Consider the following 71,172-nt stretch of genomic DNA (forward strand, 5'->3'; position numbering starts at 1 on the left):
AAATTAAGTCCCTGCTATTTTTTTATTTAATTAGATACTTAAATTTTTAAAATGCATAAAAAACCCTCAAATTTTTTCAAAAAAAGCAATTAAGCTATTTTTTTACTCAATTGGGTACTTAAACTTTCAAAATGCATAAAAAAAAGGCTTTCAAACTGCTTAATTGCGTGAAAAAGAAAAACAAAGGCTTAATTAAGTTTTTTAAAAAAGTTTGAGGGTCTTTTGATGCATTCTAAAATTTTAAGAACTCAACTAAGTGAAAAAGAAAATTTTAAATTGAAGGGTTTTTTATGCTTTTTGAAAATTTAAATATTTAATTAAATAAAAAATAAAACTTTTTTCTTTGAAATTTTTTTAGAGCTTTTTAAACAGTAAAGCCTTATAAGTATGAATCTTCTTGCAGGCCTACGTAGGAATGGAGGTTTTTTCATCTTAAAAAAAAAAAAAAAAAAAAGAAGGCATGGATAAGGGCGTACCACGGCCCACCGGTCGCCTCCTTTTCGTTTTTTACATTAATTCATTATTATAGGCTGGATCAGGCTGGTATGGTATCCCATAATACAAGTGCAAAACGTGGCAAACATGTGTAAACGATTTTTCATTAGCCATAACAAGTAATACATACCTCTTAGCTTACGTCATCATCATATGCATTATTATAATCAAATTTGACTTCAATCACTCTCATATTAAGAAAAATAAAATAAAATTATTTCATATTTTTTCCAGCCCAGAAAATTAATTTGATAATCAGACTATATATAAATATATGTGCACATTTTCGTCTTCTATTATTTTAGTGCTAAATTTGGGAATCATTTTTCCTTCCTAGAAATTTACGTTCTTTCCACTCCTTAAAAAAAACAATTATTTGTTTTATTTTAATTGGTAATTTCTTTTTTTAAAATAAAATAAGCATATTCATTAACTAAATCCGACCAGTTGCAGCTCCTTTTTGTTTAAAAAAATATTATTATTTATATAATTAAATTTTATGTTAACAAAAAGAAGGGAGTTTTTAAACAAATTTTTTTAAAAATTAACATTTAACAAACTATTTTCTTTTTTGTTTAGAAACAAAAGACAATTCTCGTTTTGACCGTTAAACGGATTCAATTAACTTGTTTTTAAAGTTCCCTATTTCGTCCTCGTTTCCCTTTAAGATTCTATTTATATTTGAAAATCTCTGAGAAAATAAATAATTCAACGAAAGTCCCATCTCCTTTATTTTCCTTCTTCTTTATCTCCTTTCTCGCTTTGAACACTAAATTTCGAAAATTCCCAGCACTTTCTTCTTCATCTATATATAAACTCGATTTCGGTTACCCATTTCTGCCAATCCAACTCAGCTTTCAATTATTTCATCTTTAGCTCGTTAAAGTTTCTTTCTTTTTCTTGTCTTTTAAATTTCTTCGTGAAAATATGATAAAAAACGAACAATACGAACGTGTTCTTAGTTACTTCGATATAGACGGCGATGGGAAGGTTTCAGCATCGGAGTTGAGCCATAGATTGCGCTTAATGGGCGGGGAACTGAAGTTAAACGAAGCCCAAGTGGCAATCGAAGCGTTGGACTCAAACGGCGACGGGTTGTTAGATTTGGAGGATTTCATTGGGTTATTGGAAGAAGGAGGTGAAGCAGAGAAGACGAAGGATTTGAAAGAAGCTTTCCAGATGTACGATACTGATGGAAACGGATTCATTACGCCTAAAGACTTGAAGAAAATGTTAAGCAAGCTTGGGGAGTTCAAGTCCATTGATGAATGTAAGGTTATGATCAAGCGATTTGATCTTAATGGTGATGGTGTCATCAGCTTCGAGGAGTTTAAATTGATGATGCAATGATGCATTCATGGCTGTCTTTTCTTTTTTCCTTTCTTTATCCATTGTTTCTGTATCTATATGATCCGTTTGTTCTTGTAAGTAATTTTTATGAATCATTTCATCTCTTATATGTATAAACTACACTCTTTTAATTTTATTTATTATTAATATTAATGATTAAATACTTAAATCCGAATCCAAATAATGGGTTGATGAATTTATGTTGAGTAACTTATTTTTGAATAAGTTTCTGGTTAAAAAGCGGGAACAACGCGGGGGAGAAGAAGGAGACCAAGTTAGAAAGAAAGTCGATCTGGTCTCCCGCGTTTCCATCTTCAAATTCAACGCAAGTAGGTCATACAGGGTCAATATAACATTTGATACATGATTTTGGTTTCAATATTCAATTTAGTACCTAAGATTTGCTGGATACCAATTTAAACATCAAAGCTAAACTCATTGCTAAATAGTCTATGTTTCGTTTTGATCAAAATTTTAGTAATTTTCAACCATTTTGGTGTGATACAGTCCATTTTGATCAATATCGACTGAGACTTATTGGTACAAAATTTTAATATCTTAAACCAATTTTTAACTTTTTTTTTATTTTAACCATTTTAATTTATCTATAATTAAGAAATAATTATTAAATTTAATTAATAATTTTAAAACTTATATTTACATATAAATATATTTTTATGAATGTAATTGAGATATTTATATATATATAATATCTATAAATTACTAAGAATCTAAAAGTTAGACTATAAATAGATATGTGAAAATTATTTAAATCGATATATAATTTATCAAAATAATTAAAGACTAGACTATAAATATATATATGAATAATATTTAAAAATATCTCTAAACCTAAAAGTTCAAAACAGTGCATCGAAAAATATCAATATCGATATGTATCAGTGTAAAAAAAATGATACAATTATCGATACAATATTGACTATCTTGATTTTGACCTTGTTATATATATGTCAACATTCTTGTTAAGAAAAATAAACTACTTTTTTTTATTAAAAAATCAAACTAAAAATTAAATAGTTATCAAATTCATTTTGTTAAAGAAATTTTGTAGCTCAATATATGGCTCCAAGTATAGAAATGGGAAAGTGTAAAACCAGATCATTCGTAGAGGCAAAAAAACCATCAATAAAACACATATATTATATTTTTCATTAGGCTGATGACCTATAAATGCCGCAGCATTATCTACTAGAAGCTAAAGATTACGCGTAAATGTGTTGTTTCAAATGGACCAATGACACAACATCGTAAGTGCAGGTCAAAAATCTTAAATCTCGAAGCTTTCAATGTCGACATGTTCGTACTTGGTCAGCATGATTGGACGATGGTGTTGCTTTTACTAAGGAATGTTGGATATATAATATTTTTTCGTGTTTTATTGATAAGAATGTTGAAGTATTTCTATATGCAGTTACAAGTACTATTCTGTCTTGATTTTATTTTCTCCAGGCCTACTAGATATGTGTTTATAGAATACGCGGTCCATTCTGTTCCTAAGATTGATATTCTAAATGGACTTCGTACCTATTGAGCACGTTTTTGGGTGGCTTGCGGGGCATGCGGTCCTTTCTGCGCACTCCTTGAATGCGTACGAGCTGAGACCATGGCCTTCTTTGGATTCCTGCAAGCTCGATCTACAACCCATGCTCGTGGACCCCTTTAGTGAGTCGTGTCTGTGAACTCTCCTTGCGAGTTATATCTGCAAATCCATTTCATTGTCCTCTCGTGATTCTCTTTACACTTAGTCTTCAAATGGGATATATCCCGATCATGGGTCGAAAAGTACTCAGATCCTTTCTAGAACTTGAGTCGTGGCTACTTATGTATAACAAGGAACAATCTTCTACTATATGGTTTTTGCATGCTTTCGTCGTAAATATAAGTAAGGCATGTCATAATTTTTTTATTAATTTTATTCATATATCTATACAATCAATTTCAACGAGTTAAAAATTTGAGTCGATTTTCAGTTTAACAAAACCAGAAGTACAAAATCATAAAAAATATTCATTTGGGTTAAAAATTTTAAATTGGCAAGGTTTTGCAATGGCATCAAAGATTATTGAAGTGATCCAGAGGGGACACCTGAAAAGTAGGTGGACACCTGAAAAGTAGGTGAACTGGCAGTTTTATATGTGTGTTGGAGATGAGGGATAGTTTCAGCTACCAGGATTACTCATGGTGACTGACATGGACTGCCTTGGTGGAAGCTTTGATATTCGGATTTGGATGTGTCAGGGATGTCGGCACGAAATCAAGAGATAGGCGGTTAACCCTAAAGTTTTGCAAATTTATCTCCATCTCCTCACTCGTATGCATCTAATGCGGTGTTTGGAGAGTGGTCGGGCATTCAATTCTCATCAACCACAATATTATTTACCTCTCGTGATCAAAATATTAATCACCATTATTATAAGATATGTGTATTTTATTTTTTAAGATAAATTATTAAAATAGTTATTTTTGTTTGTTTTAAGTTACATTTTAATTATTTATATTTAAAATTTTACGTTTTAATCACTTATGATATTGCATTATAACATTTTAGTCCGTTAATTGCAGTTAACAGTATAACAGTAAGTTGATGTGTTAAATCATCACTTTTATGTTTTTTAAACTTTCTTTATTTTTTATTCTCTTCTCTTCTGCTTCCATTTTCCCCTATTATCTATTTCTTTTAACATAGTTTTTTTATGTTTTAACAAATGAAAAATATAGAAAAACTACATTAAAAGAAATAAAAAGAAATGAAGAAGCGAGCAAAATAGAGGGAGAAGCATAAGAGAATGAAAAATAAAATAAAAAAATTAAATTGTTCAAAATGAAAAAATATATGAACCAATTATAAAATTTAACTTGAAATTTTTATTTGAAATGATTATTTAAAAGTGTCATGTCAACTTATCATTAATAGCAACTAACGATTTAGTAACTAAAATGTTACAACATGATAATATAAGTAATTAAAACATAATATTTTATAGTGACTAAAACAAAAGTAACTATTTTAATTGTTTAATTTGTTTTATAATAATTTTCTAGGGATTGCTTTCTCGAAGCAGTACTCGATAAGCTTTCACTAGTGAGTTGTATGGAAAGGTTGAAATTAATAAATATTTTTATAGTAATTGCTTTATAAAATATATTTAATTATTCTGTACTCAATCTGAGTTGGTCCAACTGGATTGAGGTTTTACAATAGTACAAGTCGTCATATTCCATTGATCTAAAGTTGGAGGCAATCGTCTCACTATTTCTGTTCCCTTCTCTTCACCAAGACATTCAAACCACCAGCCATATGGCCGGTCAATAGAGGAACAAAAACCGGTTGTTCCCGGTTCACCGGTCTGATCTCGAACTTCTTCAGTATCGAAGCCACCACATACTTCATCTGAATAAACGCCATTTCTTTCCCAAGGCAAACTCTTGGACCGGCTTGAAAAACCGGGAACTTGAAAGGGCTGACAGGCTTTAGCAGCCCATTCTCTGCACCCGGTTCTTGGAACCACCGGTCCGGTTTGAACTCGAACCAATCCTTTCCCCATAACGCCTCCATCCTCCCCATCCCGTAAGGGAAATACGTTACTCTATCTCCTTTCCCGACGAAAGTCCCATCGGGTAAAACGTCATCGTCTAAGGCGTGTTTTGAGTCCCATGACACCGGCGGGTAAAGCCTCATTGACTCACAAATGCAGGCTTTCACGCAATTCATTTCCTTTAACGTTTCGAAATCCAGTCCATTTCCGCCATTACAGAGCATCGATTCCACTTCTTTCACCATCATTTTCTCCGCATTTTCATGCTTCGAAAGCAGCCAAAACAGCCACGTCATCGCTGAGGAGGTGGTGTCTCTTCCAGCCATTATGAAGCTAATCACCATATCTCTCACGACATCACGGTCGTGTCCAGCTGATAACAGCCTCGACAGTAAGTCTTCGCCGCCTCTGGCGGCTGCGCTTTTGGCCTTCGCTTCTTCGAGAGCCTTCTTTTTGTTCCGAATAATCTCCAGTACGCAGCCGTGAACGAGATCGATCGCTTCCTTCAGTTTCTTTTCCGACCCGACGTTAAGGGCTCTCTTCAGTTTCCACACCACGAACATGGGCGCCATTCCCCGCATGGCGGATATCTCCGATGCGGTATCGAATGCTTTAACGAGCGGCGGCACTGGTTTCGAAAGATCCAAGCAACAAGGGTCGTAACCCAATGATACTTTACACACGGTGTCGAATGCGAATCTTCTTAACACGTCTTGCAAATCAAGGACTTCCTCGGCCTCCATCGCCGCTTCAAGCAACGGTACCAGCCGATCATCCACCACTTCTTGGAGGGTTTTCACCACGAATTCTCTCAATGACTTTGTACTAAACTCATGGCTGGCGAGCTTCCGTTGAGTACTCCACAGCTCCCCATCGACGTTAAATATCCCACAACCGAGAAGATCGCCCAGGATTTCAGTGAAAGGTCTGCCTTTAGGGAAATTATTGAAGTTGGTCTTAAGTATATACTCGATATTAGCAGGATTCGCAGTGACGACCGTACGACGTGCACCGAGACGGCTCACCACGATGGTCTGGCAAGGCGACTCCGACAAAAGATCAGTGTACCAATCCAAGAGACGGCTGCGATTCTTGTAAAAAGAGATGAGACAGCCGAGAAACGGATACGAAGGCTGCCCATTGGAATCCGAAAACGTTTTCTTGGCCGAAAAAGAGTGTATAAATTCGTGCATGAAAGATGAAACGACACTAGAGAATATGAAAAACCCAAATAAAAAACCCAAGAAGAAAGAGGTAACCATTCTTGCAGATTACTACACAAGAGGAGCGATTAGGGTTGTTTTGGGTGCACGTAATGAAGATGAAGAGAAAGGGTTATTTATATAGAGGGTGAAAAACCGACCAATAAAGCTAATGTCAGTTGATTGAGTAAGATTACGGCTTGAAAGTAAAAAGAGACAAATCATATTGGTCTTGTCAAAATGGTTTCTTTCGGAAGTCGGCCAATTCCTTCTTACATCAAAGAAAACATGCATGTTTTGAATTGAGATTATTTGAATTTAGAATTTTTTTAATATATATTACATATAGTAATAAATTCAGTTTTTAATATTTATTTTATTTGTTATTTAATTTTAATATTGTTTACAGATTACATTGGTTCTCAATATTTAAATTTTGTTCAATTTTTTTAAATAAATTTTAATTGAATTAATGTTGTACTCCATGACGCGAATAAAATTTTAAATTTTTAAATACTTCTTTAAAAAGAAATTTTGAATTTTTAAAATAACTTTATATATTTTTAATTTTTATGAAGTATTGACTAATCGTTATGTAGACTACCACATGATAAAGTGATGAAAAAAAGAATTAGGATCAAAGTGATAATGGGTAAGCATTAAAAGCTAAATTTATTATTATGCCAAAATTTAATGATTAGGTTAGTTTTTCGTTTAAGAAAAAAAATTTGACTGAATTTTAAAGGTTTAAGGACCAAATTGATTTAAAAAAAATTAAAACCAATCTGATAAAAGAGATAGATGTTAAAACCTAAATTTTTCATTAAACCTACATATTATTTGAATAAAATGACTTAACAAAAGAAGTCGTACTCTTGCAAATGATATAATTTAAAAACCAAACTCGAATAATGTTGGGGTGATCACTCTATAGGCCCTCAACAGAGATATTGTTTCAAGATGTCTATGTTTGGTTTAGCTCCAAGTTTTGTCTCCTATTCCAAAGAGAATTTAAAGGATTCATAGAGTTTGGTGGGAGCACCTAATCCACCTAGACAAATATTTATAGCATTTATTGCCTTAACTAATATAGCCAATACTTTTCATTGAGGATCTGAAATCAACTTCCACTCACCAAATATCATATTTATTTTAATAAAATAAACTAATTAATTGAATATTTATATTTTTTTAACTTTTTAAAAAATAATTTATGTATTAGTGAAGTAGAAACAATGTCGGAATGTCATATATTTATAGTATTCCTTTCGAGAGAGATAAAAAATTAAAATTCAAAACTACTTCAAAAGCCAACAAAAATATTAAAAAGGTCAAAAATTTTGGGAATGCTAAAAATGTAACAGCAGCTTTAGCTTTGATCATAATGGAATGGAAAAAGAAGAAAAACATCACGTTTTAATCATGATCTTTCTCCAAAGGCATTGATGTCGATCAAAGCGATCCCTTACTAACTTAAAGTCCTTTCAACTTTTTCATTTTTTGTCTTTTCTTAGACATGGCATTAGGATTTACGCAATCTTGAATTGATGTGTATTTTTTTTCTGTTTTCTAGTGCATATATATATAATATATATAAACTTTTTTTACCTAAATAATTTTAAAAAATTAATTATTTATAAAAATGACCCAAGCCAAAACTTATGTATGTAAATGATCTATTTTTTATAGTGACCGACGACACCAGTATGTATTTTTTAAAATACTCGTTAATAATGCAGGTATTTAGGGAGGAAAAAAAATTTAATAGGTGTCGTTGGTCTGTCAAGCGACAACGGAGAAATTATAATAAAAAAATTTTGGGTGCTGCCTGACATTAAAATCTTTCAAAAAATATATTTTCTAGGTGTCATCGTTGTGTCAAGCAGCACCAGTGATATTAAAAAAAACATTGTAGAAAAGTAGCTTGAAGTTTTGGTCATTGTTTTAGAAGATTTGGAGTCAGCTACTGGGAGATCTGAACCGTAGAAGGAGGAAACCTCTTCTTTAGTGTCGAAATCGGCACAAAATGCCACCATAAACAGTGGCATCAGTGACTATTGAGTACGACGACTAAGGTTTTCAATTTAGAAAAAATAAAGGAAAGAAATAAAATAAAATAAAATAAAATAAAAGTAAAACTGAGTATGGTGACTATGGTTTTCAATTGAGAATAATAAGTGAAATTTGAATGGAAAAGGAAGAGAGAGTATATGGAAAATAGAAAATCAAATATGTAAAAGGAACGAGAATAACATATATAAAAAATAGAGATGTGAATATGTAAAAGGAACGAGAATAACATATATGGAAAATAGAGATATGAAAGGAAATTTAATATTTTATGAAAAATACATCTCTATTTTCCATATCTGTTAGTCTCTTTCCTTTTCCATGTTCGATTCTCTATTTTTCATAAATTATTCAATTCCCTTTTGTATCTCTATTTTACATATTTGTTATTCTTTTTTCCTTTTTTTATATTTGACTCTCCTTCTCCCGTCTCTCTATCTCTCTCCATATCTCTTTCTTACTCACTCTCATTTCATCTAAGATTATTTTTTTGAAATAATATTTCATCCACTGATTGTGGCATTGACTACTCAATAAGATAATAACTACAAATGAAGCAAGCATTGGTAATGGGATTCCCCTTTTATTTTTATTTTTTCGATTTTTTTCTATTTCGATTGTTTCTTTTAAGCTTCTTTATTTTTTCACTTATTTTTTGAAAATTTCCCTAGTGCTACCTGATAGACCAGCGGCCCCATTAAAAAATATTCGTATTTTTAACGGGTATTTTGAAATATATATACTGGTGTTAACAACACAGTGGCGACACCCAAAATTTTATTTAAAGAAAAAAAGACGATGATTGGCTAATGACGAGGGGGGCAGTGCCATTGGTATATTAAGCAACACGGACGGTTACTATGGAGAACGGATCATTTACATACACAAGTTTTAACTTAGGTCATTTTTATAAATAATTAATTATTTTAGATCAATTACGTAAAGAAATTATATTTATTGGTTCCAACATGAAAACTAAAGGAACCCAATTATTTATATTGTTGAAATTACACTCGTTGAATTGGTAACCGATCAATATATCAGTTTAGAGAAAATTTTTGAATTTATTTATAAGTGAATTAGTTTAATCCATTTAACTATAAAAAAAATAGTTAAAACAGTCATTGAATCAAAATTTATATTTTTTAAAATAATTTATCAATTAAAACCAAACAAGTTGTATAAAATTTTTATGGTATAACAAGTTAGATCACTAATCTAATTTTTAAAAATCATCGTATATACCTCAATCATTATAGGTTTAAATTTAAATTTTTGTTTTTTTTACCAAAAATAATGATTTAACATGTTAATGTATAATAAAAAAATTATTTTAAAATTCATATGTTATTAACAATCCGTGTTAAATGAACATTATTTAATCGTTAAAATCACATCAAAATTCTCTTTTATATACTAACTTTTAGGTAACGTGATTTCCTATATTATGATTTTAATGGAATGTAATTCTTTAGAATGTGATTGTTGAAAATGTAATTGTTGAGAAATTTACTTTACAATGTTTAGTAACGTAGGAAGATATTGACTAAAATATCAAGAAAGTTACATTATCACGTTTGGTTCACTAAGTACTTTTTTTAAAATATAATATAATTTATGAATTTACTCTTATTAAATAAAATATAATACTCATATATTTAATTTTTATGATAAATATATTCTTAACAAATATTTAGATTAAATATTTAACAATAAATTTTAACTTATAGTTGTTAAATTATTTTTTTAATTTATAATTTTAATTGAAACCAAAATTGATTTAAATTTGTCCTACATATATTTTGCAAATATAATAATGCATATATAAAATTAAATAATAGAGAAAATCAAGTAGAAGGAAAGAAGCAATAGCTTTTTTCTTTTTATGTTTATTAATAGACTAATACCTAAATCAATTTAAAATACCGTTAATTTTATCATGAGAAAATAACTTTCTCACATTTTATCAGAAGAATCATACTATCATATTTATGAGAAAGTAATTCTTAAGGGAAAATTAAATTCTAAAAAAAGTAACTGCTTTGCTTCGTACCAAACGCAACCTCGTTGTAAAACCTAAAATTATATATCATAACTAGAGTGGTATTTGAAAATTCAAAACCTTATTATATTAATGATTTTGACCACATTCAATAAAAATATGATTAACATTTGATGCATCGAATGTGTATAGGTCTTATATACTATCAATTAGTAATAAAATAACACATCAACATTGGTGTAAAAAATATATATATATTGAAGGTCTTGAAAATAAATAATATTAACTTTCTTAAATAAAATTAAATATTATTTGTAATTATTTTATTTTTCTTTTGTGTTAATAAAATTATTTATATATTTCTTAAACCTTTTAATGTTTTTTTAAATAAGTGAGATGTGTCATTTTATTATTAACTGATGGTGCATGAGATCTATACATGGATGATAGATCAAATATTCTCTCATAAAAATATACATTTAAAGTTATTATTATATAATAATATATTCACATTTTTATAAAAAAAGTATATTTACTAAGTGCTTTAAATAACAGATGAGGTTATTAATTATCATTTAATATTATAATATCAGTGTAACAATATATCATAAAAATATTCAATAAGTATTAGTTAACTTTTACTGTATAAACAGGGGCGAAGCTAGAACAATTTATTAGGGGGTCGAATGAAATTTTAATTTTTTATAGTCTATATCTTCATAATTTTTAAAGTATTAAATTAAATTTTAATATAATTTTATTTTTACTAATTTAAAATTTTAGAGAATTTAAATAATAATTTTTAATTTTAGGAGCCTGCCCATACCAGCCCTCTAAAATCATCTCTCTGTATAAAATAATAAATATGAAAAAAATCTTAATGAAAATAATAACTATGAAGAAAATGCCTGGTAAGTTAACAGAGATTTTTGTGGTCGGATATTTGTAATGTATAGGTAGTATTATTAGTCAATACGTGCTAATTATCGAGCCGGGATTGGAGAACTGCACGTGGGAATTAAAAAGCACGTGTTTTTTAAAAATTTCCAAACAGTGGGGGACTCCAGCAGTTTTGAATTTATGACACTGGCGGGTTTGTGTTGTCCTTATATAGAATCCCGACATCACTCATTCAATCATCTAATTACTGCTGCGCCCTTCTTTTTATCCACGCGTGTTAAATGTTTGGAATTGATTGAATTGCCTGTGGATTATTAAAAATGATTTAATTATTAACTTTAAATAATTCCGATTTGAAGTATTGGTTTTATGATTTAGGGGAGAAAAAAATGATTTTATTTAATTTTAAAATTTAATATTTAATTTTTCAAAAAAAAATTAATTTTTTAATTTTTAACACATACATTTTTTCTCTTTATTATTCATGCAATATAAAATATCAATTCATGTTTAATGATGTTGATTAAAGAATCACGGTTAATTTACCTAAATAATAATATAATAAAAAATTATGAAATAAACTGTCAACACGATTATTTTTTTTTGGTAGAACTTTTCTCATAGGCGTCACCACCTTTTTTTTATAATAATTTTTTTTTATTTTTTAAATATTATTTTATTTGTGGTGCCTCTCTTATCGGCGGCACCACATGTATTTTTTTTTCGAGTACAATACATGACCTGCATATATGTACGAATATGATATGGGACGGGTGGTGCCTATCTAGTAGGCGCCATTGGTAACTCCTATCTGATAGGTGTTACTAATGACTTCTACCTGATAGGTACCACTGATGACTCCTGTCTGTTGGTTTACCTACAATAAAAAAAAATATGTTAGTTTACAATAATAATATAATTGAAATAAATATAAACTATCTAAACATAAAAAACATACGAATTAAAAAAAAATAGAAATAGAAACATACATGATTAGTTTCTTTCAAACAACCTATAAAATTATATAACAACAAATTTAATCAACATTTAATAAATCAATTAAAATTGTCAAATAAATAAAAATCAAATAAAATTACATTAAAAAAATCATAAAACATTAAACTAAACACTAACAAATTATATAACCTAATCATAAATTACTAACAAAATAACTATAAAATTATTTTTTTAAATACATTACTAAAAGATCACAAAACACTAAACTAAACACTAACAATTTGTATAATCTAATCATAAATCACTAGCAAAATAACTATAAAAATATATATTTTTTAAATCACATTACTAAAAAATCACAAAACCCTAAACTTAACACTAACAATTTATAACCTAATCCCATAAATTACTAACAAAATAAATAACTATAACAATTTTTTTAAAAGGAATTACATTACTAAAAGACAACAAAACACAAAACACTAATAAACTATAACCTAATCATAAACTACTAACAGCTAGGAGTCACCAGTGACACCTATCATGTAGGAGTCACCACTGGCGCCTACCAGATAGGCATCACCTATCCCATACCGTATTCGTACATATACGCGGGTCATATATTGTACTCGAAAAAAATAGTACAAGTGGTGTCACATATGAGAAAGACACCACTAATAAAATAATATTAAAAAATAAAAAATATAAAAAAGGTGGTGGGACCTATAGAAAGGCTTCACCCCAAAAAAATACTAAATTAGTAAATAATCCTACTGACAGCCTATTTCAGTATTTAATTTTTTTTATATTATTTGGGTAACTTAACCAAGAATCACATTTATAAAAATATATAATTAGTGAAATAAAAATAATATATTTATTAATACTAATGTTCAATAAGGGATAAGAGGGCGATAGAGGTAATGAGGTAGTTCACTTGAGTCAGCCGGACCATCGAAATAAGTTGAGGATGAAGAAGAAGATGAGGTTGTAGTGTGCTAGGTTATAAAGCTTGAGAGAGTTGAGAGTTCAGGGAAAATATCCTTTCTTCATCATGCCATAGGGAGAAGGTTTCCGTGCCTAGTAATGTCAGACAACATGGGTGGTGGCTTGCTTGTGTGTAAGGCTAGAGCCAAGGGGGGCTAGTAGGGCCACAGTCCTCTTAAAATGGAAAATTTTACTTTGTCATTTTATAATTTTAAAAAATTTAAAATAGTATATAGTAAAATTACACTTTAGCCCTCAAAAAATGAGAAAAAATTGATCTAATCCTTTAAAAATTATAAAGATATAAACTATTCAAATGGTGAAGTTTCACTTTTGCTCTCATAAAAATATACAACTTTATTCCAGTCCCCCTCAAAAAATTTTCTAGCTTCACCCCTGCTCGCGTGGTCGGCCAAGTGACAAGTTTGTTACATGTTGGTTGGTGTTAAAAGCGATATTGTTTTGACATTCCCTTTGCTAAAGTAGTACGATATTGTTATGCCTCAACAGTCTACTCTTGAGATAAGCGTGCACTCGCTAATAACGGGTGACTAGATTAATGATGAACACCGGGTGGCGCAAGACGGAAGGCCATTCGTGGGTGCTTCTCAAGTCGCTTCTTGCATTGCCACATGTCCAAATTGAGTAGAGATAAAACAATTTTAAATGAAAAAACTACCATTGATTGAAAAAATTTTAGAAGAAATATTATAATTGAAAGTCGAGCTTATCAAAATCAAGTCGGCCAATTCGATCAATTGGACCAAAAATTAATGAATTTACAAATTAAAAATCCATCATCTATCGGATTTTAAAAAAGGTTGCTGGCAGGTAGTTTTTGCATTGTCGGCCACTATAACAATACTGCAAACTGAAAATGGGTTTGTTCTTCTTTCCTTTTGACATTTATATTACTAGATTTTATGCAATATGTGATTTACTACTAAAATCTTAATAAGAATAAAAAAAGTCAAACCAATTTCTTTAATAGTTAAGATTTTGGGTAGATTTATGTGATATTTAAGAAAATAAGTCGATTTTAGAGAGAAGATAAAAACGTGTTCAGCAGGATGCGTTTTCTGTTTATATGGTTGAAAACGTGCGTTGTAAGATGTGTTTTCACTGCCGCGTCGGATGAAAATGTGTAATATTTATTTTTCAATCCATATCATGAGTGTAGTAAATTTTAGTAGTATGTGTATTTGAAATATTTCACATATAAACATAACGGTATTCAAAATAATTAATTGAAATATTTCACCTATAAAAATACTTGAAATATCATAATGTAGATGGAAAAACAATGATATTTGAAATATTTTACATATAAAAATAATAATGATATTTGAAATAATTATTTTATTTTATAATATTAGAAATCACCATACCCATAATATAGGTGGAGAAAATAAATATTTGACATATAAATATTATATATATATAAAAAAATATATCTAAAAAATTAGTGGATATTTTTAAAAAATAAAATATATTTATCATTAAAAATATTTTATTATTATTTAATTTTACAAATAAAAGAGTTATTAATATAAAAAACTTGAAAATAATATATTTATTAATTAAAAAAACTTGAAGCAATGTGAAATAAAAAAATATAAATGTGTTTAAAAGAAGGATCAAATACTATTATTTAATTATCTAACCAAATGAGCTAATGTATTAAAAATAATAATTTAAAATAGAAAAAAATACTTAAAACAATATGAAATAAAAAATGCAAATGTGAGTATAAGAAGAGGAATCACTAGCATTTAACCATTGACTAAAAGAACTGATGTATTAAAAAAGTCAGAAAATGCACCCTATAAGACACATTTTCGTTTTCTCTCTTTAAAATCGACCTATTTCTATAAATATTTCAGAAAATAACCCATTTCTTTTTTTTTCATTTTAAACAAATTTAGCCAATTTTTTTTAATTCTACAAATAATATAAAATATATTAACACTTGACTTTTATTTACAAATATGAATTTAAATTTTAAAAACGATTTTATTTAATCAGCAGCGGAAAATGATTAGTGTAGGTGTACCTTGTTTTATAGAAGAATTGAAATGTGGGTCATTATGAGTACCGAAAACGAATTGCATGGGATGGGATCTGAAATTGAAAGAAGCAGCGTTGTAATTTTGCAGCCGAAATAATAATAGTGGAATTAGGCGGACAGACGATTTGATGATGTTGATGTGACCTTGCACCGACTACTTACTCATTTAGGCCCACATTTGCCATTCCTCCTATCATAGTCAGATCAACCTAACTTCAAACCTTCATATCAATGGGGTATGGACAAGCTTTGCCGCTTCCCACTTTTTGACACTCTCTACTCTCTATCTCCTACTTTAGAACTCTTTATTTTCAATTCAAATCCATCCAAGTGGTTTAATTAAGGATAGATAATTTATATAGTTAAATACATGTTTAAAAGTAATATGAAAAATTTGGAGGAGTTTTGATAAAATTTACACACATTATCTATTTAGTTAAATACACATTCAAATAAAACACTGAGATTGACGATTAGAGAGAATTCAAATAAAATTTAAATATGATATATATGATGAAACTGAAGACTTATGTCATACTTACATGCAATGAGACTCAAATATGAAATTTAAACTTTTGGAACCTCCCCCTTAAACAATAATGCCGCAACCTCATTCTTGTATTTATATGTACTTATACTACATTTAAAAAGCTTATTGAGTTGTTGTTACTCTTTAACCGAGTCTCAACTTAATTGAGAAGTTATCAAAAACCATTCCTTTTATAAAATAATAAATATTATTACGAGAAATATTTTTGTCATTTCAAATAATATAAAATCTAAGAAATGTATGAGATTCAAACCCAAAATACTATAATTTTCAATGTCTTTATTATTTCAACTAATGCTTTATTTGATCATCAAATCAAATTTTTATATATTCATTTTTTTTCATAATTTTTTCAAGTATACCATAATCTAATATATGATTAAATCACTTTGATTTTCAAGTCACTAAAAACAATTTAACCGGATAATAATTAGCAAAAAGTAAATAAAAATCTGAAAATTTAAACTCCTTTCAAAAGATATTATTCCAAGATAAAATCCTCTAGATTTACATTAAATTTTGTACCCTTTAATTGAATACATATTTTTACTTAAAATTTGTTATAACTCTATATTTATAATATAAAAATTCCACCCACCTGATTGATATCAAAAAATCTCACCGATTTGACCTTTTTATTCCGTTTATTAAAAATGCTCGTCAATTGACAAAACTTCAACATTATTTGGGTCCAAGGAAAATGATTTCATGTTTGTGTAGATTCATTTGGCTAATAAACTCCATTTGGTAGGCTCGGTTTGTCAGGATTTGTACAGGAAATCCATTTGGTGGGGATCAGTTTGATTGTGTTAAAGATTTGTAGTAGACGATTACGGGTTAATTATGACATGTAACATGTCAACTCAAAATTATCAAATGTTAAATTAATAACATCACAATCATCATCATTATTATTTTTCTTTAATTAATTTACTTTAATTAAAAGATTAATAATGAAAATCATATTATCTTTTAAGGGAAGATGGCAACTAAATAAAAAAAACAAAAGCAAAACTAAAAAGAAAAAAAAGGACTTGAAAGTGAACACAAATACTAACCCCAAAACGCAAAGGTTCTAGAATTTCTCTTACTCATTATTTTCAGGAAACACTAAGTTTTAAGTAATTCTTCCATTTTGGTGTCACTTTCCTAAGTTACGCAAAAGACAACATGATCGCCTACTTCTCTTTTACCTCTGCCAACGTATACATTGATAGAGCTGCGGCGTCACTCTGACTTCTGTGATGAACCATTTACACATTTCAAGCGAGCAATCAGTTCATCCTGAACAGCAGTAGTGTACAACGGATCATTAAATGCGTCCCGAATATAATACTATTTAGCTAAACATTTAAGGGAGACTAAAGATGGCATCCAAGAAAGCTTTACTAGAGAACATGCCTTCTTTCCCTTGGGAGAAAGTCCTCTTTCCTTAAGAAGGGCACGAAGCCTCTCTACGGTTAAACTATGGTAGTCCTTCTCAGCACGACTGCTTGATCCCTCTGCAAGTTTCTAAGTCATTAGCGGAATTCAAGATGATTACTCTCTGAATAATAAAACCATGAATAATGATTTGAGACAATTTTAACAAGAAAAATCATACATACTCATGCCGAATGACGTGGTTAGATGAAAATGGAATGGCTTCATTCACATTGCATACTGATTTACTAACAAAAACGTGGAAACTCACTAGAAATCAATCAGATAAAAAGATATTTTAAATCTACAAAGCTAACCAGCAATTGTAATCCCGCATTCGTGCTTTGCTACTTTTCCCAAGTGAAGAAACGTCTCAGTATCATAAGCAACACGAATAAGCAAAAGAATCCTGACTTCCAAATTGTGATCAACCAACATAGTGAGATGATAAAAGTTTTGAATCAAGTCAAGAGCATAAAGGACCGACAGATGGGCCAAGACAGACATAAAATACAGAATCTAGTCACTTCTAAAATATTGCATCAATATTAATTACGATTCCATGCAACAACTGCTATTCAAGGTTGAGACTGCATTGAAAAATAAAATCGTTGAATATGTAAAACAAAATACCAACTATGAACTCCGGCAGTGACATTATAGTTTCTTGACAATGTTGACCCATATATTGAACCATGCACATGAATACACACGAGTACCAGTACAAAACATTTATTAACTGACCAGGTTGAGAACTACCTTGTGTATTGGCTTTCTTTGCTGAAGCCCTACTATCCATGACTCTTTCAGCAGCCCTGCAGGAAAAAGAACGGCAGGCATCAAACAATCTACCCTAGTCATCGAGCATGATTGCATGCAATAAGATGCAAGTGCAATAATAGCACATCATGCAATCCATGTGATCCGCTACAAACAGCAGGCTGAACAAAGTTACAAAAAGATGGTTACATCTTGATGTTACACATGACTAAATGAGGGTTAACACTGAATCTAAGACAATTAACATACACACACAAGCTGGTTGAGTCTTAACTCGATTGACATCGCATTGTTGCTAGTGCAGGAGGACATGGATTTGAGTGCATTGAAGCACATTATCCTCCTATTTAAGGGTTGGGGAGAGGCTATGGGTAGTTCTAGGAATTGTATCAAAAAAAGCAAATATGATAAAATCCTATAATGAAATTAATGTTAAAAAAAAAAAAAAGACGTACACACAATAAATAGTAACAAGACATCTAAACATCATTCACCCAAGAAAGAAGAACTCATTACCTCTTTCTAGGACCCTCAGCTGCAGCTTTCACATCCTTTGAACTGGAATCACCATTCTTGTCATTAAGCATGAGCGATCTAATAAGTATGTTCTGTTGGTTTGTCTTTATGTGCTGGCTCTCTGGACATACAAGAGAAAGAAGATTATCTAGCTTATCAATAAGAACAAATCTCACAATTATTTCTTGTACTAGTGCAGCTCTTCTCGGGAATGAACAAGATAACCAACAGAAAAATGTGCATATTAATATTATAAACAAGACGATTATAGCATAGGTTTCAGACGTTTGCTCTACTTCCTTACATTTATCAAGTATAAAACATGAACTGGTAACAGATAAATAAAAATAGAAACAAAATAGCAATTTAACTACCACTCAACACTGATCATATGTCCATATAATTAATAGATACGCGAGTAAGTTGAAGTTCAGAATAAAGATTTAGGCCGTCAAAATCTTATCCTTAAAATACATTATATTATCTTGCACATGCTTCAAATTAGGAAAATTTTAGGCTCCCAAACTGTTGCAATGAGTTCTATAGCTTAAATTTTGCAGTGAATTTTTAAATCACTTTCCTGTTAATTATTTTCACAAAATAGGTGAGCTTCAAGAATACATGTTGATTATAACTTAATTCAGTAAAACAAGAGTAACCCATTAAAAAATGGCAGAAAAGATGGCAGCATAGGTAGCTGGCACAAAAGTTCAATTAATAGTATGCCTTACAAATTGTTTTTTCAATAACAATATCTGATTAAGCCTCTCTTACAGAAACTAGAATGCACGTTGGCAGAAGGCTGCCTAGAGCTTCCCCAAAAGCAGGTGTTGCACAAATAAATTTTTAAGACCTTTAGTGAATCAAAAGTCCCAATTTTAAGGGCAATTTTAATTAGAGATATATACACTTAAGACCCTGAACATTAAGATGGAAGTAAAGCATTAACAACAGTAAGTAATGATTCTCAAGTCGAACAAGAAGACATTGATGGGACGGTCATGCATAAGTTTAAAATAAATAAAATTTAATTTCAAAAGTATTGGAAGTCCCTAATAAGTTTAGTCTACAGCCACCTGGTGGAGAAGTGTTGTGCTCGCAAATATAAACTCGCATCCCCCCCTGCAGAATTTTGCAATATAAGCGACATTTTTGTACAAAATGACATGCTCTTCATGCATTGACAGGGCTAAAAAATTATCAGTTCAAAATAAATAAATAAATAAGCAGAAAAAAGAATTATGCCGAGAAATAAAACAATCAAATGAAAAAGACTATACTAGTTAAAAAGATCCAAAGATGCATTACACATCAAAGAAGCTTATCAGCAGCAATATAGGTGACTGCAATAATTTGGCTAAACAACCCAACCAGTTTCCCTCTAACTAAGTTGACTCGTTCTTTAACCAAATGAGAAACTCTTCTGAGCTTGTTTCCTGATAAGAAAGGTGCAGTATATGAATGTAATTGAATAACAGATTGTACTTTCTTTTTTTCAGGGCGACTCCTTGAAAGAAATAGCATGGAGTAATTAGAAAGTTACCAGAAAGGGAGCTCCTGAATAGGCTGGCTCATAAATCAGATGCTTGCTTAAATATGCAAACAAAAGCAGGTAGAAAGAAACAGGCCAAATGGGTACAAACTTCCAGCATCCTGGCCATGCGAAACAAATTGGTATAATGATATAGACAGACTACAGAAGGCTATTATTTGAGAAGTGACTTGACCCCATTGAAATACAGACACAAGGGGAAACTGCTCTAGTTTGAAGAGTAGCAAAGGCAAAACAAAGACCATAACATGTCCACAATCCTACAACCATCGAAGAGAAACCCCATGGTGAAACCGGCCATATCCTATGCCTTCGTTACTTAACACATGCCATGAACAATTTAAGTGAAGGAATAAAGGTTATGCTATATAAAATGCATATATGCAAATGGAAACATGCTTACAAGGGAATGCTAAGCAGGTAACATAACGTTATGTTTGGTCAGTAAATTCAAGAGTTTGGTAGCCTAAAAATACTGGAAATTATTCCAAGATGAAAATAAGGCCCCTAAAATATTTACTAAGGACAGTCCAAAATGGTTAATCCCAAATAGATCAGACTTTAATGACATCTCTATAAACAAACCCTGGTTCTGTATCAAAACCGTGTGTTTTACTAATAAAGCATCTTCGTTAACTCAAATAACAGTTTTCTCTCTACTTTCCAAGTCAATTTTCTCACTGTAAAACCCTAGTAAACCATTCATCAGACAAAAACATACACGCATTTTGTAGCGGATGTATTCTAAAAGAAACACATTAATTAGATATCCTAAAACCTCGAATTTGAACCCTAAAATGTTTTTTTTTTCTTTTTCATTGTTGCTAAAATTAAACGATCCAAAGTGAATCATAACTATTTCCTTCACTCCGGATTCAGTAAAACTACTTTACTTCAACAAGCAGTTCTACACTTCTTTGACTTGTCACAATTATGCGCGACGAAGCACAGAAAACAACATATAATGGCACGAACAAAGATTAAAATTAAACGGAATGAAATGAAATTAATTAAAGAAAAAAGAGAACAAAAAATGCCACCAGATTGGAGGAGATGACGGTGGAGGAGAGGTGGCCGCGAGACGGAAGGTTGAAGAGGAACTTGGAAGCGCCGGAAGACTTTTGATCATCATCAAATAGCTGAGAAGAGGAGCCCTCCATTGGCCTTTACAAAAACCCTCACCCCAGTTACTTTTTTTTTTCTTTTCGAGTGATAAAAGGAAAATTAAAAATAAAATAAGACGGGGAAGAAATAAGTAGAAGAAGAAGGAATATGAAAAGTCGGAAAAGCCCAGCCACTACTTTCTTTTCCCGCTATATATCGGGATTTTTCCCTCTAATAATGTGATTTGTGTACGAGGAGTTTTAGTTTAAAGGATAAGCTCTATTCATTATAATTAAATTATGAGTTAATTTAAAAAAATTATAGATAGTCAAAAATTTTATTTAATCTATTAGGTTATTAAAATTATTATTGTATGGCTTTATCTATTTACACCACCTTCTTTAATTGAAAATTCTCTATATATCCCCTCGTCTTCTATAGAAACAACTTTTAAAATCATGAATTTGCAAACTAAAATCTAAACAATTTTCTTTTTCGATCTTCAACATTGATTGTCATATCGACTTGGATCTAATGTACGTTTTTCTACTAGTCGACGAGTATTAATCTATTATATCGATCGTCGAATTGTCATTTAGAGCTCACTAGCTGGGCATTTTAAAAAAAAAAAACTTAACAGCCTAATAGTTTAAATAAAAAAATTTAAATTGTTCAGCGACTTAAATAAAAATTTTTGAATTGTTCAACGATAATTTTGTAACTTTTAAAAATTAAATTACCAAGAACGTAATCATATTAATAATTTAGTGACATTAAATATATTTTACTCTGGTCTAAATTTTGTTCTAGATTTAAGTCTTGTTGCATGTGGGTTTCATATTTATATATTTTAATTATCAATTTGTAAGTTTGTAGTTTGTAATAATTTAATTTTAATTATACGAATTTGTAATGCGTGTAACTGATTATGATACGTAATTGCATTTTTTTTTTAAAAAGTCATAAGTTCTTTGAATTCAGCTAAATTTTTTTAATTTAATTTGATCTTCTCGAGTTAAAATCAATTAGTTTAAGTTATTGTGTAAGTCGAACTTTATTTGTTTGGATTATTTAAGTAAGCTAAACTTTCGCACACTTTATGTTTAATTTATGTGACTCGTTTTTTTAACACAATGTTTAAAACTATTTATAGTCCCTTCCAATCTATAAATAGGAGAATAATGCGTTTCAGTGCACTCGAATCCACGTTCTCTTACATTGACAACAATATCCATGACAATCGAACTAAAACTCAATCAACATGTTCCTCGTATTTTTAGTATAATATATATGCTTTTAATTAGTATTAAAAATCTCAATTTAGAGTCAAATTCGAACTTCGTCATGAAAAACTTTAATCTTTTAGAAAATTTCAATCCAGCCTTAAATTTTGGAAATTTTCATTAAGATTCTCAAACTTTTTGGAGACTCTTATTAAGCCCATTAAAGATTTTAAAATTTTTAATTGGGACTTCAAAATTTTAAGATTTCTCATAAAACTCCTTAGAAGTTCTAAAATTTTTAATAAAACCTAAAAAAAGTTTGAAAATTATAATTAAACTCTTAAACTTAGTGTCTGTCTAGATCCCCCTTATTTAAAGTTGTTCACAACAATTGGGATTATTTTTGTTTGGTTATTTTGTACCGTTTTGATTTACGTTCAAATTATTAATTTTAAAGTCCAATAAATATAATTTGAATCATAAGAAGTACTTTAGTAAGAAAGGAGGATGGAGTTTTAACTCTACCTTATATTATTTGTTACCCATTAAATCTTGATGAGTAATTTTAACTCGTACCTCATCAACAGGAGCATTTGAGTATTTATATTAACAATTCATAATCTGATCCCACTATTTTGTCTTGATTCCATTGTTTTTAGAACTAACATTTTGTGCGGGCTCCAGACTTACTAGACACATGTTTTGTCCTGGGCTGCTTGCAGTGTATGCGGTCCTCTTTATTCTTAGGACTGAAGCCCGCTTGACATGTGTTTTACTTTGGGTTGCTTGCAAAACACATAGTCTCCCTTCTATGAGCACCTAGGGTATATGCGGACTGGGGCCGCGATCCTCACTCGATTCTTGCGAATTAGATTCTCGAGCTCGCCTTGCGAGCTAGATTAGCAAACTCCCCTATTGTCCGCTCATGGTACTCCTTTGCTATCCTCTGGTGGTTCGCCTCATACTTAATCATTTGGTGGGACCTATTCAATTCACGGGTAGCTGACCCGAATCTTATCTAGGACTCGAATTGATGACCACTGATGTATAACAAATCCCATATGTTCATCAACTATTTCTTCTACCATCCCTACAATCTTCAAAACCTCAGTGCATGTCTATCACATAAAAAACAATAAATTAATATATATCTTATAACAAATTCTATAAAGTTTAGAAATTAACTCTTATTTAACCCCTGTACTTTTCATGTACTTGAAGAAAAAAAGTATGTCAAATTGGTACTTCAATTTTCTGTAGTCCACGCTTTAACCAAAAGAAACTAACCTCTAATAATTTTCATTTGAGATTTCATGGACCGGACTGAATCTGGCCCATAAACGACTAAATTAAAGTATCAAGGAGTATAAGCTAGTCTACTTATAATAAAGTAGCGTCACATAGTGTTATATAATGCTATGTTAGGAATGGATAGACATGATACAAAACTAGGAATAATTGAGCAAAGATCCAATAAAATCTACTAATCTGTTGATATATTAAAATTTCATTCCATATTTAAGGTTGTAAATGAACAGCATTCAATAAATATAAATATTTATATAAACTTATGCCTTAACAAGTACATCCAGAATAAAAATATCATAAAAAAATTGTACTAAATTTTTTTTTTCTTTTACTTAAAAAATAAATAAATTATTATACATTTGATTAAAGGTTAAGTTTAAAATTTTATTATTTTATACTTTTACAAAAGAATATGATTAATAGAATAATTTGAAAATGACACTTAAGATACCATATATATATATCATATTAATATATAAAAATTAATTTACAATTATTAATTAATTTATTTATTTTAAAATAAAAATAAAAATGCAATCATTGAGACTAACTTCATAATAATTTTAGATAAGAGTCAGAGTCGCCATCAAAAATATGTCAGCAAATTCAGGTATCCTTATCAGCAAAACCAGGTGTCGTCAAAACCCGAGTGCGCAAATTACTCCTGGGCTCACACTAGAGTGGCCGCCATTAAAAACCGGATGGATAAAACCGCCTATTCCGGTTTCTTCCTTACAATAAAACCAACAATACAAAAGTAAAGTTTGTCTTGACCAGACAACATTTTCAGTTTATCACCTCTCAATTACACCACATCACTCACCGTCCACGTGCCCCGACAGCTTTGTCAAAAACCCTAGTTAACGGTCTGATCAAATCATTGTTCCATCCATTACACAGTACATAAAAGTAAACCCTGTTTGTTTTGTCTTCAGTTATTTATGTCCAATTGTTGAATGATTCAAGTTATCGGCTTTCTGAACTTTTAGTTACATATAGAAACAAGGGTCGCAAAGAGAGAAAGACAGTGAAGTTTCTTTTTGTGTTTTTTCAGTATCGTTGAAGATGGCGAGTTTGCAATTGAGGCGAGAGAGTAGCATGGATCAGCAAGAGAGTCCGAGGAGTCCAGAGGCAAAGCTTGGGATGAAAGTGGAGGATCTATGGGGTGTTCAAGAACCAAAGCTTAGTCCTAATGAAAAGCTCAACGCTTGCTTTGAGAGCATTCCTGTCTCTGCTTTCCCTCTTGCTCCTCAAGGTCTGTTTTGATTGTCTCGATGCCTTTGATCATGCTATAATCGTTTTGGGTTATGTTTGTCTGCTTCGGTTGGCTGCCAGATTTTGTTAATTTCCCCCCTATTTTGCGGTGTGGGGTTGATGAGTATATGTTATGGTATTAACTTTGTAATGTTTAAGGTTGATCTTAGTTTTGGTTAAGACGAAGTGAGATTCTGTTTGCAGGGATTGAGATAAAATCGGATGCTAGTTTAGCAGAGGCTGTTCAAATACTGGCTCAAAACAAGATTCTTAGCGCACCAGTTGTTGATGTTAATGCCCCTGAGGATGCAACCTGGATTGACAGATACATTGGCATTGTAGAGTTCGCTGGAATTGCTATATGGATTTTGCAACAGGTCGAAAAATCAAACCCAATATATATGATCTGTTTGTTTTTTTCTGCCCAAGAGGATAATTGCTAATGGACATCTTTTGTTGTTAGGTTGTAGTAGTTTATGTTAATGTAACTTGGGTGTGAGTGTAGATTAAGGGTATGCGTTTGACATGAGTAAAAATTTCCACCATTTTTCAGTCAGAACCACCTTCACCTAGAAGCCCTTCATCTCCCAGTGGAACTTATTTCGCGGTATCTATTAATGGAATGACCTCTGCTGTGGGACTCGGAACTTTAGGCCCCGAAGATGCTTCGATTACTTCGGGAGACTTTTTTGAGGCTCTAACGTCCTCCAAGTTTTACAAGAACACTAAGGTGGTATTTCTAAATCTCTATTAGAGAACAGCTTCCTACATCTTGAATTCTCTCTTTCTTAGACGTACCGGTGTTGTTAACTGGTGATAGCATACAGGTTCGCGATATCTCGGGGACGTTCCGTTGGGCACCATTCCTTGCTTTGCAAAAATCGAACTCATTTTTGACTATGTTGTTACTACTTTCTAAATATAAAATGAAGAGTGTTCCAGTAGTTGATCTCGGTGATGGAAAGATCAATAACATCATCACGCAGTCAGCTGTCATTCACATGTTAGCTGAATGCACCGGGTTTCACTGGTTTGAAAGCTGGGGAACTAAGAAACTTTCGGAGATCGGTCTTCCCACAATGTCACCTAAGGAAATTATCAAAGTGAGTAGCTGTTATCTGTTTAAGTTTTTCGTTTTCATCGATTCGAGGCTTTTCATTTCCATTGCCATGACTCTTGCGATGCTTTATCGAATGTCTTAATGAAATTGCACACCTTATACATTGCAAATTAAGGCTCATAATTATGTTGCTCAAACTTGAGTGTGAGTGCCGAATCTGGGCTTTGTCCAGTAGCAATTGCCTTGCATTTCTAGCAATCTTCCTCATAGCTTGCCTTCAACTAAACCTACTCTTTAGCAAGCGATATGTTAGTGAATCCCTCTTTGTATATCAGGTACACGAGGATCAACCGGTTCTTCAAGCATTTAAGTTAATGAGGAAAAATAGAATCGGAGGCGTACCGGTAGTTGAAAGTGGAGGAAAAAAAGCTATCGGTAACATAAGCCTTAGAGATGTACAGTTCCTTCTAACTGCACCAGAGATCTACCGCGATTACAGGTTTATGATGATTGATTTGAAGGCTTCAATTTCATATCAGTTATATATTTTGTGTTCTGAATTAAGTCCTCTTGATTGCATAGATCTATCACGGCGAAGAACTTCTTGATAGCAGTTAAAAACTACTTGGAGAAACACGACAAGAGATCGCCGATGTTAAGCGGCACGGTTACTTGCAAGAGAGATAAAACCGTCAAGGAATTGATCCAGACGCTCGACTCAGAAAAGATCCATCGTATGTACGTAGTGGACGATGACGGGAATTTGGAAGGAGTAATAACACTTAGAGACATCATATCGAGGTTAGTGCACGAACCTCACGGGTACTTTGGTGATTTCTTCGACGGTGTGTTGCCTTTACCGGAGAACTGTCGGGTTTAAAAGTAATCAAAAACACTAGATGCCTTCCATTTTTCTTTGTGGTTCTGCTTTTCGGATTTCTGATGTCGAGACTAATCGGAGATGCAGATTGTAACACAGGCGAGAAAGCCTGTTGTACTTAATCAGGCTTGACATGTTCCCATTTCTGTAAATTTTTGGTGTATTAATGAAACTCAAAAGCTTGAACTTTCTCTGTTGCAATCTTAATACGTGCCCATCTAGTTTTCTTCTTGAAATGAAATTGTAAAGCAAAAACAAGTAGAAAAAAAGAAGATTATATTTGGTAAAATTGCAGGTATAGGTCTTAAGTCCACCTGAATTTAATTTAAGTATAAGCGTTGAATATGAGTTTGAATTAACCGAAAACATTTCAGTAAACCGAGATTAGATCCTGTTTTCTAACAAAGAAGACATCTCAAAAACAGACAATAAAAAAACATATCATTAGATGGATCCGCCATTAACAACTGTCTCAGAAGAGCAAAAGCTTGTAGAATTCGATTGATGGACAGGTATTCTAAAAACCCAGAGTTTCCCTTTAGCAGAGACAAAGTTTTGTTCGCAGAAGAATTCCCAAGAAAACCATTTTTCAATCGTCCGATGAACATCGTGAACTACAACGTCAGTCGTCGTCTTCTTCCCAATCCCATCAGTTCTTGCCAACATGCCGGCAGTGTAGATAGTTGGCATCCTCCCTGGTGCTTCCGGCGTGTCCCCGATCGGCCCGTCCACAACCACAACATCCCATTTAAGCTTATAAACGTCTTCTGGTAAGTTTCTCAATGCCAATTTGCAACTCGATTGATTCAACAGATTTGTGGTGGGAGAACAAGCAGGATTTTTCCTTGCATGTTTGAGCAAATTGTATGCTTTTTTAGCTGGTATCTGATACTTGACGTTATAAATTCGAGTTCCATTAAAATCAGCTTTGATTTCATTTATCTTCAAAGGATCATCCTCGAGAAAAACAGTGATTCCTCCTGCGTTTATTGATGAAAGATTGTAATACTGTGATTGAAGACCGAAAACAAGGAGATTACAAGGCGCTTTACGTGTAACAAGTTTCGAAAGAACCATCAATTCCTTTGAGGTGAGAAGGGTTGCATTGGCAGTGGTGGCAGGAGGGGTGGGTTCATGTCGGCCACCAGACTCGGAATCCACCACTGGAGTTGCATTTGATAGAAAATTACTGCATTCCGATGAACACTCCGGAGATGAAGAATGTGAAGCAATCATTGCTATTTTAAGAAGTCTGAGAATTGAAAGACATGAAAGGACGAGAACAAGCATAGGCAGTAGTTTTTTCCCATGGAATTTCATCCTTCTAGCTGTTCCGCCATGTTTGGGGCTTGAACCTGAGCCTCCGCCATTACATAACAGAACCGAAGGGCCAATCTGAAAGGCACCATCATGAGAGACTTGTGGAGGCATTTTCTTCTTTTTTTTCTCAGCACCTTACAGGCGATACTATCACATTTCCTTGCCAGGATAATTATGGGGTTTTAGAAAAATTCACAATCAAACACTTTTACGTGGGCTACATTGATTTATTGTTATGGAACCAATCATGTTGAGTGAAGAAGAAGAAATGTTCTTTTGCTTTTGTTTCAAGCAGTGTCACCTAATTGCTGCGGTTCAAACGTTGATGTTTTAGCAACTAAAAAGCAATACTCAATCTGTATAAAACAAAGAAAAAAACCTAAGGGTTTGGTGCTCTTTTTAATCATTTTTGAAGAAACAGGCAAAGCTTAGGGAATTTGTTTGATTGGATCATGATTGTAGTTTTAACTGTTTACAGTTTGTTGCTTCATCACTTTCAACCTAAGAAAAATATTACCACTATGAAGATACAGAGAAAAATATTACACATTCAAAAAGCAATGAATATGGGCTATTCCATGGAATCAAAACTTGGAACATACCAGCCTAACTGGTCAACGATATTCTTCAACCTCTCAAGCTGTCCCTTTGAATCACCAATTGCTGTTGTGAAAGGGTAAATATAGGTCACTTTCATGGCCATTGACCTGTAAGTAACAACATCCCCTTTCACTAAAAACTCCATTACATCAGGACCAAACCCTCCATCTACCTCAGCTTGTATATATTTCCCTGAATTTGTTTCAGTTTCATATCATATCAGTCTAAACCCTAAACGAAGATATGAACAGCAACCCCCCAAATGCCAATTTATGTCTACTTACCATTTGGGGTATCTTCAACAACCTCAATCTTGGCATTCTTCTGAGTTTTTAAAATCGCTTCTTGCAGTTCCTGCAAATGAAGCAATGCTCTCAAAAGCCAAACCAAACATGAAATTACTTTCACATTACAAAAACATAATTGTTTTCTCAAAACCTGAACTGCATTCTCTTTAGAAGTCTCAGGAACAACCCATGGAAAGGCAAAAGATGATGACTTTGCATTGGTTGAAACACAACCTGGATTTGTTGAAGGGCAAGGCCTAATTTTCCTGTCATCACTCATCACCATCAAGAAAACAATTAAAACATTAACCAACCACACACACACACACACGTACGTACGTACGTACGTACGTACATTAGCTTAATTCAAACCAAATAAACAAAAAAGGGAGGGTTTTTTAAAACAGACCCATCTTCAAGTCCAAGTTGCAAGAACTTGGACTGAGTAAAAGGGGTGGTGGTGAGAGGAGCTTGAGGGGAAGATTGAGAGGTGAGAGATGGAATGGCTAATGAAGGAAGTGGGGAGTTTAAGGTTAAAGTGAGAGCTAGAGAGAGGAATTTAGAGAAAAGAATGGGTTTGGGTTTTGGGTTAGGGTTGTTGGGGATTTGAATTTGAGGTTGAGAGATCGATGATTGTTTGGAAGGGGAAGGGAATGGAGGAACAAGATGAAGCTGAGCAATTAGAGTATTTGTCATGGCTTAAGCCCCCACCTCCTTTTTTTTTTCTGTTATCCTTTGTTCTCTCCCTCGCTCACATATTCAAGCTTCTGTCTCTGGCTCTCCTTCTCTCATTACACCTTATAAAGACGCACCGTTTTGACTTCTTTCAATGTTTCATTAAAAAGGAAATAAAAAGAAAAATATATATGATGAGTTTAAAATTTTTACTGGAATCAATAGTTTTAAATCAGTTGTTATCGATAATTATTGATAGAGTTGAAAAATATTAAATTATATAAAAATTACTAACGAATTAATTGAAGTGACACATCTATCAATATAATTAGATGTACGATGAATTAATATAATATAAATAATATTTGATGCACTGTTAATGTATAAGTCTCTTCTATTATTTTTATGTTTTATTCAATAATGTGTACACTTATATTACATCAAATATTTTGCTAATAAAAAAACACTTATAAATTTTTTAAACTCTTCTATAGAATTTAATATTTTAATAAATTAATTAAAATTTTAAATTCTACATAATTTTAAGAGCTTCATTTTAGTACATTGAGAATAGGATAATTTCATTTTAAAAACAGAGATTATCACATATATGCCTTAATGAATTCAAGTTATCACACGGGGCATAATTAAAAGGGTTAATAGGGCCTTGGTCCCCCTAAAATGAAAAATTATTTATTTTGAATCTCTTAAAAATTATAAAATAATAAAAATAAAATTATATTTTAACCCTCTCTAAAAATAATAAAATTTTAATTTATTCCTTTAAAAATAATAAATATATAAGTTATTAAAATTACAATTTAATTTTACATCGTCTAAAAATCTTTTTTATCTTCACTCTTATTATCACACTAACCACACTTAAAAATTGTCAATAATTCAACAAACAATATATGAGGTAAGTTTAGGGTGTACACCTCTAATACAGTTTAATTGTAAAAAAAAAAACGTAAAGTTTCAATAATCAAAAGGAAAAGAAATAAACATTTTATGTAAGAATTAGATAAAATTTCTTCTAAAATAATAAATTTATTAAGCTTTTTTTATAAAAGTAACCCTAAAAAATAAATTAATTATCAAAATAACCTACCTTTTAATTATGTACAAAAAGTAACCTATTTTCTACAGTAAAAAGTGGTGGAGCCATATGATATGGCGCCACCACTTTACCACGTCAGTCAGGGGTATTAAAAAATTTATTTTTTAGTGAAGTCAAGTTGAATCGCAGTATAAAATATTAGGAAAATACTAAAAAAATTTGAAAAAATGAGGGACTTAAAAAAAAATTATTTTTGGGTGGAGCCATTCTAAATGGCGCCACCACTTTTCTGATTTGTCAGCTTTTTATATTTTTTTTACTTTTTTTACTTTTTTACCTTTTTTCTTATATTTTGTCTCTTTCTTAGATTTTTTTCTTTTTTAAGTTTTATATTATTTTCCTAATTTATTTTGTTTATTTAATTTATATTATTAATTTTAAAAAATTTGTAATATATATTTAAAATGTTTTATAATATTTTTTTAAAATTTTAATTATTATTTTTAAAAATATTTTTTAACTTTATATATATATTTGTGAAATTATTTTTTTATAAATACTAAAAATGCAATTTTCAAATTAGTTTTGAAATTATTAGTTTTATAATATTTGAAATGTATGTTTAATATTTTATTAATTTTACATACAATTTTAAATATTATTTTTAAATTCTTTTTTTAATATTAGGTATATATATTTAAATTTTAAAGTTTAAATTAAAAAATATATATATATTTATTATAACTAGTCACATCATGTCAGTGATGTGACTATTAATAAATTTAAATTTAAATATAAATTTTAAAAAATAGATATTAAATATTATTTTATAAATATTAAATATATATATTTTGACTTTTTTATTGTTTTGTTTTTCTTTTATGTTTAATTGTTATTATTAACTTTAAAAAATTTGAAATATTTTATTAATATATATATTTGTAAATTTTAGATATGTATTTTGAGATTATTTTTTTAAATTTTAAATACAATTTTTAAATACATTTAAAAAATTATAATTTTTTAATAATATAAGAAATCATAATATTTTAAATATTTTTTTAACATTTTGTCTTTTTCCTTTTTTTTAATTTTTTTGAAATTTTATGTTTTTTTCTTATTTTATTTTGTTTATTTATTTTATTATTAATTTTAAAAAATTTTGTAATGTATATTTAAAATGTTTTATAATATATTTTTTACAATTTTAAATATTATTTTTAAATTCTTTTTTTAACATTAGATATATGTATTTAAATTTTAAAGTTTAAATTAATATATATATATTTATGATAACTTGTCACATCATGTCAGTGATGTGACTATTAATAAATTTAAATATAAATATAAATTTTAAAAAATATATATTAAATATATTTTTTTTATTTTGACTCTTTTTATTGTTTTGTTTTTTTTTTAAATTGTTATATATATGGGTGGGGCTTGGTCCCCCTTGTATAGATGAAGAAGTTGAGTGAGGGAAAAAAAAAGTACGTTTGTTAAAATTTTATTTTTTTATTTTTATATTTTATAGTTAATGTAATATAATAAATAATTGTATTGTATTTTTTTTTATATTATACAGATTTGAAGATGTCTTCTGGAGCAAATACGGATCACACTTCATCGATGATCGACGAAACAGTAAAATTTATTATAAATTAAAAAAAAATTCGGTTTAGTTTCCTAATTTTTTTTTGCTAATCGCTACTCTGTTGAACATGTTTTGACTGCTTTAAAATACTTATCTCTAATTAGTTGTTATTTAACTTCTGTTGAACATTTTAGATTATTAATTTGATTATACTTTGTAATACTTTATTTTTGTTATAATTGATTTAGATATACATTATTTGTAATTGTATTCGTATACTTTTAAAAAAAAAGTTAGTAGCACTCACCTCCAAACATCTAATTTAATCACACAAATTATAATAGAATAGATATATTATAAAAATAAATTAGGATATTTTCATTTTTTTAAATAACTACCCCTTAAAATCGACTTACTTAAAACTTTGCTCAATTTTTACTAATTTCATACTTAATTTATTAGACGGTGTGTAGGGATTAATACGCAAAACTATTACTTGACGAGCTCGATTTATGAAAAAAAATTCTTTTAATTTTAATATATATATTATTAAAACAATAATAATAAAAGTGAATATATTTGATTATTTACTAGTTAATTTATAAATAACTAGAAAACATAAGTATTTGTTTAAAAAATACTTTATGTTTTTAAATTTTATCATATAAAAAAATATTAGTATTCCTTGAAAAACAATTTTTCGCTATTACTCACTTTAAAATTTGAATAAGATATCATAAAATTTTAAAATTAGAAATATATACGTATTGTAGCCATTGGTGTCAAATTGAACTTGCTTGAACTTGCTTGAACCAATCATTTTCTCTTGGGTTGCTGTAATACCCCTACCCGTATTCATTGCCGGAATAGGGTACGAGGTATTACCGGAGTTTACGAATTAATTTTTTTTATATTCAATATAGCCCCTTTATAAATATCTAACCTTCCCTGCAATATTAAATCGAGACTAATCCACATCAACCAAATCAATTCAACATATTTTCAAGATAAATTCATGCATATTTATAAGATAACGTCATCACATATCTAAAACCAAGTTTGTTAACCATACTAATGGCTAACTTTACATTCATTTCACGTTAACATTTACTTTGTTAGCTTATACATGCCATTGATTTCCAAAATAAAGTTTCTTTATATACCGAAATCCTGAGGTTGACAGTGTGATGTGTCTCCGACCAAATCCGACCTCCGAGCTCTTAACACTACAAAACAGGGAAAAAGGAAACGGGGTAAGCACTTCGTGCTTAGTAAGCTCATGTAACAAGAATTATACTTACCTAATATTTTCAATACAATATAATAAACGTCCATATATCCATTCAATGCATTATTACCCTAATATGCACAAACTCAACATTCAAGTTAGTACAATAATTTCCATGTACCAATAATATATACCATGATTGATGAGCTCATCAATATCATAATTTCCATTTCCTTGTTATTTTTTTATACTTATCCCGTTGAATTTATCGGAATTTCGATGGATTTTCAGAGGTACATTTTTAGTGTACAATTCCGGGTCCGTCAATTCATATTCATGTGCGCACATTTTCATTTCAGAGAGCACACTCCTGCGAACCTCAACCTTGCAGCGGGATTACCAGTCCAGGCTAAATCCCCTGCAATATAAACTCATAGAGTATTGTCGGGATTACTAGTCCAGGCTAAATCCCCTGCAACGACAATTACTCTAATGAGCTTGGATCTGAATTACCAGTCCAGGCTAAATTCAGACCCTAATTCGGATTACCCGTCCGGGCTAAATCCATTTTACACATATTCTTCGGGAGGGCTATATCAGGATAGGATCACCTGTCCGGGCTAGATCCTTTTTACCGTCAATTCCTTTTCAGAGATCCATCGAATTTTCCTTTCATTCAACCGGGATATCTTCCCATTTTATCAAATATATCAATGTTTCATTAATTTTCATACAATGAACACTCAAATCATATTCACATCAATAACATACAATCTCAAGCATTTAAGAATATAATTCAAGTTACACGAACTTACCTTGATACTTGTTTGTAAACAATAAAAATCTACTAATCCCGAACTTTTTCCTTTCCTCGATCTAGCTTCGTATTTGAATCTTCCGGATCTAAATAAATAAATTTAATTATCAATTTAATACATTTCATGTTCATATGCAACATTCTCTATAATTCAACTATTATTTATAGTTCATTCAAAGCTGTCTACTTGAGTTATAGTCACTAAATTATTTATAACTTGAGCTACGGAACTCCAAATTAAGATCCGTTAATTTTATCTGAAACTATACTCATATATATTTTTACCATAAAATTTTAAGAATTTTTGGTTTATCCAATAAGTACAGTTTATTCTTTAAAGTTACCCCTGTTCTGCTATCGACAGTTCTGACCCTTCTTCACTAAAAACTAATTATCTCTTCATACAGAATTCAAATAATGTTCTCGTTTCTTTCTCTTAAAAATATACTCATTAAAGATTCTAGACATATAAATTTAAGCCCATAATTGTTTTTCTTCAATTTTTTATGATTTTTAAAAGTCAGAACAGGGGAACCCGAATTCATTCTGAACTTGTCTCACAAAATTCATTATATCTCAAAATTTAAAAATTCATTACTTATACCATTTCTTTTATGAGAAACTAGGCTCAATAAGCTTTAATTCCATATTTTTTTCATCTTCTAATTCGATTTCTACAGTTTATGGTGACTTTTCAAAGTTAGTCTACTGCTTCTGTCCAAACTGTTTTTGTGCAAGCTGTTTATTACCATTTTTCCCCTAAGCTTTTAATAAATGATAATTTCGTCCCTACTCAATTAGCCTTTATTCTATCACCTTAAACTAGTTTACAACCTTTAGGAATCATAATTTCAGCAATAGACTTTAATTCCAAGCATTTTCACAATTAGGTCCTAAAAATCAATTTCTATTGAAATTACCTAATAAAATCATCTCATAAACAAATTAAAGCTTTAATTTCATTCTATTTCATCATAAACTTACAGCACTCAACCATGGTGACTTTCAATTTCATCCATGAAATAAAAACTAATGAATTTAATAGTAGGACCTAGTTGTAAAAGTCTTAGAAACACAAAAATTACAAGAAAAAGGCAAGGATTAGCTCACTTGGTGCAAAAATTATGAAATACCAGCTTAGATAACCCTCCTATGGCGTTTTTAGCTGCTGGAATTGAAGAGAAATGAAGAGAAATCTAGATATTTCCTATTTAGTCCTAGTTTTATTTAGTTAATTTTGCAATATTCCAATTTTACCCTTAATTTATCAATTTTTTTGCTGATTTCAGACCCTTGCCGTCCAGCCCAAATAAATTTTGGGTCTAATTTCCTTTTAAATCCTTTCTCATTAGACTTTTAAGCTATTTAATCATTCTAGAAACTTTTACACTTATTACAATTTAGTCCTTTTCATTTAATTGACTACCCAAACATTAAAATTTCCTAACGAAATTTTAATACCACATTAATAACATTTCATAAATATTTATAAAATTATTTTTGACTCGGTTTTACGAGATAGAGATCTCAATACCTTGTTTTTACCCAATTTCTTCAATAATTTCTTTTTCTATCTAATAACTAAATCGGTAAAATTTTTCTATCTATATTTTCATACGATTTTCCTATCATATCAATTTTCATGCAAAAATATTGAAATAAATTTCTCTTTAAATCGGATTTGTGGTTACGAAACCACTGTTCTGATAATTTTGAATTTAGGCCATTATAACTCTCCCCCCTTTAAGGATTTTCGTCCTTACCAGTAAAGAGATTTGGGTATTGTTTCCTCATTGCCTCCTCCGGTTCCCATGTCACTTCCTCAATCCCATGCTTTTGCCACAATGCTTTCACCAAATTTATCTTTTTATTTCTAAGCTCTTTTGTCTCTCGTGCCAATATCTTGACCAGTTCTTCATTGTAAGTCATATCCGGTTGAATCTCCACTTCTGTCGGAGAAATAACATGTGAAGGATCTGATCGATATCGTCATAACATAGATACATGAAAAACATTATGGATTCTATCAAGTTCCGGTGATAATGCCAATCGATAAGCGACCGGTCCAATTCTTTCTATGATTTCATATGGCCCGATAAATCTTGGACTCAGTTTACCCTTTCGACCAAATCGGAGGACTTTCTTCCAAGGAGACACTTTCAGGAATACCTTGTCACCGACTTGAAATTCAATCTCTTTTCGTTTAAGGTCGGCATATGATTTTTGACGATCGGAAGCTGCTTTTAGACTATCTCGAATAACCTTTACTTTTTCTTCTGTTTCCCGGATCAAATCAATTCCATGTATCTTCCTTTCACTAAGCTCTGTCCAATATAATGGTGTTCTACATTTTCTACCATACAAAGCTTCATAATGAGCCATTTTAATACTGGACTGATAACTGTTATTGTAAGCAAATTCAATCAAAGGTAGATACCTCTCCCAATTACCTTCAAACTCTAGTATACAACATCGGAGCATATCTTCCAATACTTGAATTACACGCTCAGATTGACCATCTATCTGAGGATGAAATACAGTGCTGAAATACAACTGAGTACCCAAGGCTTCTTGCAATTTGTCCCAGAGACGAGACGTAAATCGGGGATCTCTATCTGATATAATGGAGACAGGCACTCCATGTAGCCTGACAATCTCAGATATGTACAGTTCAGCTAGTTTATCTAAAGAATAATCCATACGTAGCGGAATAAAGTGAGCTGACTTTGTCAATCGGTCTACAATCACCCAAATAGCATCTTTTTTCCTCGGAGACAAAGGTAACCCCGATACAAAATCCATAGTGATTTTTCCCATTTCCATTCCGGTATAGTAATTGGCTGAAGTAACCCCGAAGGTACCTGATGTTCAGCTTTAACTTGCTGACATATTAAACACCTTGATACAAACTCAGAGATATCACGTTTCATTCCTGACCACCAGTACATCTTTTTCAGATCATTTTACATTTTATTACTCCCCGGATGTACAGACATAGTACTGCTGTGAGCCTCGCGTAGAATCTTTTGTATGAGCTGTGAATTCTGAGGTACACATACCCTACCTCTGAATAATAAACAACCATCAGAACCAATTTGAAATTCAAAATCATTACCTGACTCACACTGTGCCCGTTTAACTTGCAACTTCTCATCATTCTTCTGAGCTTCACATATTTGCTGTAAAAATGTCGGTTTAGCTCTTAATTCTGCTAGGATTGAACCATCATCAGTCAATGATAACCGGGTATTCATAGCTCGTAAAGCAAGCAGAGATTTCCGGCTCAAAGCATCAGCTACAACATTAGCCTTACCCGGATGGTAATCAATAATCAAATCATAGTCCTTTATTAGTTCAAGCCACCTGCGCTGTCTCAAATTCAAATCTTTCTGTGTCATCAAATATTTCAAGCTTTTATGATCAGTATAAATATGACATTTCTCACCGTACAAGTAATACCGCCATATCTTCAGCGCAAATACAATAGCAGCTAATTTAAGATCATGTATTGGGTAATTTCTTTTATGTGGTTTAAGTTGTCTTGAAGCATAGGCTATTACTTTACCTTATTGCATCAAAACACAACCTAAACCATTTAATGAGGCATCACTGTAAATAACAAATTCCTTACCCGGTTCAGGCTGCACTAATACAGGTGCTTTTGTTAATAGGTCTTTCAATCGGTTGAAACTTTGTTGACATTCATCAGTCCACTCGAACTTTACATCTTTCTGCAATAATCGAGTCATTGGAGAAGCTATCATAAAGAATCCCTGTACAAATCTCCGATAATAACCAGATAAACCCAAGAAACTTCTAACTTCAGATACATTCTTCGGTGGACTCCAATTGACAATAGCTGAGATTTTACTTGGATCTACCCTGATGCCTTCGGCAGATACAATATGTTCTAGAAAACCCACTTCTCGAAGCCAAAATTCACATTTACTGAATTTAGCATATAACTGCTTCTCTCGCAGAATTTGCAACACAATTCTCACATGTTCTGCATGTTCTTCTTCATTCCGAGAATAAGCCAAAATATCATCAATGAATACTACTACAAATCTGTCTAAGTACGGCCTGAATATCCGGTTCATCAAATCCATGAATACTGCAGGTGCATTAGTTAGCCCAAACGGCATAACTAAAAACTCATAATGCCCGTACCTGGTTCTAAAGGCTGTTTTTGGCACATCTGACTCCTTTACCCGTAACTGATAATAACCCGATCGAAGATCAATCTTTGAAAACACAGTAGCACCTTTCAGCTGATCAAATAAATCATTAATTCGGGGTAACGTGTACTTATTCTTTATGGTTACTTTATTAAGCTGCCGGTAGTCGATACACAATCTCAAAGACCCATCTTTCTTTTTCACAAACAGAACCGGAGCACCCCAAGGTGAATGACTCGGTCGGACAAAACCCCTGTCAACAAGTTATTGCAACTGTGTCTTTAACTCCTTTAATTCTGTAGGAGCCATACGATATGGAGCTATGGAGATCGGAGTAGTTCCCGGAATCAAATCTATAGAAAATTCCACTTCTCTTTCTGGTGGCAATCCTGGTAATTCCTCTGGAAACACATCGGAAAATTCACATACCACTGGAACTGCCTGTATCTTTGACTCAGATACCTTGGTGTCGAGTACATAAGCCAAGTAAGCATCATACCTTTTTTTGACATACCTTTGTGCTGCCATTACTAAAATCACATCAGATAACCCCTCTGTCTGATCAGATTTAACCCGAAGCAACTCACCATTCTAACATTTTAGCACAATATATTTTTGTCTACAATTTACTACCGCATAATGCTGGGTTAACCAATCCATGCCCAATATCACGTCAAATTCATCAAATGGCAGTAACATCAAATCAGCCGGGAAACAATAACCTCTTACCATTAGTGGACAATTTTTACAAATTTTATCCACCAACACAGACTGGCCTAGGGGGTTCGAGACTTTAACCACAAATTCAGTAGGTTCAACAGGTAAATTTTTAACAATTGCAAGTTTAACACATATATATATAAATGCGTAGAACCAGGATCAATTAATGCAGTAATATCAGTACCAAGTAAAGAAAATGTACCAATAATAATATCAGGTGCTGAGGCATCTTCTCTGGCACGAATGGCATATGTCCTAGCAGGTGCTCGTGCTTCAGACCTGCCTGCAATATCTTTCGTAGCTCCTCGGCTACCACTGACATTACTAGATGGTCGAGGTGGTCTACCTCTCGAAACTGGATTACTCGGCTTCGATATCTGTTCAGCTTCTTTTTCACCTCTTTCTGGACAATCTATAAGGAAATGGTCAAAAGAACCACATCGGTAACAAGCCCCGTTCTTTAATCGACATTCACAAAAATGAGCTTTATTACAGTACTGACAACTCGGCTTAGGAGTGCCAACACTACCAACACTGGTCATTGATGCAGTAGAAGGTCTTAGATTAGTGCGTTGAGAACCTCGCTCTCTGCCCGAATACCCAATGGCTGAAGCAGAACGATCCTAATACTTCTTCAATTTCTTTGAAGCAGAAAACTGGGATTTTCCCATCGGTCTTTTACTAAAAATTTGAGCTTCCCTCTCAGCCTGTTTCTTTTCTTTGCTCAATTTTTCTGCTTTATAAGCTCTCTCTACCAATGTAGCAAACTCTCGAATTTCAAGAATTCCGATCAGTAGTTTAATGTCTTCATTTAACCCTTCTTCGAATCGTTTGCACATTTCAGCTTCTGACTGTACCCATTCTCGAGCATATTTACTCAATCGAACAAATTCTCTTTCATATTCAGATACTAATCTGTTACCCTGTTTCAACTCAAGAAATTCTTTTCTTTTCTGATCGAGAAACCTCTGGCTGATACATTTTTTTCTGAACTCGGTCTGAAAGAATTCCCATGTAATTTCTTCTTTCGGAACAACTGAAGCTTTAGTATTCCACCAATGGTAAGCTGTGTCTTTTAGTAGTGAGACGGCACATTTCAGACATTCTTCTAGTGTACAAAATATTCTTCCAGAACCCGAGTAGTGTTTTCTAACCAGAATTCAGCCCGCTCAGAATCATCATCAACTGCTGCTCGAAATTATTCGACCCCATATTTTCGAATTTTATCTACTGGAGCTTTTCCTTTCTGGCAGATTCAGTACCTGCACCCTGTGGGATCTCGGGAACCGGTGAAGGAACATGAGGGGGAGCTTGAACTTGCTGCACTATAGGGTTAGTTCTTAAATATTGATTAAACCATTCATTCATCATTTGAAAGAAGGCTGTTTTTGCCTCCTCCCCTCGACCCTCTGTCTCGGGCCTTCTACTGCTAGTTTATTCTCTTTGTACTGAAGCCGGAGCATGACTCCCAACTTTCTCAGATTGAGCTCGGTCGGATGACATTACTATAAGAAAAACACATTTTAAATGGTCAGGAGATATCACACTATCAATAATAATTTAAATTGCATGTATAGCTAATCCCGTATTTACTACATCGGTCTTAGAACCTGCTAAACCGTAGCTCTGATACCAATAAATGTAATACCCCTACCCGTATTCATTGCCAGAATAGGGTACGAGGCATTACCGGAGTTTACGAATTAATTTTTTTTTATATTCAATATAGCCCCTTTATAAATATCTAACCTTCCCTGCAATATTAAATCGAGACCAATCCACATCAACCAAATCAATTCAACATATTTTCAAGATAAATTCATGCATATTTATAAGATAACGTCATCACATATCTAAAACCAGGTTTGTTAACCATACTAATGGCTAACTTTACATTCATTTCACGTTAACATTTACTTTGTTAGCTTATACATGCCATTGATTTCCAAAATAAAGTTTCTTTATATACCGAAATCCTGAGGTTGATAGTGTGATGTGTCTCCGACCAAATCTGACCTCCGAACTCTTAACACTATAAAACAGGGAAAAAGGAAACGGGGTAAGCACTTCGTGCTTAGTAAGCTCATGTAACAAGAATTATACTTACCTAATATTTTCAATACAATACAACAAACATCCATATATCCATTCAATGCATTATTACCCTAATATGCACAAACTCAACATTCAAGTTAATACAATAATTTCCATGTACCAATAATATATACCATGATTGATGAGCTCATCAGTATCATAATTTCCATTTCCTTGTTATTTTTTTATACTTATCCCGTTGAATTTATCAGAATTTCGATGGATTTTCAGAGGTACACTTTTAGTGTACAATTCCGGGTCCGTCAATTCATATTCATGTGCGCACATTTCCATTTCAGAGAGCACACTCCCGCGAACCTCAACCTTGCAGCGGGATTACCAGTCCAGGCTAAATCCCCTGCAATATAAACTCATAGAGTATTGTCGGGATTACTAGTCTAGGCTAAATCCCCTGCAACGACAATTACTCTAATGAGCTTGGATCTGAATTACCAGTCCAGGCTAAATTCAGACCCTAATTCGGATTACTCGTCCGGGCTAAATCCATTTTACACATATTCTTCGGGAGGGCTATATCAGGATAGGATCACCCGTCCGGGCTAGATCCTTTTTACCGTCAATTCCTTTTCAGAGATCCATCGAATTTTCCTTTCATTCAACCGGGATTTCTTCCCATTTTATCAAATATATCAATGTTTCATTAATTTTCATACAATGAACACTCAAATCATATTCACATCAATAACATACAATCTCGAGCATTTAAGAATATAATTCAAGTTACACGAACTTACCTTGATACTTGTTTGTAAACAATAAAAATCTACTAATCCCGAAATTTTTCCTTTCCTCGATCTAGCTTCGTATTTGAATCTTCCGGATCTAAATAAATAAATTTAATTATCAATTTAATACATTTCATGTTCATATGCAACATTCTCTATAATTCAACTATTATTTATAGTTCATTCAAAGCTTCCTACTTGAGTCATAGTTACTAAATTATTTATAACTTGAGCTACAGAACTCCAAATTAAGATCCGTTAATTTTATCTGAAACTAGACTCATATATCTTTTTACCATAAAAGTTTCAGAATTTTTGGTTTATCCAATAAGTACAGTTTATTCTTTAAAGTCACCCCTGTTCTGCTGTCGACAGTTCTTACCCTTCTTCACTAAAAATTAATTATCTCTTCATACAGAATTCAAATAATGTTCTCGTTTGTTTCTCTTAAAAATAGACTCATTTAGGATTCTAGACATATAAATTTAAGCCCATAATTGTTTTTATTAAATTTTTTATGATTTTTCAAAGTCAGAACAGGGGAACCCGAATTCATTCTGACCTTGTCTCACAAAATTTATTATATCTCAAAAGTTACAAATCCATTGCTTACACTATTTCTTCTATGAGAAACTAGACTCAATAATCTTTAATGCCATATTTTTTTCATCTTCTAATTAGATTTATAAAATTTATGGTGATTTTTCAAAGATAGTCTACTGCTGTTGTCCAAACTGTTTTTGTGCAAGCTGTTTATTACCATTTTTATGTTTTTGTGACTTTTACAATTAGGTCCAAGTGTTTAATTCATTAGTTTTTGATTTTATAAATAAAATTAAAAGCTATAATTGATAAGTGTTGGCTGTTTATGATGAAATAAAATGAATTTGAAGCTTTGATTTTGTTTTTTTGATGATTTTATCAAGTAATTTCAATAGAAATTGATTTTAGGACCTAATTGTGAAAAAAGTTGTGAATTAAGGTTTAGTGTTAAAATTATGATTTTCAAAGGTTGTGTAATAGTTTAGAATGATGGAAAAAAATGTTAATTGAGAAAAATTAACTTAATAAATGGGCTAATTGCGCAAGGACTAAATTGTATGACCTGTGAAATTTAGAGGAATAACGGTAATAAACATCTTAAACTAAAACAGTTTTGGACAGCAGCAGTAGGTTGACTTTGAAAAATCACCATAAATTATAAAAATCGAATTAGAGGATGAATAATATATGAAATTAAAGTTTATTGAGTCTAGTTTCTCATAGAAGAAACGGTATAAGCAATTGTATTGTAAATTATGAGATATAATGAATTTTGTGAGACAAGGTTAGAATGAATTCAGGTTCCCCTATTTTGACTTTGGAAAATCACCAAAAATTGGATAAAATTAATTAGAGGCTCAAATTTATATTCTTAGAATTCTTAATGAGTCTATTTTCAATAGAAATCAACGGGAACATTATCCGAGTTTTTTACTATGATATAATTAATTTTTAGTGAAGAGAGGTCAGAACTGTCTGATAGTGAAACAGAGGAAATTTAAATGAATAAACTGTACTAAATGGCTATACCAAAAATTATGAAAATTTTATGGTGGAATGATATGTGAGTCTAGTTTCAGGGAAAATTTATAGATCTTAATTTGGATCTCTGTAACTCAAATTATAAATAATTGAGTGACTATGACTCGTGTGAACAGTTTGATATGAGCATTAATAAGTAAATTGTAACACCCCTTACCCGAGACCGTTTCCGGAGTTGAGCACGAGGCATTACTTAGCTTATCTTACCAGTTCGGAGCATAAAAACTAGGTTTGAAAATTTATTTCATTATTCGCAGCAAATCTGTCTAATCGCGCAGCAGTTACTAAATTAATTATAACTTGAGCTACAGAACTCGAAATTTAATCCCGTAAATTTTCCATGAAAATAGACTCATATATCTACTCACCATAAAATTTTTAGAATTTTTGGTTCAGCAAATTAGTACAGTTTATTAGTTAAAGTCTCCCCTGTGTCACCTCCAGACTGCCCTGACCTCTAGTCACTAAAAATAAGTTTTCTCACTATAGGATTTTCATATGAAGTTCTTACTTGTTTCTATAGAAAATAGACTCATTAAGGAATCTAAGCATGTAAATTTCAACTCATAACCATTTTTTTACAATTTGTAATTATTTTCTAAACTCAGAACAGGGGACTCCAAAAACAGTTCTGACCCTATCTTACTAAAATTCACATATCTTAAAATATAAATTTCTTTTTTTCTACACCGTTATTTTTCCATGAAAATAGACTCAACAAGCTTTAATTCCATATATCATTAACCCTCTAATTCATTTTATACTATCTTGGGTGATTTTTCAAATTCACGTCACTGTGCTGCCTGAATTCTGTTTCTTTGCAAAATTTTATCCTTTCATGATTTCCATGCATAATTTATCACCTAATCTTTCATAACAGCAAACACCTTCATCCTTAATCATTTTAATAACCATACATCATCAACTACTTACACATCACTCATTAGCAAAATCATCACTACAAACATACAAAATAACTAAATCCCTATACATGCCATACACAAAACAAAACGTCTAATTATACCGAGTTATTTCTTTGATAGTGTGATCGGCCTCCGACGTTTCCTTCGATCCCCGAGTGGCTAGATAAGTACTATAAGAAGAAGAAAATAAAGAGATTAAGCACTAGGCTTAGTAAGCTTACAAGCAAATAAATCACAACATTCAACATAATGGATAATTATGCATAATATCATCTAACATCATAAATTTCTTTACTTCTCAATTTCTATCTTCTTCTTTATTCCCTTACCTTCTTTCTTACCTGACCTTTCCGTTTTCATAAATATAATCTACTTTTCCTTTGCTGTTAATTCACTGTAATTTAACTCGTATTCTGACCCGTTGAACCACTCGGAATACTAAGGATACTAGGGTCATTCTTGTCTATCAATACCCTGCCAATGCCATGTCTTTGACATGGACTTACATGAATTATTCCTGTCTCCAATGCCATATATAATATGGACTTACATGGCTCAATCCTGTCTCCAAAGCCATATTTCTAATATGGACTTACATGGCTCATTCCTGTTCTGTCCTGTCAACCCTAATATCCTAACATTCCTAGGGTTCAACCGGGGCTTTCTAACACTTTTCCTCTGTCACTTCACCTTAAATTCGACTTTAAATATTTTCATAACATAAATATATAAATGCTGGAAATTGACAATAATAATGTAAAATAAAAGAATATTGCATTTATTTACTGTAAACTTACCTCGGTACCAATTATAGCCAAATTTACCAACTTAGTCTTCAACTTTATTCTTCCCTTTGTCTAACCTCGAGTTTCGTACTTCTTGATCTAAAATAGTAAATTTAACTTATTTAATAATCACATTCATCAAAATAGCCCTCGACTCTAACTTTTTCAAAATTACAATTTTGCCCCTAAACTTTTACATAATTACATTTTTGCCCCAAGGCTCGGAAATTAAACTTCATCTCTTATTCTTATGTTTTATAACATTCTGAACATTTTTCCCTTCTATGGCAACATCAAATTCTAATTTAATCCCTTATCAATACTAATTTTATTTTTGCATTCTAACTCTATATTCTCTCTTAATTCTTACTATAAACTCAGTTTAATTCTTCAATTTCCCCATAAATCCCTAATTTCGGGATTCTTTTAATTTAATCCCTATCAATTCAAAACTTATATTTTATTTTACAAATCAATCTTTTGCTAACTTCTAACTTAAAATTCAATCATTTTAACCTCTAGTTCATCAATTAATTCAACATAACTCATGTCTAACAATCTACTAACTTTCAAAATATCAACATAAATCAAGTAGTATTTATCTCTAGGATTCCAAAAACTCAAAAATTATAAGAAAAAGACTTAATTTGACTTACCAATTGAGCTTGGAACCTTAAAACCTTAAATTTCCCTTTTTCTTTTTCATTCTTTCTTTCTTTCTTTCTTTCCTTCCTTCTCTGCCCGTTTTGCTCTCTGTTTCTTTCTCTGTTTCGTCTCTTCTATTCTGTTTCTTTCTTTTTTTCTATTCTTTCTTTTGTTTTATGTATATATATAATATAATATAATATATTAATGATAATATAATATAAAAACATAATCATTACTATAATATAATAATATTTTTTTAACACATAAAAATCTCAGATTTTTATACTTATGCCGCCTCAACTTTAGAAAAAGGCATAATTGCCTATTTGGTCCTTTTAACTTTTCTTTAATCTATAATTAAACTTTTATCCCTATTGCAATTTAATCCTTTTTCATAATTAACTATCGAAACATTAAAATTTCTTAACGAAACTTTAATATTATCCTATTGACACTCCGTAAATATTTATAAAAATATTTACGGCTCAGTTTATAATATCGAGGTCTCGATACCTCGTTTTCGACCCAATTTACCTAATAATTTCTTTTAAATCACAAAATTCACTAATTCAAAAATATTTCTAACTTCTTCATCGAATTTAGTGATCTCAAATCACTGTTCTGACACTACTGAAAATTGGGCTGTTACATAAATTGTGAAATTGTACTCACAAGAATGTTATATACATTAAGAATGTGGAATGGAGAGGAGGAGGAGGAAAACAAATGATATATGTTTATAAGAAAACAGTATGAGAATGATACATATCATGACATGTATATATATGACTAGTTTCAATATGATGCTTGTTGGGTATGAAGTTGGATTGAAATGTCTAAGGCAAGTATTTTATTCTGCGCATCTGAAATGTGGTATTTTATAAAGATATGATCTAGCTTTAAATATAAATGCTTGATGATTAAGCTGAAAATATTTGGTAAGATGATAATCATGGTATAAAAGTATAAGTGGTACCATAATAGACAAGGTAAAATGAGTATGAGAGACACGTGTATGATGACATTACAAATGCTATGTTTGTAATTTAATCGATAATGTTTAATCATTAAATGAATACCATGTTATATGCTTTTGATTTTGTATAAGTGTGTAAGAGATTAAGATTGACCAAGGCTTGGAAATAGCTTAGATATTAACCACACAGGCAGAGACACAGCCGTGTGTCTCAGTCGTATATGGAACACGACTTTAGGACACGGGCGTGCGATGTGGCCGTGTGCCCCTAAATTGATGATGATGTCATAAACAGAAAGCTCCACGGACAAGGGACACGGGCGTGTCCCAAGCCACACGTGCGTGTGGAATCTACACGGGCGTGTGGGTATTGTTCACAAGTAATTTTTTTTTAAAAAAAATTAAGCGAAAAATTTTATGAGAAATCAGTTGAGCTCCGACTTGATTTTAATGTTCATGTTGGGCTTCGAGGGCCCAAATAAAGGTCGTTATATATATGATATCAGAAAGTGAATAGTAATGTTTCGATTAATCTGTAAATGTTCTGTATGTACTGGTAACACTCTGTAACCCTGTTTCGGCGACGAATACGGGTTAGGGGTGTTACAAGCAACCATCGACATCAGTTGATATGTTTGGTAATAACATGTACTCCACCCCACCTCAGGCCACGATCGAACCAGTTGCCAATCCTTCAGATGTGTACAATACACCTCAACGTCCACCCCGTCAACGAAGGCCCATAAACCGTTATACCTCGAACGATGATACCACTCCTGGTTCTTTCCAATTTTAAGTTATGTAAATTTCAAGTATTATGTGATGTTTGTTGTATTGGTTTAAGGTTTCACAACTTATATATTAGTGTTTTTTTATTTAATTTATTATAAAATCTTTTAAAGTATTAAAAGTTGCAACTATTAATTTTAAATATAATTTTAACACTAAATAATACAAACTTTATTTCTAAAAGATCATAATATAGACAGACCTCAGTTACAACATTTAATTTCTTTCAGGCCGTGAAGATTGGCCAATGTAGACGTTTCCATGGGGACATTTGCTCCGATTGTGGCCAACTGTTCTACATATGGTGCAACGCTTTGGATTGACTTGTTCTCTTACATCCATGTCGTTTCGAATCCTCGTTATTGTCGGTCTACCTTTGACTCTCCTACATAGTGACCGATCAGGCAACATCTCGAATGCAGACGATTGCACTTCCCATGTTGATATATCCCTTAATACAGGGAACTAGTTACCCCAAATACGCAACGTACGTTCAAGTGTGTATACATCATCGATATATTGTTTGACATTCAAACTATAGATAGCACAAGCTGCAACCACATGCGCACAAGGGTACCGTAGTACTTGGAACATCCAGCACTCACACTGCCTATTTCGGAGATCAACTCCATAGGATCATGGCGGGATCCCTGACCGACGATTGATATACTCTGTCACTCGAAAAGTTTCCAAATTTCGAGAATATAGTTCTACATTCATCAACCTAGCTCTTTGAGTGTTATCTTTCATGGCATTTCTGATTTTTTCGACGTACACGTGTCCTGCCTCTAACTGTTTTGCTTGTTTCAACCCAATTTTTGGCATTAAGGTTGCTAACCTGTAAAATGTGGCTGAAAAAACAGCTGAAATTAGCAAGTGACGCGTACGCCTTAAGACGAAGTTAACGGCCTCAAGAAGGTTAGTTGTCATGTGGCCATAACGGTACCCGTCGTCAAAACATTGAGCCCATTGCCACGGCTCTATGCTACTCAACCACTGTGTAAGAGAAGGTTTGTAGCCCGCCATATCAGTCTCTAACCTCACCAACTTATGTCTAAATCGGTGTGGTTCCAGCTCATACTCTATGTATATATTCTGATAAAATACGTTAAAATTAGGAAATGGATTAGAAATAATTACAAATACGAATTTAAATACGATATTTTTACCCATGTTGACAATTCGTTTGCGCCAGTCTCTGTTCTTATACTCATTGTGGAAGTTCACAGCGATGTGACGAATACAATAGACAGACCTCCACGGAACCTCCGATTGCCAAATTGCAGCAACAAGACCTTTCGATCTGTCAGATATAATGCAAATGTTATCTTGCCTGACAACATGTCTCCGTAAGTTTCGAATGAAATATGCCCATGATTCAGAGTTCTCTGACTCTACGATGACAAAAGCGATTGGTAGTACATTTCCATTACCGTCTTGTGCAACAGCAATCAGAAGTATCTGCGTGTATTTTCCATAAAGCCATGTTCCATCAACTTGCACTACCGGTTTGCAGTGGGAGAAGGCCCTAACACATGGATCGAAAGTCCAGAACAGTCGACGAAACACTCTTTTTCCCAGTTCCAATTCTCCATTAGGGCCTCTATAAGGCAACGTTTGCAAGTCCACGACAGTTCTTGGGACATACTCTACCATTGCTGAAATCCAACTCTGAAGTTCATTGTATGACTCATCCCAGTCGCCGTACAATTGTTGGATGGCCATTTGTTTCGCCCACCACGCTTTCCTGTATGACACTCTGTACTGAAATCGAGCTTGCATGTCTGCAATCAATGTTGACACAGGAATGATTGAGCTATCTTTCACCAGTGGCATGATGCAGTTGCAAATACTTTTGGCATCCAATTTTCGGTGGTCTTGAGACATGCGTGGGACAGTACATGTATGACGCCCTTCTAATTTTCGTATTTGCCACTATTGATTCCTCTGTATAAATACAGCACGAACTCGATGACCACACCCATCGTCAGCTCTCCAATATTCCCCAACTTATAATGTCGGTGTAGATTTGGCAACCTTGTAATCAATCGACAACTTCATGTTGTATTGTTTGATGGCAAACACACAATCCGCCTTGTTCTCGAACTGTTGCCCAAAGAACAACTCGTCGAACTGTGAATTTGACGCCAATCTATGAGCAGGTACTATATCAACGTACTCAGGGAACTCAGATGCATGCGCTGCATCTGGATCTACGTTTAACATGTTGCCCCCAGGTTTATTTCGTAAAATAATACTATGACTTGGGTTACAGAATGAAGGGCCGTGAACATCTTTAACCTCCTTCGGGCCTTCATCATCGATATCGTCCGGAACCTCATCAACATCGGGGTCACTAAAATCTTCAACGTCTTGATCAGAATCTTCACAATTATTGGTCATTTCTCTGACATTTGTCTCAGTGCTTATTATCACCTCCGGATGTATTTGTAGACGGGGACCGATGGTTGGGTTGTTGTACGAACTCCCACCATAATCAGGAATTTTGGGTATCTGCGACGTTCCACCACATTCTAATTGGCCTGTCCATCCAACATTAAGATCAAAATCAAATTCGCGATGTTGACTTATTGGGCTAACATTCTCAACAGGCTCTAAGTCTGCTAACTCAGCAAATAATTCAACTGGTTGGGGGTTCACACTCCCAGTGGACCACCATATTTCCATCATAGTGCCCAAGTTATCATCGTCTAACAGTTGCATCGCACAAAATTTGAACGGATCTGTAGAGATTGGAAACTTGTAAAATAATTTGGACATCGCCCTTCCACAACGGATAACTATTTTCGCACTGATCTTTCTTTTCATTTTTGCTAGCTTCACATTTTTTTTAAATCGCAAACCTACTCTTTTCCGGCCTTGAAATACACAGCCGATATCACCTTTTACAATTTCACCATAAAAAACAACATACACCAAAAACACATCATTATTCATTTTTAACAATTTTTTTGAACTTTTCCACTTAACACAACAACTACACCACTATATATATAGAAGAGAACCAAGAGGTGGAGCCATAAAGAATGGCTCCACCAAAATACTGTGATTTTTTAGAGTATAGGGGGCCCCGTAGCAATTTTGCCATTTCCTGGTGGAGCCAAATAATTTGGCGCCATCAGTTTTCAAGTCTAACAGCCAACTTATTTGTTTCAGCCTTTTTTTTTTTAAGTTTTGACTTTCTTTTTTCTTTTTTAAGTCCTTATTTATTTTATTTATTTCAAAAAACTTGAAATGTATTTTTTAAAAATGTTTTATAATATATTTTTTATAAATATTAAAAATATATTTTCAAATTATTTTTTAAATATTAAATATATTTTTTAATATTATAAAACATTTAAAATGATTTAAAATATTTTTTAATATTTTAAATGATTTTAAATAGAATTTTTAAATTTATAATTTTTATTTATTTTTAAAAATATTTAACATTTTTAAAATTTTTTATACAAATTTTATTTAAAAATTTAAATGTTTAAATGTTTTATATTATTAAAAAATAAAAACAAATAATAAATTTGAAAGATCATATCTTTAAATTATTTTAATATTTTATATTATTAAAAATATGGTTAATATTTAAAAAATAATATTTATAATTTTCAAAAATTAATTTGAGAAATATACATTTAAAATTAAAAAAAATCTAAAACTGATATTTAAAATTTTAACAAATATATATTATAGAACATTTCAAATATACATTACAAACTTTTAAAATTAATAATAAGAAATAAATAAATTAAATAAACTAAAATAAAATGACAAAAAAATTATAAAATCTTAATTTAAAAATTCTATGTAAAATTAATAATATATTAAACATACATTTCAAATATTATAAAAGTAATAAACAAAATACAATAAGAAAATAATATAAAACTTAAAAAAAGGAAAAAATTAAAGAAAAAGACAAAATCTATGAAAAACTAATCTAAAATTTGATTTGAAATGCATAATAAAAATAAATAAAATAGATAAACAAAATAAAATAAAAAAAATTAGACTTCAAAAAACTAAAAAAAAAAAGAAAAATAATTATTTTTTTAAAATTTTAAAAAATTAATTTGAAAAATACATTTTTAAAATTTATAAATAAATAATTTCACAAATATATATAAAGTTAAAAATATTTTTAAAAATAATAATTAAAATTTTAAAAAATATTATAAAACATTTTAAATATATATTACAATTTTTTAAAATTAATAATATAAATTAAATAAGTAAAATAAATCAAGAAAATAATATAAAACTTAAAAAAGAAAAAAATCTAAGAAAGAGACAAAATATAAGAAAAAAGTAAAAAAAGTTAAAAAAGTAAAAAAAGTAAAAAAAATATAAGAACCTGACAAATCAGAAAAGTGGTGGCGCCATTTAGAATGGCTCCACCCAAAAATGAAATTTTTTTTTAAGTCCACCGTTTTTCTAGATTTTTTAGTATTTTCCTAGTATTTTATACTGGTGGCGCTATTCAACATGGCTCCACCAAAAAATAATTTTTTAATACCCCTGGCTGACGTGGCAACGTGGTGGCGCCATATCATATGGCTCCACCACTTTTTACTGTAGAAAATGGGTTATTTTTGTACATAATTAAAAAAGTGGGTTATTTTGATAATTAATTTATTTTTTAGGGTTACTTTTATAAAAAAGCCAATTTATTATAAAATATTAAAAAAAATAGATAATGGGCAATAGTTATCAATCAAATTTAGGCTTTATACAGAAAGCATGTTTCATAGCCTTGTTGATATGTCCGAGTGGTTAAGGAGGCAGACTTGAAATCTGTTAGGCACTGCCCCCGCAGGTTCGAACCCTGCTGTCGACGTTTTTGTTTTAAGTACTTTTATTTCATTATTTATTTTTCCTTTTTCCATTTTCTACATTAAAAACGAAGTCCTTGTTGAGAAAATTGGAAGAAAATCCCACAGCTCTGCAATCCTGCCTTGTGGTCCACCAATCCTACAACCCCTTCTACTAATTACATTAACGGTCCTTCTCTATCCAACAATTCTGTTTTAGGCAATGGTGATTCGACACCCAATGGTGGCCATCACCTGGAAATGAGTGGAACTGGAAGTAGCGGCAATTGTGCCCTCGATGAGGCTCGCTTGAGGTTATAAGAACTTCGTAGCTTCTCTTCGCGCTCTTCTCGCCGCCGTTCCCAATTCTCAAAAGGTACTAAAAAGCCTGATTTCATTATTTAAATTGGTCAATCTCTGCAATTATTAATCAGGAACTATGGGTTTAGTAGAAAATTCCGAAATAGTTCAATCATTTTTCGTTCTTATGAATTTTGAAGGCATTTCAATTAGCTCAAGGAATAAGGAATCTTTTCTGCTCTTTTCTTTTTAATCTCTGCTTCATCTGCTGGAGATTGAGAAATTGGAACAGCTAGCCTCGAATCTCGGAAAGGTATTTTGCAGTGTAGTAATGTTCATAGTTTGATAGTCTTCAGGTTTATCCATTTCACACTCCTTCGAACAGTAGTGGCAATGCCATCCACTTTTAGATGGGTACTGGATTTGGATAAGTGCTGGGGGTCAAATTCAGAACACGGCCTTACATGAATTCACCCCCAGGTTGAGCTTGATGAACTATTTGAGCTAAACTTCGGGTTTGGCTGTTTTTACCTGTAATTTTATCTCGTTTAGAAGGCATAGAAATATGGAATGGTATCTTATTTCATGGTAGTGTTAACATGAGGCTTTTAGCCGATCGTTTTCTTTCCTATGCTGTGTAATTTCGAATCTTAGTCCATGAAGGAAAACACCTTTTAATGTTCATAGTTTTATAGTCTTTTAGGTTATGCATTTCATATTACTTTGAACAGTAGTGTTAATGTCCATTCTTTAAGTAAGCCAAAGCCTAGGGAGGGAAAAGGGTTTTTGCAACTGCAGAGGATCGAGATTTAGACTAGTTAGTTGGACTAATTATGAAGCCTTTAGCCGATTATTTTCTTTCCCGTTGTGGTTTAATTTTGAACCTTTATCCATGAAGAAAACACCATTTAACATCTGGAAAAAAGGAACCTAATCTCGTGGTTATGTTTATAGGAGCTTGAAATCGAGAACCAATATATCAAGCTTTTCATGGACATATCTACTTGGGGGAGTCCATGTTCCGTATAAGGTTAGTTCGATTCTTTTGGTTGCTGAAAATGGTGCCTTAAGCTAGGAATATAAACCAAGATGCCTACATACTGTCTTCAAATCACGAATTTTATCGAATTTTATCGAATTTCATTCATTGACATTGATCTGCACTTTGTAACTTTGGAGGATTCAAAAATGGTGTTATCAAATGCCAAAAAGAAAAAAAAGGATAACTCGAAGTCCTTTTGTAACTTTCTCTTATAACTTGTTGAGTATCAAAAGACTAGTTTGAAGCAAACATTATGTACAAAGAGGTTTGGTTCATTGTAATGATTACTTGTTTCAAGCATAGATATGTGAAAATTTTTATTTGCATTTTATCATTATTATGTCTATCTTTACTAACCATTGATTCATGTTAACAAGATTCTTTATAACTTGTTGAGTATCAAAAGACTAGTTTGAAGCAAACATTATGTACAAAGAGGTTTGGTTCATTGTAATGATTACTTGTTTCAAGCATAGATATGTGAAAATTTTTATTTGCATTTTATCATTATTATGTCTATCTTTACTAACCATTGATTCATGTTAACAAGATTCTTTATAACTTGTTGAGTATCAAAAGACTAGTTTGAAGCAAACATTATGTACAAAGAGGTTTGGTTCATTGTAATGATTACTTGTTTCAAGCATAGATATGTGAAAATTTTTATTTGCATTTTATCATTATTATGTCTATCTTTACTAACCATTGATTCATGTTAACAAGATTCTTTAATTTAAAAAAAATCCGTTAAATACACAAATTTATGTATATAAACGATTACAATACGTAAAAATAGAGGAACACTACAAAAATATACGGATTGTCAAAGACCATCAAGACCAAGTTCTACAAAGAGGGGCAACTATATTTATACAGTAGGATTTTGACACTGTTAATTTTCATCACATTCATGATTCAGAGACAATTCTTTCACAAAAAGTTAGTTTTAGTACATATTACAAGACATTTGTAAAACCTGTAATAGATAAACTAGTTGTGGATCGAAGAAGATCGAGTTGTAAGCGATGATCTCATATCAACAATGGCAGATTCATCGGCTCCCAACTTTATGGCCTCTTTGCTTGCTCTTATAAACCTTGAAACTGCGCCTTTCACGTACTCATGAGCTCCTTTTACGCTCATCTTTGTGTGCATCTCCTCGGCAAAGCCGCTCAAGAAGTGGTCACCATTAAGCACACTGGCTAGTTGAACTACCTCGCTCTGAAATTCAGAGAGACCAGCGTCTTCGTTTGCTGCTGTTGTCCTCAGTGGTGCTGCCTCCGGTAACTTCTCTGCAATTATTTCAAATGAAACTAATTATTGGTATAATTGAGTCTTTACCATATCAAACACGTACTCGTATATGTCATTCATTCAAAAGTCCTTGCAACATAAAATTGAAGAAAAATATACCTGGGCAATCAGTTCTAGGAGAGGATAGCTCTCCGACAACGCGTTCGAAAGTGCCGGCCCAAGCATCTCTATGAGTCAAGAAGTTGGAAGATAGATTGAACATTTTCTTTATCGTTGCAGGGATCGATGAGTGCTCGAATTCAGAGTTCGGGAAAGGACCCTTCGGACCACTAATCACTGCAACAGAGCCACCCCAATATTAGCAGAGCAATCGCATGCATCTAAAGGCATCAACATTTAACTTACCAGTGCCTTTCTTGATCCAAGGAGAGACCATGATCGTCGGCACTCGAACACCGAGCCTATCGAACTTGAAGAAAGAAGGAGCCGGACCGGTGTTCCCATCTGGGCTTGGGACATTGATGTATGGGGTGTGGACATGGTCATAGAATCCACCGTGTTCATCGTAAGTAATCACCAAAAGTGTCTGGTTCCATTGAGGGCTTGCCCTCAATATCTCGTACACCTCTTTAACAAGCTTTTGGCCATTAGCAACATCATGGGATGGATGATCATCATTTGCAGGCAATCCTTTAAGATCGAAATACCTCGGTTCGATCACCGTCAAGCTAGGAAGCTTACCTTTCCTAGCATCTTTCTTGAACTTCAAATCGAACTGATGGAACTTGAAAACATACTTCAATTTCCTAAGGTTTCTATAGAACAAAGTTGTGGGTATGTTTTGGAAATAAACCCCAAAATCCTTATCATTCTCATGGAGAGAGTCAAAGATTGTTTTTTGTGGGTAGCCATGGGCTAACTGTTTCTTAACATGGCTGGTTGAACCATGGGAAGTGGCTGAATAAACGAAGAGTCTATTGGGTTGGGTTGGACCGGGGATTGAAGAGAACCACCGGTCGAAAACTGCAAATTCCTTCACGAGAGCAGCGTAAACCGGGACTGACTCGGGTCTAAACCCTTTCATTACAGTCTCAGACAGGTTCTTGGACATTGACAATGCTTGTTCCACAAAACCAGACATGGAAGGAATGGTGGAAGAACCAAACACCTGTTGTTCAACAGCTTCAAAAGAGTGACCTGGATCCGGATCCACAAACTCAGCATCGTCGGTGAAGCATATGGATTCCGGGTTCGGGTTTTTTGTTGAAACCGGGTTGCATTCATCTCCAGTTACTCCATTGATTGAAGGGTTGACGTGTTGCTTCATCCACCCAAGCATGTGGTCAAAGGATCTGTTTTCCATCACCAACACCACTATGGTCTTGATGGGTGACTGCTGTTGAGCTCCCAATGGTGTAAAGAGGCATGCAACAGTGAGAAACAGTGAGAAAATGAAGGAAAATGAAGGTGGTGGACTGGCTTTGGATTCCCCCATTGAAGCCTGCTGAAAAAAGATGGGATTTTTTTACTCAATGGAAGCTTTTTAAAGCTGGAACCTCTAAAACTTGAACAAAATCAATCATTAAAAAAAAAAAAAGGTGAAAACTTGATTGAGAATTCAAAGAAGACAGACCCACAGAGAAGGAAAAGATAAAGGAAGTGAATGTTTTGCTTTTCTTTTTTTTCTTTTTCTTAAAGAGCAAAAGCAATAAAGAGACAAAGAAATTGACATTTGTATGAAGTTTTCATGTCCATTTTCAAGGATTGCATTTGGATTATTTCTGGGTTTTTTTTATAAGTTAATTAGAAGGGTTAAGTAGGTAAATAAATTGGGTTTGTAGTTACATTTAGTGTTATGATATAAATTCATAAAGATTCTTTCCTTTTTTTCCTTCACTCACTCTCCAACTCATATATTAGTTTCCTCCACCAGAGCTGCTTTATTTTCCTCAAAGTTCCAACACCTGAATAGTGAAATACAATGAAACAAGAGCAAAAAAACATAAAAGGATTAAATCTGCCAAACCTCCATGTATTCTAGTAAGATTTAAAATATAATATCTGTATTTTAATTTTATAATATTGAGTTCTTGTAAAAATTTAATAATGTTTCATCTAGATTTGCATTTTGCACATTTACCCTGATAACTAAAAAAAAAAAGAACTACTTTTTTAATACTTATAGTTTATAGTTTTTGTCAAATTAATCTTTACCAAAATTTTTAAATTTTTTTTTAATTTTTTAATGTATTTTTTAAATTTACAAGAGTTTGAGCAAAATTAACAAAAACTAAAAAAGTTGAGAGCTAACAAAGTCTCATTATGCTCCTTTTTTATTGCCATGTACCATAAATAACTAAAATCAAATTTTTTAAAATTAAAATATAAGAACTGAATTTTAAATTTTACTAAAGTATAAGAAATTTTGATAAAATTAAACCAATTTTATAAAATAAATATTACACTCACAAATACAAATATATATTCAAATAACTACAACATAAAATCAACACATAATATAATGGACAAAAAAATTCATAATCTACGCATATTTTAAAATTGAAAATTCGAGTTTCATTATATACTTAAAAGTAAAATGGATTTCTAAAATAAAATTAACAAGAGAAGAACCGTTATTGAGGGTATATTCAAAGGCAAAATAAATTATGTTGTAAACTATAAATTAAAAGAAATTGTAATATCACTAAATACAAAGCAAACACTTTAATTTAATCCAAATTGATTACATAAATTATAAAGAAAAGTAGAGTAGATGGGACAAAGACTTTCAACTTTTTTCTTCCACTAACAGAACATGAAATAATGGGCCAAGTTTCGGTGGGTACTATTAATTTAATCAGGGTTTAGAACAGAGTAAATGTAATGCACGTGATGCATTTTATAATCTTCCAACCATGCTTTGCTGTGGAATAATTTCAGATTTTATGTAACCCATATTCCATCACTCAATTAGATGTGTCTCAAAGTAAGTAATACTGTTACGTATTTTTTTAATATTTAAAAATTATTTTTATTAAGCGGTAAATAGTATATTTATCAACTTTTAAATTCTACTCATAGAAAATTTCATCGAATAATTTTCCTTCAAATAACTGTGAATTACTGTTTTAATAAAAATATTTTTATTTAAATTAATTTATGATAAATATATAAATAGCGATAATATTTATTAAAATGGACCATAATGAAATTTTTTGGTTTTTGTTTTTTTTTACAAAGGTAAACACGCTTTGATGGCGATCTCAAATGCTAAAGGAAAGCAAAGACGAATCATGTCCTCCATAAATTATGCTCTGTTCTTCGATACTTCGCTTAGAGAATAAGGAACCTGGGAATTACTGTATATTGTTCTTGTTTTTGTTCCCAAGAAAACGACTCAAGGGAACTGTTTATGTATACATATATGTATAAGATTTACAATTTATTTTATTTTTATCTTTATTTAATTAAGTTAATATCCAATTGTATCGTGATAGCAATGAAATGCTTAATACATTATATATATTCAACCACATACCCAAAATCAGGCTTTTCAGAGCCGAGCCAACCACCAGCCGACAACTTTTGAAGAATTGGGCATTTTAGGCTTTGGGACCTTTTTGAGCTTCTTAGCACAGTGAAGCATGCGGATTCAGATATTCTAAATTTACATAATATTTTATTTCCATCATTTTTATAATCATATGCATTGAATTTAAAGCGAACCCAGGGATTTAATATAGAATTCATTTTACTTTCTAGTATTTAAATTTTTATTTCACATCTATTTTAATTTTAAAATAATAATTTTAGATATTTAAATTTATTTTATTTTTGCAAATAACAGAATTAGATATCCAAATTGAAATCAATAATATATTTTACATTGTAAAATGCATATATTTATCAAATTCATCTATTCAACAGATAATGTAGATAGTAATATGATAAGCGGATTTGGACATAGGTATGATAAAAATTTGGATCATACTTAAAAAGAACAAAAAGAAGTTACAACAACAAAGTTGGGAGCTGTTTCTCGAAAATCAGAAACTACATTTCATGAAATGCTACAATTTATTTTGTTTATACAATGTGATTATTCCACCCTTTAACCCTTAAATAAGTTGCAAAAAAAAAAAAATTGAAGTGATAAACAATGGAGACAACCACAGTTTAGTTCAAATTGTATGCTATGCAGGTAGCAAAGAAGAACCAACCCACAAAGCAATGAAAAAAAGAACAAATGAATTTCTTCATTTCCATGCCAATGAGAGTGTTGACCTAATAAATCAGGGAAGAAATCTAGCACAAGAAATCCCTCAAAGCCAAGTTGACCTTTCAGTAATTTATAAATGAGGATTTTTCTTTTTCTCAGCAGTGCTAATTACCGGCTTTTCTCAAGTATGCTAATAAGCTCAGCCCAGCAACAACTGCAGCCCCGGCTGCAACCGCACTGTATGCAGCAGCCCATGCATCTGATTGAGCATAATCCAAACTTCCAGAACCTGAACCCCTTCGTCGATTTTGTTTTCCTGAATAATCTAGATGCAATTTCAAACCCTGCAAATTCATATTACAGAACTCTCAATGTGTTTCCAATCCAATTTGAAGTTTCAAATCGTAATCATACATACGTATATTATCATTTGAGAGTAACGGTGAATTCTACTGTAATGCTCTATCCATAAAAAGACAGTTTAGTTATATACCTTCCAACCAAGCAATTTTGCATGCTCCACAGCTGCTGCAAGATCATTGTCTGATGCCAGTACAACTTTGTCATGGTCTTCATCTTCATACTGCATAATATGCCGGCCAATTAGCATAAGATATATGTTAGATACCCATCATCTTCATCTTCTTCATAAACTAATAAATCTTTATTCCTAAATGCCTACCAGAATCTGAGGCACCCTGTTCCTGTCTATGTCATCCTCCAGCCTCTGAAGGATAGCAGTTATTACATCTGTCATACTTCGTGTATCTGTATTGCAGAGCAATAAGCAAAATGCCCATTAAAATACAATTTTTCTGGACCTAATAATAAGAAAACATGCAGGGTGTCGATGAAGAATTAGAACCCTCCTATAATATCTACTGAACATAATGCTCAAAAAATGTGGAAAAAGGCCTGCATGTCCACTAGAATAATGATCTCGATGAAGCACCACTAACCACATGTTAATCACACATAGATATTAAACATATGATTAGAACTTGGACCAAAAAAAAAAAATCGAATGATCAAATCTTGGAGCTAGTTCATTTATAGGTGAACTTGTCAAGTTTTGGTTAGGCTGCACAAATTTTACAAGTTAATAGACAACAGAAGATTTGCACCTGTGCTGCATGCAAAATAAAGCACCATATTTCACGGAATTACTAGCTCATAAGCCGAAACAGTAGCATACCACAAATAAATCTATGCATTCGACCCCTTCTATCTTGTATTTTGAAACCAAACGTATTTGGCAAATAGGATGAAGGATAGGGAAGACATCTCCCTGTCTCAGAAGCCAGCTTCAAAGAACTTTCACTGAAACATCATCCAATCAATAAGTTAGTAAACAGAAACAGCAAAAATCACAACTATATAATCAGAGAAACATCAATATAGGAAACCTTCGAGCCTCATCATCATCTTCATTGGGTGGTAAAGCAATTGCAGAATCCCAAAACCTTTGCATCATTGTTGTGGTAGCCTCATTATTGATTCCAGAAGTGCTCCCAACCTGGTTATTGAAGAAAATAATAAGACCATTTCGCCAAGCAGAAGAAAAAAATAATTATATTCTTCTCAGAATTTTCAAATCCATTTACAAAAATATTTTAAAAAGTTTGTTAAGTGCTTTGGAATAAATATTCATACACTACAGCATTTATCCTGTAAGATTACTTCAAGAACATCATAACCTTGAAAGATATTGACTTGACTTACTGTGGCAATAGCGGCATGAGTTATGTGGATTACATCAACAATAGCAACAATCTCTCCATCTGCATACAACCATAGAATATTATTAAGAAGTAGTTTGATCTACATGCAACAATATATTCTTTGGAAGGTAGTAACTCATATCACCTCTATTTAGCACAGGAAGGTGTAAAAATTTCCCAACATGCATCTGATGCAAAGCATCAACAATTGATGTGTCCACTGTTGCACATTCTGGGTTAGGAGTCATGACCTATGCATCACATTAAGGGCAAAATGACTATAACTCAAGAATGCGAATAAGCTGCTACTAAAGCGTATAAGGTCAAGTCATAAGGATAAAATGCTGCTGACATAAGAACATAAAACAAGATCAAGGAAAAATTTACCTTCTCAACTGGGGTAGTCTCTGGAGGCAGATTTTGTGCTATTACCCGCATCAATATATCCTTTGAACTGTCAGAAACTCAAAGGCATAACTAACAATATATGACAATGACACTATAACAATTATGCGTAATAAAAACAGATTATAATACTCCTTACTTCCCTCCCTTGGCCACATAACAAACAATGGTGAATTGCAATTTGATTTAAAATACTCACGTTAAAATTCCTTGTGGTTTGTTATCAACTGTCACAACTGCAGAGCTTAATTGAGATTCAAGCATCTTTTTTGCAGCCACTAAAACTGTGTCATCAGGTGAAACTGTTACAATCCTGACAGATAGGCGTCATGTTAACCAATGCTACTCATAGTATGAAGTATGAACAGAATATCATTAACAGATACTGGATAAAGGACCAAAGGACCATATATATATATGTATTACCTACTTTGGATTGTCTGTGATAATTGTAGACAGTGACGGCCTGAACATACGCTCACGAAGTGTCTCAATGAATGTATTCTGACCTGCATATCATCCAAAAGATTGCACAGATTTAAACTCGTTTGCTGATACCAAAACTAAATACACCATATGAATACCCAATGACCAAAAGCAAAAAAAGTACAAAAGCCACTCCATCAAAGACAAAAGAAAACATTATCCGCTAACCAGATATAGAAGTTCCCCAATTTTTTTCTACACCCTCAACAGCTGCAACAATGGCTTTCCCCTTTTCAGCTGCCCTTTCCATTCGAGCAATAGCATCGTACAAGCACTTAGCTATATCGAGTAAGGCAATAACTTCCCCATTCTGTACAACAGGCAAGTGTCTAAATTTTCCTGTTTATAATAAAATAAGAACATTAGATGGTAAAAGATGAAAAAATGTATCACATAAAGGTGGTTGCTCATCACAAAAGGCCAACCTTGCACCATCTTCTGGAGCGCCTCCACAGCAAGAGAGTCAGAAAGAACAAATACAGGATTCTTGGTCATCACTTTGGAAACGGGTGTCTCCAAATTAAGCTCCCGAGCAATCACTCTTGCTGTTATGTCCTTCAGACATTAAAAAATAAAAACTCCATAAATAAGAGATGTCGTAGTTATAGATTGGCAAAGGCCACTTGTCAAGCTCCTTAGATAGAATGGTCTAAGATATTCTATTCGAGTAAAGAAATTAAATCTTGTAGCTGCCTCAAATTGTTTGAAGATTTAGGTGTAAAGGAATTTGTTACAGTCCACAAGGATATAAGTCAAACCTTGTCTGTGAGGATTCCGCAAAGTAATGCATTAGAGTCAGTAAGCAGTAAAGCATCAACCTTACGAGCAGCCATCCTACGGCAAGCCTCATAAATGCTTGTACTATCAGGTACTGTCAAAGCCTTTGACAGCCGCAACCTCTTCACAGTACGCTCTCCAGAAAGTGACCTTTCAACATGCAATTTAAAACAAAAAGTTCCGTTACTACTTCTTTGAAGATAATATTTTATATTAGTTATCTGTACCAACTTTCATCAATAATTTGACAGAATGTATACATTTAAAACATGAATTTCCAAATATTTTCTTCAATGAACAAGACTAACAGAAAAAAATTACATGTCCACTGTTTTTGCAAGTTGCTACTCATTAGTAGCTTCTACTCTTGTAGAATTAAAATTTCAAAATAAAGAAGCCAAACATATTTCAAAGCAAAGAAAGGAAGGTTTGCGTTTAAAGAAGCAGAACTAGAAGAGAAACATATTGCTCCAACCCTTTCAACTTTGCCAAAGTACTTGTGTTAGACACATATTCTAAACCTCAAAGTGGGCACATCCTTATCAAGATAAGAGTATGAACCTCCAAAAAATAGGGAAATATTGAATGCTCCTATTTAGGATGTATTGCCAAGCAACATAAACAAAACATCCAAGGTAAAGAGGAAAAAGAAGATCATAGTTGCTCATGTTTTTTTAGCTCAAACCCTACTTAGTATACCACTCCACAGTCGATACGCTCTTCCTTTGCAAAAGACAACCTCCTAAAATATGTATACAATTCAGGCTTTCGAGGTAATATTCTAGAGCTAACCTCACGTTAGAAAAGAATAAACTCCGGAAACATTAGTATAGCATCATCCAGAACCAGAAGCGACCCACAAATTTTCCAACCAGGTATTCCTCGAAATATTTAAAGATTATGCAAGCAGTAGCAATTAAAGTAAAGATCCCTTAAAAAACTACTAGAAGAATATATTTTAAATGATTTACAGTCCTCCTTCAATCCACTCAAATTCAATAATCCCTTTTCTTAACAAAACTCCAACAAACTCAACTGTGCCTTTCACACATCATAGCCTAAAATTTTCCTTATCAAAAGCTTCAACAAATCGTCGAAATTCAGTTCAACTATTACTTTTCGTAAGGATAAATGAAACACAAGATTCGAAATGAAAAAAAAAAAAGAAGCTTACATAGAATGGGAAGATGGTACGAGTTTTCGGAAAGAGTCGGAACCTCCATTCTCCAACATTTTTTTCCTCCCTGATGAGACACTTACAATTGATAAACTTCGCCTCGACGAACCGCTTTGACTTTTCATCGCTAATACCTGCCAAATGCATAGCGTTTCCAGTTCGTAACATATGAAAGAAAAACGAATAGAAACAAGCTTCTTTTTTTTTTAAGTAATTAATTAACCACTTACCAAAATTAGAAAGTTATTTGATTTCTACGTCGAAACAGGGGATTCCAATTAAAACGCTAAAACCTATCAAAATTGCAGCTCTAGTTTTGATTATAAACAAATTGAGCAGAGGTGAGGAGGGAAAATGAAGTAATAATAATAATAATAATAACAAACTGAAGACTCTTGGCTTCAAAAAAGAGCGGGGCAGTTCTTCGAGTTTCGTGAGTTTGACGATGAAAATGGAATAATCTTCGGTCGGAAATCCTTTTGGGAAAAAACTCGCCGGAAATTTTACAGACCGGAAAGTGGAGATAGAAGAGAGAACAGAGCCACGAAAACCCTAAGAAATGGGAATGGTTTGAAATTTGGGGGGAAGGAGAGCCAAACAGATTCTTCCACGTAGGCTATTGTTAAACTGAAATTGATCAAATTTGACGGGATTTTGTGAGGTTTCAAATTTTCGCGAATTTGCCCTTCAAAATTTTTTTCACGAATTTGCGAATATAATTACAGCACTTAAATCTTATTACGTAGCAGTAACAAAAGTTAACGACGGTAATACCATACAGACTAGCAGGTTATTATTACACTAATAACCAAAGGAGCTATTATATTATATTGTTTTTTTTTTGTTTTTTACTTTGTGTATTAAGTTAATATTTTATAAAGAAAAAAAAAGAGCAAAGGTTAGATTATGACAAGTGTCTATTGAATTATATTTAAAAATTTAATAAATAAATAAATCTAACACATATAATTATCTTAATCATAATTGTGTTTTTTTTCCACTGATAACGTGCTTAATAATAACTCCATTATTACAAATAAATTCACAATCATTTAAATTAATGACTTAATATATCATTTAATTTCGAGTTTGACACTTTTTTCAGTACACTTTAATATCTGTAATTTGACAAATGTTACATATTTTAGTACCTAAAGGTAATAGTTTTAACTTTTTAGTGTTAATTATGAATTTTTATCAGATCAACTCTAATTCGAATTAAACACTAAAAAATTAATTTGTTACCTTATCAAAATGTTTAATTTTTGTCAAATAAAATACCACATTAGACCAAAAATAATACATATACTACATAAAAATATCAAACTTAGTACTAAATTATATATTAAGCATAAATTAATCATTTTTTAGTTTTATGATATTTATTTATATTTAACCTTCTAACTTTCACAGCATATTTTTTATATTCAAAATAAAATTAATAGTAAAAACATAAAAATCAAAATTTCAAATTTTAATATTAAATTTAACAAATAATTTATTTATATTTCGTACTTGATTTTCAGCAACAGACTAAACAATTTTTATAATTCAATTTTAATCCCTATTAAATTCAACACTTAAAATTTCAAATTTTAAATGAATTGAACAACCTCTTTATAACAATTTATTTGTATGTCAAAATTTTTGATGTTATAAAGAGGTGGCTCTTATTCGTTTATAATAGCATTCGAGACATGTATAACAACATTTGAGATTTAGATTTTATTTGCGTTTTTAAATTTTTAAATTAAAAAGTAAATTACAATAATATTATTAATTATTAAGTTTTAGATTGTATCTTTAATGGAATTTGTAAATGTAATTCGATATAATTAAATTATTTACATTTAATAAAATATGATTAACATGTTTTATATGAAATTTAAAATTTATTGAAACAATATCATAACTAAAATTTATTCTTATTCACTTAGGAATAAAATTAATTTTACTAAATTTTAAGACAAAAAAAAGTGTATTCCATACTTTACTGTTGTTGTTATAAATAAAAAGTTGTTACGGAAGGTAAAAATAGAATATAAAAAAATAATTTTATAATAAATTTAGTTATATAATAAAATGCTATTATAAAAAGTAATTGTTATAAAGAGAGTTGATTGTATAGAAAAATTAATATCTATTTAAATTTTGTTTATAGACGTTTGAAATTTGAAAATATTTTCATAGATTAGGTAAGATAAATGAATTTGACATAATTAATATAATTAATTTCATCCAAACAAGCTAAAACAATTCTAACTTGCTATTTGAGACCGGCTTAAAATCAAAATTTAAAATGTATCACCGGTTGATATGTATCATTTTAATTTTAAGCCAATATCAAATAGTCTAAATTTTGTTCTGATTAAAATTTTTGGTACGTTCCGATCACTCTTATACGTTTCGATCCATTTCAATTAATGTCAACTTGTACCATGGCTTATTGGTCCATATATACTAGATGATGCGAAAATTTGACATTTTAAACCAATTTTTTTAGATTATCCTTCTCAACAAGTTTAATCTTGAATTCCTTTTTATAGGAGTGCAATGTGCTCAGTTTATTTTAAAAATTAAAAAAATAGACGATAAATATATATGGGAAAATATTAAAAACATAAATTAATTTGAAATAATATATCAAAATAAAAATGATAGATAAGCTTTTCAAAACTAGATCGGTGGTAGAATCGATTAGTTCACCAGTCCAATTTATTTGACTGATCTAGATTGTTCGATTAAATAAATCATTAAAAAGTAATAAAAATTAAAAAATTAAAAATCAGTTTAACTGCTAATTCAACCGATTTTTTAGCCCAGTTAAACCAATCCGTATCGATTCCTAGCTTAACCAGTTCAAAGCTTTTCTCCAGATCGATATCCCAACCGATCCACTGTAGAGGTGCTAAGGGGCTAGGCTGGGCCCATGCAAGGCATATAGATTAATTTTTTAAGCCTGAGCCAACGCTGACCTGAAAAATGAGTTTACTTTTTGCCCAATCCCGACCCAATTTAAGAAAGATAAACCTAGGCCTGACTCAGCCCGCCCTTATTAATTTGATTATTTTTAGATTAGTTTTTTATTTGAAAACATTTTTATAAAAAATAAAATACACTAAATCCACTAATAAAATTAATGTTCTCTAACACATTTAAAAGACATTTTAAAAATATTTATATTAAAAAAGCACTACCATAAATATAGGGTCTGTTTGTTTGCTTGTATTTGATTTTTCGGAAAATGTTTTCCACATTTTACGCTGTTTAGAAGCCTGAAAATAATTTACATTTGGAAAATATTTTCCAAAACATGGGTAAAATCTTCTCTATTTTACAGAAAATATCTTACAGATTAGGGTCTGTTTGTTTGCTAGTAAAATGTTTTCCGGAAAATGATTTCTGAAAAATGATTTACTTTTCTGGAAAATGATTTACTGAAAATATTTTTTGATGTTTGGATGAAGCTGTGTAAAATATTTTCTGTTGTTTGGCAGATTTCCTGAAAATATTTTTCGTAAAAGTTGTTTTTATTACATATATTAATAAATTTATATACATATTAATAAATTTTTATATTTTAAATTGTTTTTACATATATTGCAATGATTTATTTATAAATAAATTAAATAAAATATATAATAATACTCAATTATTAAGCTACAATATTAACCTTCATAAATTGAAAACAACCAAATTCAAATAAATTATTTGTAATTGTGTTAAAAAAATAAAAAATAAGGATTAAATAATTATAAATTAGCTTCCAAATCACAATTAATACTAGAAATTAATAATATTATCCAAATGCATAATTATAGTAGTACACCACATAATAACAACATTGTCCAAGTGCAAAACTAAATATTACACCACATAAAAGTATCAATATCTTCAACATTGGGAAAATTTTTGAAGCCAAATTTTTTTATGCTTCTTATTTTTAACTAAAAAAGCTTTGGTCTCGGATTCATAACTCACTAGATAATCAAACACAGAACACAAGAAGTCATCATGAAATCCTTCTTCCTCCATCGACATCACTTGTTCGTAAAGCTGTGGTGTCTTATCCGCAGTAAATTGTTCCAAAGCATTAGCAATTTTGCCAAGTTGTTCACCCATAAATTTAACTTGTTCATCAACGATACTTTCTTGAACATTTTTTCTTTTACGTTTGGATGTGCCAGATGAAAATACATTTGTTCTTACCTCTTCATCCTCTTCATTGTAGCAGTCTAGAGGCACTGAATCTTGGTTACCATCATCCAAATCTATGTCAGCAAATGTTCTGGCAAAACTCCCTGTTGCCATATCTTTGCCAACAACCAAAGCCATTTCATCATAATGATCAATGCTTTTATTCAAAAATGGTTCATACTTCTTGTGTGTCTGTTGGATATTATACACAATTAGAATAACAAGTATAAAATAATTGAAATATACTTAACATATATATACATAGATTACCATCACTGCTGTATCATATGTCGCTCTATCACATGTGATAATTTTCATGTTATCATCCCATCCAAAACCACTTTCACCTCAAATTTTGCATATAATTTGCCATTGGTTTTTTACAGTCCTCAAATGATTTTCCACATGCTTCACATCGCATTGGACTTGGAATCTTTCAGAAATAGCTTTGACAACTCGTTTAATAGAAACTATTTTGAAAGTATTAGAAGGCTTATTTCCTTTCTGGGCCTCCTCTGCTAGAATTTCAAGAAAAACATGTTCCATCGGTTTTGTCCACCTGAATTGCTTGGAGGTCCCTTCTTTGTTGCCCTTACCCATTCTACATTAATAATTGTCATTGTCAATTATTTCGATATCCAACAAGCTTAAAACATAATAAATTCAATATCTAACAAGCTTAACATAATCAATATCTAACAAATTCAAGACATAATAATTTCAAAATCCAACAAACTAAAATTTTAATATCATTATCCAACAAACATTAACAAAAAAAGAACAATTTTAATACTAAAACATACATAACATAGAAACAACAAACCTAAGACCTAAACCTACCTAATATTTCTAGCCATATAATCAGTCCACATAGTTTGTGCAATTTCGTCTCTCTTAGCAGTCCATTCTCTTGCTTCTTCTCTTTCTTCTCGCTCCGTAAGAGTTGGTATTATCAAATCAGACTCAGACTCCTCGTATAATCCTTGATTAAGTAAATCATTAGGATCAATTCCCATGATATGATTATGAATGATACAACAAACCAAAACTATATCTACTTGAGTTTGAAAATTCCAAAATGGTTCAGCATCTAATACACGAAACCGTTTCTTCAAAATCCCCAAAACATATTCAATAGTGATTCGCAATGACGAATGTCGAAAATTAAAGAGTTCCTTTGCATTTTCAGGCCCTTGAGCACTAAACTCTTTTAAATGATATCGGACACCACGATATGGGGTAATAAATCCATTTCGGATGCCATATCCAGCATCAGCAAGATAATATTTGTAACACCCCTAGCCCGAGTCCGATCGCCGGTTTAGGCTATGAGGTATTACCGAGCCAAACAATTAAATTTTTTTCTTTTTTTTTCCATATAATCAATCAACAAAGACAGAAATTAAGCTGAGTAGATCTTTAAGTTATATAAATGTCATTTTCATATGGCTAAAATATTTACAATACAAAACATAACCGTCACCGGCCTAACCTATACATGCCATACCAAGGCCAAAATATAACTGTACCAAAAAGATTGATAGTATGATGAACTGCTGATGATCCCCGAGTCGGTGGCCAAAATTGACAATCTATAAAACAAAGAAATAAAATAAAACAGAGTAAGCTTTCGAGGCTTAGTAAGTTTTTAGTGTTTCAAACAATTAAAACGTATCATTTAAAATCTAACATTAAGTATCACAAGAACCCAAATTTAATTTGTAAATTACTTGGCCAAAAACTCACAAGTACATTAATTATAACCTATTGGCCGAATATATATATACATGAATACACAAGAAAATTCTCAGTACATATTTCACTATACTATATGGTTCATAAAATTTCTTTAAGACACATGCTTTTACAATGACATACATTGACCAAATAAGTCATTCTCTTATTCTTAAATACGGTATTCATTCACATACATATACACACTCACACACACACACACACACACACACACACACACACACACACACACACACACATATATATACCATTCTTTGATACTAATAATTCTTTTTGAAGTCAATTCACTTATGAGTATGTAATACGTACCTTAGCAAGTATAACATATATAATACTTACTCGCACGGATATTCAATGTCGTAATCATACTTAACTTACTGACACCGGTCCTGTCAAGTCTTAAGACTCGAAACACATATCTAGCACAGCCTACAGATTTTTTAACCCGAATGTCATTCCAGCACGAAGCCTGCGGGTCTTTAAGCCCGGATACAATTCCAGCACGAAGCCTGCGGGTCTTTAAGCCCGGATACAATTCCACATCAAATAACATGTCTTTTGTTTTTTTTATCGTATTCTAACACATTTTATAGAACATTTCACATTATTAGTAGCCATTGGCTACATTCGGACATGAGCTTCTTATGAACACCATTATTTCATTTCAGCTTAAAATCATGCATGAATATCACACGTACCTTTCATCAATCAAGCTTAACCCTAATTTACCATTCAACTATAGGTCATAC

At 31.7% G+C, this 71,172-nt stretch overlaps 9 protein-coding genes, 1 long non-coding RNA gene and 1 other non-coding gene across 16 annotated transcripts; 4 read left to right on the top strand and 7 right to left on the bottom strand.

The window, feature by feature from the left end:
• Window positions 1–1,199: 1,199 nt before the first annotated feature.
• LOC107923037 (putative calcium-binding protein CML19) lies at window positions 1,200–1,981 on the top strand. Its single transcript, XM_016853247.2, has one exon. It carries the CDS (start codon window positions 1,423–1,425, stop codon window positions 1,843–1,845), a length of 423 nt encoding a protein of 140 aa, XP_016708736.1. The 5' UTR covers window positions 1,200–1,422; the 3' UTR covers window positions 1,846–1,981.
• A 2,991-nt stretch (window positions 1,982–4,972) lies between these two features.
• On the bottom strand, window positions 4,973–6,710 carry LOC107923036 (cytochrome P450 94B3). The gene has a single exon (XM_016853246.2). It carries the CDS (start codon window positions 6,662–6,664, stop codon window positions 5,117–5,119), a length of 1,548 nt encoding a protein of 515 aa, XP_016708735.1. The 5' UTR covers window positions 6,665–6,710; the 3' UTR covers window positions 4,973–5,116.
• Window positions 6,711–17,192: 10,482 nt separating this feature from the next.
• On the bottom strand, window positions 17,193–21,720 carry LOC107924841 (uncharacterized). 2 transcript variants are annotated; one of them, XM_016855446.2, is made up of 7 exons: window positions 21,449–21,705; window positions 19,933–19,978; window positions 18,857–18,977; window positions 18,320–18,375; window positions 17,878–17,973; window positions 17,540–17,640; window positions 17,193–17,422 (listed from the first exon to the last, which is right to left on the bottom strand). In XM_016855446.2, the coding sequence occupies exons 1-7, from the start codon at window positions 21,566–21,568 to the stop codon at window positions 17,366–17,368; spliced, it is 597 nt and encodes a 198-aa protein (XP_016710935.1). In that variant the 5' UTR covers window positions 21,569–21,705; the 3' UTR covers window positions 17,193–17,365. The 2 variants fall into 2 exon arrangements, with proteins under 2 accessions (XP_016710935.1, XP_016710936.1); XM_016855447.2 differs by lacking the exon at window positions 17,878–17,973 and having other exon boundaries at window positions 21,449–21,720.
• Window positions 21,721–24,699: 2,979 nt separating this feature from the next.
• Window positions 24,700–27,426, top strand: LOC107924272 (SNF1-related protein kinase regulatory subunit gamma-1). Of its 3 annotated transcripts, none has more exons than XM_041080619.1 (7): window positions 24,700–24,952; window positions 25,098–25,298; window positions 25,502–25,674; window positions 25,851–26,027; window positions 26,125–26,400; window positions 26,693–26,856; window positions 26,940–27,426. In XM_041080619.1, exons 2-7 carry the CDS (start codon window positions 25,109–25,111, stop codon window positions 27,235–27,237), a joined length of 1,278 nt encoding a protein of 425 aa, XP_040936553.1. In that variant the 5' UTR covers window positions 24,700–24,952; window positions 25,098–25,108; the 3' UTR covers window positions 27,238–27,426. The 3 variants fall into 3 exon arrangements, with proteins under 3 accessions (XP_040936553.1, XP_040936554.1, XP_016710121.1); XM_041080620.1 differs by having other exon boundaries at window positions 24,700–24,909; XM_016854632.2 differs by having other exon boundaries at window positions 24,700–25,298.
• A 235-nt stretch (window positions 27,427–27,661) lies between these two features.
• Window positions 27,662–30,277, bottom strand: LOC107924275 (thylakoid lumenal 17.9 kDa protein, chloroplastic). Of its 3 annotated transcripts, none has more exons than XM_041080621.1 (5): window positions 29,854–30,277; window positions 29,596–29,710; window positions 29,442–29,511; window positions 29,160–29,349; window positions 27,662–28,716 (listed from the first exon to the last, which is right to left on the bottom strand). In XM_041080621.1, the coding sequence occupies exons 1-5, from the start codon at window positions 30,138–30,140 to the stop codon at window positions 28,554–28,556; spliced, it is 825 nt and encodes a 274-aa protein (XP_040936555.1). In that variant the 5' UTR covers window positions 30,141–30,277; the 3' UTR covers window positions 27,662–28,553. The 3 variants fall into 3 exon arrangements, with proteins under 3 accessions (XP_040936555.1, XP_040936556.1, XP_016710124.1); XM_041080622.1 differs by having other exon boundaries at window positions 27,662–28,632; window positions 29,854–30,252; XM_016854635.2 differs by having other exon boundaries at window positions 27,662–28,865; window positions 29,854–30,252.
• On the bottom strand, window positions 27,682–28,473 carry LOC107924273 (glucuronoxylan 4-O-methyltransferase 1-like). The gene has a single exon (XM_016854633.2). The coding sequence runs from the start codon at window positions 28,471–28,473 to the stop codon at window positions 27,682–27,684; it is 792 nt and encodes a 263-aa protein (XP_016710122.2).
• An 18,620-nt stretch (window positions 30,278–48,897) lies between the features above and the next one.
• On the bottom strand, window positions 48,898–50,148 carry LOC107923468 (uncharacterized). Its single transcript, XM_016853665.1, has one exon. It carries the CDS (start codon window positions 50,146–50,148, stop codon window positions 48,898–48,900), a length of 1,251 nt encoding a protein of 416 aa, XP_016709154.1.
• A 2,878-nt stretch (window positions 50,149–53,026) lies between these two features.
• Window positions 53,027–54,934, top strand: LOC107924325 (uncharacterized). The gene is made up of 3 exons (XR_001691763.2): window positions 53,027–53,466; window positions 53,591–53,703; window positions 54,345–54,934. It is a non-coding gene; the product is annotated as an uncharacterized lncRNA (long non-coding RNA).
• Window positions 53,035–53,116, top strand: TRNAS-UGA (transfer RNA serine (anticodon UGA)). Its single transcript has one exon. It is a non-coding gene; the product is annotated as a tRNA-Ser (tRNA).
• Window positions 54,935–55,184: 250 nt separating the features above from the next.
• On the bottom strand, window positions 55,185–57,570 carry LOC107924324 (non-specific phospholipase C6). Its single transcript, XM_016854719.2, has 3 exons — window positions 56,092–57,570; window positions 55,846–56,022; window positions 55,185–55,724 (listed from the first exon to the last, which is right to left on the bottom strand). The coding sequence occupies exons 1-3, from the start codon at window positions 57,179–57,181 to the stop codon at window positions 55,423–55,425; spliced, it is 1,569 nt and encodes a 522-aa protein (XP_016710208.1). The 5' UTR covers window positions 57,182–57,570; the 3' UTR covers window positions 55,185–55,422.
• A 2,151-nt stretch (window positions 57,571–59,721) lies between these two features.
• LOC107922984 (CBS domain-containing protein CBSCBSPB5) lies at window positions 59,722–65,095 on the bottom strand. Its single transcript, XM_041080623.1, has 16 exons — window positions 64,858–65,095; window positions 64,702–64,764; window positions 64,469–64,605; window positions 63,276–63,444; window positions 62,943–63,072; window positions 62,686–62,856; window positions 62,462–62,540; window positions 62,231–62,344; window positions 62,014–62,080; window positions 61,772–61,877; window positions 61,628–61,686; window positions 61,312–61,421; window positions 61,101–61,225; window positions 60,588–60,673; window positions 60,399–60,488; window positions 59,722–60,249 (listed from the first exon to the last, which is right to left on the bottom strand). The coding sequence occupies exons 3-16, from the start codon at window positions 64,594–64,596 to the stop codon at window positions 60,070–60,072; spliced, it is 1,614 nt and encodes a 537-aa protein (XP_040936557.1). The 5' UTR covers window positions 64,597–64,605; window positions 64,702–64,764; window positions 64,858–65,095; the 3' UTR covers window positions 59,722–60,069.
• Between the last annotated feature and the right edge of the window lie 6,077 nt (window positions 65,096–71,172).

This window comes from Gossypium hirsutum, chromosome A11, assembly GCF_007990345.1.
Source record: "Gossypium hirsutum isolate 1008001.06 chromosome A11, Gossypium_hirsutum_v2.1, whole genome shotgun sequence".
NCBI lineage: Eukaryota > Viridiplantae > Streptophyta > Magnoliopsida > Malvales > Malvaceae > Gossypium > Gossypium hirsutum.

Bases quoted from the DNA above. Each gene is read 5' to 3' on its own strand.
- LOC107923037 (XM_016853247.2), top strand. From the start codon at position 1,423: ATGATAAAAAACGAACAATACGAACGTGTTCTTAGTTACTTCGATATA.
- LOC107923036 (XM_016853246.2), bottom strand. From the start codon at position 6,664: ATGGTTACCTCTTTCTTCTTGGGTTTTTTATTTGGGTTTTTCATATTC.
- LOC107924841 (XM_016855446.2), bottom strand. From the start codon at position 21,568: ATGGAGGGCTCCTCTTCTCAGCTATTTGATGATGATCAAAAGTCTTCC. The intron at 19,979-21,448 runs GTGGCATTTTTT...AAAATTCTGCAG, and splicing joins CCGTCATCTCCTCCAATCTG to GGGGGGATGCGAGTTTATAT. The intron at 17,641-17,877 runs GTTAGCTTTGTA...AGAAACTTGCAG, and splicing joins ATGCGGGATTACAATTGCTG to AGGGATCAAGCAGTCGTGCT.
- LOC107924272 (XM_016854632.2), top strand. From the start codon at position 25,109: ATGGCGAGTTTGCAATTGAGGCGAGAGAGTAGCATGGATCAGCAAGAG. The intron at 26,401-26,692 runs GTGAGTAGCTGT...TTTGTATATCAG, and splicing joins CACCTAAGGAAATTATCAAA to GTACACGAGGATCAACCGGT. The intron at 26,857-26,939 runs GTTTATGATGAT...TTGATTGCATAG, and splicing joins GAGATCTACCGCGATTACAG to ATCTATCACGGCGAAGAACT.
- LOC107924273 (XM_016854633.2), bottom strand. From the start codon at position 28,473: ATGATTGCTTCACATTCTTCATCTCCGGAGTGTTCATCGGAATGCAGT.
- LOC107924275 (XM_041080621.1), bottom strand. From the start codon at position 30,140: ATGACAAATACTCTAATTGCTCAGCTTCATCTTGTTCCTCCATTCCCT. The intron at 29,350-29,441 runs GTAAGTAGACAT...AAACAAATTCAG, and splicing joins TGTTGAAGATACCCCAAATG to GGAAATATATACAAGCTGAG. The intron at 28,717-29,159 runs GTATGTTCCAAG...TATCCTGGCAAG, and splicing joins ATCGTTGACCAGTTAGGCTG to GAAATGTGATAGTATCGCCT.
- LOC107923468 (XM_016853665.1), bottom strand. From the start codon at position 50,148: ATGTCTCAAGACCACCGAAAATTGGATGCCAAAAGTATTTGCAACTGC.
- LOC107924324 (XM_016854719.2), bottom strand. From the start codon at position 57,181: ATGGGGGAATCCAAAGCCAGTCCACCACCTTCATTTTCCTTCATTTTC. The intron at 56,023-56,091 runs GTAAGTTAAATG...GCTCTGTTGCAG, and splicing joins TTGGATCAAGAAAGGCACTG to TGATTAGTGGTCCGAAGGGT. The intron at 55,725-55,845 runs GTATATTTTTCT...AAATAATTGCAG, and splicing joins TCCTAGAACTGATTGCCCAG to AGAAGTTACCGGAGGCAGCA.
- LOC107922984 (XM_041080623.1), bottom strand. From the start codon at position 64,596: ATGAAAAGTCAAAGCGGTTCGTCGAGGCGAAGTTTATCAATTGTAAGT. The intron at 63,445-64,468 runs GTAAGCTTCTTT...GCATGTTGAAAG, and splicing joins GTACCATCTTCCCATTCTAT to GTCACTTTCTGGAGAGCGTA. The intron at 60,489-60,587 runs GTAGGCATTTAG...CATATTATGCAG, and splicing joins ACAGGGTGCCTCAGATTCTG to TATGAAGATGAAGACCATGA.